The 56,114-nt window shown below is 42.4% G+C and overlaps 1 protein-coding gene across 3 annotated transcripts; it reads right to left on the bottom strand.

Annotated features, from left to right (window-relative positions):
* Positions 1 to 38,263: 38,263 nt before the first annotated feature.
* Positions 38,264 to 43,217, bottom strand: LOC144500023 (uncharacterized). Of its 3 annotated transcripts, none has more exons than XM_078222772.1 (3): positions 40,963 to 41,891; positions 38,483 to 38,563; positions 38,264 to 38,393 (listed from the first exon to the last, which is right to left on the bottom strand). In XM_078222772.1, the coding sequence occupies exons 1-2, from the start codon at positions 41,837 to 41,839 to the stop codon at positions 38,508 to 38,510; spliced, it is 933 nt and encodes a 310-aa protein (XP_078078898.1). In that variant the 5' UTR covers positions 41,840 to 41,891; the 3' UTR covers positions 38,264 to 38,393; positions 38,483 to 38,507. The 3 variants fall into 3 exon arrangements, with proteins under 3 accessions (XP_078078898.1, XP_078078899.1, XP_078078897.1); XM_078222773.1 differs by having other exon boundaries at positions 38,488 to 38,563; XM_078222771.1 differs by having other exon boundaries at positions 38,483 to 43,217.
* Between the last annotated feature and the right edge of the window lie 12,897 nt (positions 43,218 to 56,114).

The raw sequence follows: 56,114 nt of genomic DNA, 5'->3' as shown, positions 1-56,114 counted from the left end.
GGGGCCGGGAGTTCCAGATATTCAATACCCTTTGTATTAAAAAGTGTCTCCTGAGCTCATGACTGAATGGCTTAGTTTTAATTTTAGAGTTGTCCTCACATTCTGGATACACCTGCCAAAGGAAAGAGCAAATCTATTTTATCAAATTGTTTTATCATTTTAAACACTTCAATTACATCGCTCTTCAATATTTTAAACTTAGTGGAGTAAAACCCAATTTTATGAACCCTGTCTTCATAATGTAAACCTTTGAACCTGATATGAATTGGGTGAAACTGCACTGCATCCTCTCCAAGGCCAGTATATCCTTTCTTTAGATGGACTCTGACCAAAGCTGAGGAAGGAAAAATAGATGCTACACATACTCAGTGAAAAGTGTTTAAATAGCAAAGCTAAAACTGCAACAAAACCAGGAGTCTTAATAGACTTGATGCTAAACATGTCCAACATGAAACAGAGCAGCAATCAATAAAGCTAATACAATTCTTTCTATCTTACTTGACTCTGGGCTGAGCTTCTGACGCCACATCCTTTTAAGCATAAAGGCTGCTTACTTCAACCTGCATAACAATCACCCATCCACACGCCTGCCTACTCTTGAAACCCTGATACATGATCATCCAAAACTCTACTGCTCTTACTCTAACACACACCAAGTGCCATATTGTCCACTTCACAAAAAGCAGGACAAATCCAACCTGGCCAATTACCGCCCCATCAGTCTGCTCTCAATCATCAGTGAAGCGATGGAAGAGTCATCAACGGTGCTATCAAGCAGTCCTCGCTCAGTAATAACCTGCTCAGTACCCAGTTTAAATTTCACCAGGGTCACTCAGCTCCTGACCTCATTACAGCCTTGGTTCAAACACAGACAAAAGAGCTGATTTCCAGAGGTGAGGTGAGGCGAGAGTGACAGCCCTTGACATCAAGGCCACATTTGACCGTAGTGTACTCACTACAAGATGCACTACAGAAATTCACCAAAGATCAGCAGCTTCCAAACCCACGACCACTTCCACCGAGAAGGACAAGCGCAGCAGATACATGGGAACATCACCACCTGCAAGTTCCCCTCCAAGCCACTCACCATCTTGACTTGGAAATATATCACCATTCCTTTGCAGTTGCTGGGTCAAAATCCTGGAATTCCCTCCCTAATGGCGTTGTGGGTCACCTCACAGCCAGTGGACTGCAGCGTTTCAAGAAGGCAGCTCACCACTACCTTCCCAAGGGTAATTACGATTTGCCTAGCATTTGGGCAACAAATGCTTGCCAGCCAGCAATGTGCATGTCCCATGAATGAATAAGAAAAAAAATCTAGTTCACGAATGTCCTTTAGGAAAGGAAATCTACTATCCTTCCCTAATGTGGCCTACATAACTTCCATCCACAGCAATATGGTTAACTACCTTCTGAAATGACATAGTAAGCCACTCAATTTAAGGGCAATTAGGGATGGATAACAAATTCTCGTCTTGTGAGTAATGCCCATATCCACCAAGTAAGCTAAAAAAGAATTAGTGGAAACATACCATGGTGTTAATTTGCTCTCTCTGTAGGTCAGTTTTGTTGGCCAGGTTGGATTCCAGCACTATGTTTATAAACTAGCACAAAAAAATCATTGAAACTTGATTTGAAATTCCATTTTATACTGCTTTTGCCGATTCTGGGCAAATTGCACTGTCAAAGCGACCTCTGGAAACTACTGTGCCCACGCGAATAAATTCTTTATCTTATTCCCGAATGATTGATTTCCTGTTTAGTACCAGGGTCCAGGTACATGAAGTTTACGGAATGACACAGTTATTAATTTGCTTTTAGATGCCTCAAAAGAGGTATAATTTCAAAGTAAAATTCACAAGATTGGAAAATCCATCTGAGGCACACTGGAACTTGAAAGTACTCCTGTGTTAATGAAATAAAAGTAAGAAATTGCACAACTAGTGAGGTAATGGATTTACGTTCTTTAAAAATGTGTAATGGCTTACTTACAACCTTTCAAACAGAAGGATTAATCTGGCTATTGGAATTACATCCATTAAGCAAAAATGTGGCCATTTTATGTTCCATATGCTCACAATATTAAATATGCTTTGAAAAGGCTGTTGGCTGCACTGAAAGAAATTAATCATGGAGACAACTGAGGTGTTGAAAAAATCGAATCTGCTTTGTTTTGTCTTTAACCATTTTGGAACATAAGTATCTCTGACAAGATCAGCCTTTATTGCCCTGAGAGTGATGCTAGGCCTTTCCCTTGAACCTCTGTAGCAATTTGATACAGCTGGCTAGCTTGTTTGATTTCATCTGAAGATTAATATTAAATGTGAGTTCAAATCTCACTGTGGCATTTTGAGAATTTAATGGCCATTTTTAAGAAAATCTAGAAATAAAAAAAAATGATACAAGTGGAAGTGACCATGAAACTGGCAGATTGTCTTAAACACCTAACTGGTTCAGTTATGCTCTTGAGGAAAGCATACTTCCTATTCTCACCCATTCAGCTCAGTCCGTGACACCAGTTCCCCGCCACTGTGGTTCATGCTTAACTGCTGCTGAAGTGGCTGAGCAAGTCATTTAGTTTTATCTGACTGCTACGAATGATTAAAGAAGCAAGCCCACTGTCACCTTCACAGGGTAGGTACGGATGGCAATAAATCCCAGCCTTGTCTGTGACACATCTCAAAAATCAGAAAAAAGATGGCTATAACAAGGACAGTGATACCATCGAATAATGAAGGTTAGCAACGTGTTAGACCTGACTTGTCCAATTTTTTTGTCTTGTCAGGGGTGGGGAGGTGGTGGTGGCTGGGGGAGTGGGGACGGGGGTGGTGACCGGGGTAGGGCGGGGGGGGGGTTGCGGGGGGGCAGTGGTCGGCGTGGAGGTGGGTACAGGGTGGCCAGGCAGGTGGGGGTGCATTGGCCGGTGTGGGGGGTGTGGCTGGGGTGGTGATGGTGATGGGTGGGGGTGGCCAGGGTGGAGGGGGGGCTGGCCGGGGTGGGAGTGGCTGGGGTTGGAAGGGGGGAGGGGGGGTGGCTGGGATGGGGGGGGTGTAGCTCGGGTGGTTGGGGGTGGGGTGGCCGGGGTGGGTCGGGGGGGGGTGGGGTGGGGTGGCATTGTCGGTCTGGGAAAATGTTACAGCGGTACTCAGGCAGGATAGATTAGGGAGCTTGTCTACAGAGGCCCTATGGGTGGAGCTGAGAAACAGGAATGGTATGACCACATTAATGGGGTTGTATTATAGACCACCCAATAGTCAGCGAGAACTGGAGGAGCAAATCAGCAGAGAGATAGCTGACAACTGCAAGAAACACAAAGTTGTGATAGCAGGGGATTTTAATTTTCCACATATAGATTGGGACTTGCATACTGTTAAAGGTTTAGACGGGGTAGAGTTTGTAAAATGTGTTCAGGAGAATTTTAATTGGTCCTCTTGAAGACCAGAATGGTAGACTGTGTATAGAACCAAAAGAGATGGGGGAGATACGAAATGGTTTTTTTGCATCCGTAGTTACTGAGGAAATGGGCATGGAGTCTACGGAAATAGGGCAAACAGGTAGGGAAGTCACGGAACCTTTACAGATTAAAGGGGAGGAGGTGCTTGCTGTCTTGAGGCAAATCAGAGTGGATAAATCCCCAGGACCGGATAGGATATTCCCACGGACCTTGAGGGAAGGTAGTGTTTAACTTGCAGGGGCCGTGGCAGACATATTTAAAATGTCAGTATTCACGGGGGAGGTGCCGGATGATTGGAGGGTGGCTCATGTTGTTCCGTTGTTCCAAAAAAGTTCCAAAAGAAATCCGGGAAATTATAGAACAGTAAGTTTGACGTTGGTGGTGGGCAAGTTATTGGAAGGTGTGATAAGGGATAGGATCTACAAATATTTGGATAGACAGGGACTTATTAGGGAGAGTAAACATGGCTTTGTGTGTGGTAGGTCATGTTTGACCAATCTATTAAGAGTTTTTCGAGGAGGTTACCAGGAAAGTGGATGAAGGGAAGGCAGTGGATGTTGTCCACCTAGATTTCAGCAAGGCCTTTGACAAGGTCCCTCATGGGAGGTTAGTTGGGAAGGTTCAGTCGCTGGGTATACATGGGGAGGTAGTAAATTGGATTAGACACTGGCTCAATGGAAGAAGCCAGAGAGTGGTTGTGGAGGATTGCTTCTCTGAGTGGAGGCCTGTGACTAGTGGTGTGCCGCAGGGATCAGTGTTGGGTCCATTGTTGTTTGTCATCTATATCAATGATCTGGATGATAATGTGGTAAATTGGATCAGCAAATTTGCTGATGATACAAAGATTGGACGTGTAGTGGACAGTGAGGAAGGCTTTCAAAGCTTGTAGAGGGATTTGGACCATCTCGAAAAATGAGTTGAAAAATGGCAAATGCAATTTAACGCAGACAAGTGTGAGATATTGCACTTTGGAAGGACAAACCAAAGTAGAACGTACAGGGTAAATGGTAGGACTCTGAAGAGTGCAGTTGAACAGAGGGATCTGGGAATACAGGTACAGAATTCCCTAAAAGTGACGTCACAGGTGGATAGGGTTGTAAAGAGTGCCTTTGGTACATTGGCCTTTATAAATCGGAGTATCGAGTATAAAGGTTGGAGTGTTATGTATCTAAGGCATTGGTGAGGCCGAATTTCGAATATTGTGTACAGTTTTGGTCACCTAGTTACAGGAAGGATGTAAATAAGGTTGAAAGAATGCAGAGAAGGTTATCAAGGATGTTGCCGGGACTTGAGAAGCTGAGTTACAGAGAGAGATTGAATAGGTTGGGACTTTATTCCCTGGAGCGCAGAAGAATGAGGGGAGATTTGATAGAGGTGTATAAGATTTTGATGGGTATAGATAGAGTGAATGCAAGCAGGCTTTTTCCACTGAGGCGAGGGGAGAAAAAAGCCAGAGGGCATGGGTTAAGGGTGAAAGGAGAAAAGTTTAAAGGGAATATTAGGGGGGCTTCTTCACGCAGAGAGTGGTGGGAGTGTGGAATAAGCTGCCGGATAAAGTTGTAAATGCTTTTAACATTTAAGAAAAACTTGGACGGTTTCATGGATGAGAGGGGTGTGGAGGGATATGGTCCAAGTGCAGGTCAGTGGGACTAGGCAAAAAATGGTTCGGCACAGACAAGAAGGGCCAAAAGGCCTGTTTCTGAGCTGTAATTTTCAATGGTTCTATGGTCAGTAATAAACATGAAAAACAATGGCACTGGATGGAATCTAAATTATTTATAATAAGCAATAAAACTAAATGCTTTGGATGTAATTCTGATGCATGAAAAACATGTTGGGGAGACATATAATTCAAAAGTTTGGGTATGGTACACACTTCCAGGATTTTACATCAACATTTATAATGGGCAACTGGTTAAAAAATGCTCTGTAAATGATTGTCTCTGTCTATATACATACAAAAGTTATTTCATCAAAAAAGTTGATCTAAGTTTATGAAATATTATGTTTTTAAAATGTGCATATTGCTGCCCAGCTGATTATGTGCAGAAAGCTGAGGCAAGTGTTAGAAGGGAACAGTACAGTGTCTATGAGGAAGAGGACAGGAACGGAACTTGAACCTGGTCTACGTCTGACACGAGAGTTGCAATGCAAAGCTGAATAAGGCGGAAAAAAATTGGCCCATGACTTGAGGCTGCATCATGGATAGGAATTGTGAAGAATTTCAGACGGTGGCAAGGGAGAGAATAATAAAAGAAAATAATTTTTTAAAAATTTAAATGAGATAAGATTGATTAAAAATCAAAGTTACCTTCACATTGAGTGAAAATTGGTAGAATGCCTCTGCTCATCAATTTGCACCACAAAAGGCAGGAACTTGCATCTACACCCTGACAGGAAACCAATTACAGTGTTTTTTTAACCAACTGTTATTATAAATGTTGAGGTAAAATCCTAAAAGATTTGTGCACAGGAAATGTGTACCATACACAAGACTTTTTATTTACATATCCCCCGACACGTATTTTCTTCTATCAAAGTTACTTTAAAAGTATTAAGTTTTGTCGGTTGTTATAAAGATTAGATTCCATCTCGCTCAATTTACCTAAAATTAACTTAACCTTTTTGCATCATATAACAATTAAAAAATATAAAGGTACCTGACAACTGATATGATACACATAGAGACATATAAAATTGTTTGACATCAAATAATACCATCACCAATGGACCAGTCAAAATTTTCAATTTTTGCTTTGACTGCTAAAGCAAGGGAAGAAATAGCAGTGGTTCTGACCATCTTATTCCAATCCTCTCTTGCTGCAGGGGTATTACTGGAGGACTGCTAATGTTATACTGCTGTATAAAAAGGGACACAGGATAGTACAAGTAATTACAGACCAGTCAGCCAAACCTCAATGGTGGGCAAGTGAAAGAATTCTGAGAAACCAAATAAATTGTCATTTCGAGGTACTCATCAGCCAGGGGCAGTCAGCGTGGATTTGTTAAAGATAGGTCTCATTTCAGACTAATATGATTCAACTTGTTCAGGTAATAACAAGGAGAGTCAACTAGGGTAGAGTATTTGATGTAGTCCAAGAACAGGAAATTTTAGCTACAAGTGAAGATTAACATAGAAACAGGAATGGGCCATTCGGCCCTTCGAGCCTGCTCCACCATTCACTTTGATCATGGCTGGTCATCAAATTCAATATCCTGATCCCCACTTCTGGATCCTCCTCACAGCTCACTCTCCCACCCAACTTTGTATCATCTGCAAATTTGGGGATAATACACTCAGTTCCCTCTTCCAAATCATTAATATATGTGAACAGTTGGGGTCCTAGCACAGATCCCTGCAGAACCCCACGAGTCACTGACTGCCAATCGGAAAAAGACCCATTTATTACTCTTTGCTTCCTTGCTGCTAACCAGTTTTCTATCCATCTCAAGACATTACATACAATCTCATGTGCTTTAACTTTACATGGTAGTCTGTTATGTGAGACCTTGTCAAAAGCCTTCTGAAAGTCCAAATAAACCACATCCACTGCTTCTCCTTGGTCAACTCTACTAGTTACATCCTCAAAGAATTTCAATAGATTCGTCAAGCAGGATTTCGCTTTTGTAAATCCATGCTGACTTTGTCTGATTATACCACTGCCTTCTAAATGCCGAGTTATGAAATCCTTGATAATAGACTCTAGCAACTAGAGTTCGACTCACCGGTCTATAGTTCCCTGTTTTCTCTCTAACTCCCTTTTTGAATAGCAGGCTTACATCAGCTAATGTAATTAGCTCCTTTAGATAAGCTAGAGTTGTTTTCTTTGGAAAATAGGACCTAAGGGCAGATTTAACTCAATTGTATAAAAGTATGAAGAGCCTAGATGGCGTCGATAGGTGTTGTGGGAAAAGTCACCACTCGGAGATCAGACTTGAGATTCAACATGCAGTTTATTGAATCGAAGCTTTGGGAGGATCTCTGGGCAGAGTTCCTCAATCTGGCTTGGCAGCAAGTGCATTTATATCCGTTAAAACATCGCAAACATCAGCAGTTTTGCATCAAGCCGTAGGCGGTTACATACTTTGGCCAAGTGTGCCCCTTGCCAATAGCTAGTTATCAATAACTCCCAATCACATTTCGTTGAAAATACCTCATTGTTCTAGGCCAATTTCAGGCCATCTGCCCCTGAGCGACCTAACTATTCTTGTCCTTTGCTGTCTGACTATTCCTGCTTGCTTTGCACTTTTACACTAAAAATGAGACATGGCTCACCCCAGCTTGTCACGAGTCAAGGCTCGAGTGTTTGTGGTTAACCACAGAGTGCAAAAGTTACATACACAACTTTTCTTGTCTTAAAAAGTTTTACATTCACAATGATGGCTTAAAAAGTTTTATAAGTCACAATAATGGCTTGAACAGTCTCAATTTTACTCCAACAATAGGAATGACCAATTTCTGTTTGCAGAAATAACCAGGGGGCATAAATTGGCAGAAGGATTAGAGAAAGTGGCAATACAATTTTGCCAACCAGAGTGTGATGGGATTCTGGAACTAACCACCTGGAAGCATAGTAGAGGCAACATCACATTTAAGAAAAATCTGGATATGCACTTTAAACGTCTTAACTTACAGGGCTCGAGACCAAGAGCTGGAAGGAGAGATTGGACTGGGTGACAATTTTCCCAATTGGCATGGCCAAGATGACCAAATGAGCTCTTTCCGCAGCAAAAATGTTTCTAAGTTTTCACATCCATTATGTCCTGTGACAGTGACATGAAAGTAACTGGAATGATCAACCATAATTGTGTATGAGGCATTATTTCCAGTTCAATACATGTAAAAATATTTAAAAACAAGATTTTGGCCTTCTAATTTAATTACACTTTAAAATGTGCTTAAATGAGTGAAATGAAAAGGTCAAAAGTCTATGATGACCTCAACTTCACTTTAATAACTTACCAATCTAATTTTAGAAATTTAGGATCAAACTACATCCAGTTCTTCGTTTTTCTGTATGTGGTACACAACTGGGTTCCTAATTAACACCACATTTAAAAGGTATCCTAATTTTTGGAAGCTGTCACTTTCCCTTCATTTTCTGACTTATCAGCAGGCAGGGAAGTTTGTTTTTTTTTTGGAGAAGGGTGGAGGGGAGAGGGTGACATAATATTCTTTGGAACCTGAAAAAAAACTTTATTTTTCTTGAGGTCATATTGGAAACTGCATTGTCTGTTTATTCCAAAATGATATAATAGATCAATTGCTTCCACGGGCAATTATAAACAATATGCAATGAAGGATGAAATAATTTATACAACTTTTTAACCGTACGTTAAAGTGTAACCTTGGTACCTTGCTAAGAAATAAAAGGGTGACTGGAAAAATTATTTATATCGCAAAATTCCACTCTAGATCAAACATGAAATTCGGCTTGTGCATTGTCATAGCACTGTCAAGAGGAAAGCCTGTAGTTTCCGGTCACTGGAAATTGAGCACAAGTACTGTTATAATACACATCCCTTCCCCAAATTCCAGCTGACCAAGGGTGTGTGTGTGTGTGTATATATATATGCATACACACATCTCTCCACAATCTTCTAACAGTCATGATAATAAACTTATACTATTCATGGCACAGAGGAAATTGGTCTCAAAGAGTGAACTCAATATCCAGTATACTTGGTCCAGCCAGTTATCTAATATACTATACTATACGAATACTACGATACTAATCAAGTGGGAATATCAAAATGAGTGAATAAATATGCACGAATTAATAACCTCACAGTGATGAGAGGAGCAAAGTGTTAAAACTGCACATTTGAAAGAGGCCAGTTAAGTCTTGATCACCACCATCCAATAATTAATTAACACATCCGGGTTGTAATCAAATGCTATTTTACATGTATTAAATGTGGTGTAAGATAATAATATCTTGTTTCCAAGGTGAATGGTGGTCGATTTAATGCTGCTTCTAAAAGTCTACGTGGCTGTGTTGTGTACGAGGCCGAGGCTTCACGATGCCGAGCTTGCGATCGCCTGCCTTTACCTGCAGTCCTTGTGCTCCCGGATCCACTCCCGTGTCCAAGACAGCGATCAGAACCCCCCTGCCGTCGTACTCCGGGTACCGGGCGAGGAAAGACGCGGCGCCCGTCTCCTTCTTCAGCAGCAGACCGTGGTAAGGGAAGGAGTCGTCCAGATGAAGAGCCATTACCCCCGCCCGCTGAAGCCCAATGTGCAGCTTGATCTCAGCTGCTCGCCTTCCTGCGCTGATCCTTCCAGCGAGCAGCAATCGCCAGGGATCACACACACCAAGAGGGAGTGAGTGAGGCACAGCACTGTGCGCTGGCAAGGTCAGGGGTAAACAGTATGTCAGGGTCAGAGGAACAGGACACCTACAGGACTTGCACCATATCCTGAGAGACACGTTTAGGGTTCAAATTTCTTTCAAGAGGAAGTTATTTCAAAAGAATAGGAACCTGAAAACATGTTATGCGACAAACTGATTTAAGAAATACAGAGTCAAACATCAATAGAAGTGTACTTTTAACCTATTTGCTTCACAATTTCTGAAACAAATGCACTAACAGGAGCGAGATAATATTTGGCCTTGTATTATCTGGGAATGGTTGCATAGAAAATTGGTCATTCTGTATTTGTAAATTCCTCAAATCAATGTAGTTCCCGATGAGAATTTTAATACAAAGAGTTCCGGGGATCAATTCACACTCATGCCAACTGTACTGTTATATTGTTATATTACTCTAAAATGATTTAGGAACTATATTGTCAAATACCACATCACTCACTCTGCACTACAATCTGCACCATGGCAACAATAACATTGATTTGCAACACATTGGATGAAAGCTACTGCATTTGTCTAAAATAGCATGGTCATTTCGGACTTCTGGGCACCACAAGGCAGAACATTAATTTCAAATCGAGAGAAACCCTTTAATCCAAGCAATTTGTTATAAAAATCATGTGTTGCTATTCTTAAAACCTGAACTAATATGGATGGACGGTTGATTTATAAACCTGATGAGTGATTATTTAATCTCCAATAGATCAGTACCTTTTACAAAGCTATGGGTGAAATTTAATAGCAGGGACATGGAAACCACCCAATGGAGAACCAATGGGAGCTCCACATTACCTCTACACAGGAGGCTTGATACTATTCCGAAACATTCAGGGCTCCCACTGAAGTAAGGCCCACGTCAGGCAGAAATCCCATTCTTGAGGCTGGCAGCTTTGTAGTTCGGCAGCACCACGAGGAGAGCTGCCCACTCCCAGTAATGCACTGGGAATCAACAATTAATCCTCTGGAATCAGGTAAGTGGGGTTCCCTGGAAGGGGAATGCTGGTCATTGGAGATGGGGGGAGGGAGGTGTGGGATCACCAGCAAGGATGGCTCACTCTGAGGCCCCACCTTCCTGATTCCAGGTACCTCAGTAGGACACATAGTGCCTTTGAACGAGGGACCACCTCTCCACTTCAGAGAGCCGCAGGCAAACCCAACAAGATTTGGAGCTTTTAGGTGGGAAGGTAGCCTACAAGCATTCTGACTCAGGACTTAATAGAAGGGGGATGGGAATTCAGTGCACTTTCAACCTGACCTGAGAACAAACATTCAGGCCATAATTTTTGGAAACTATGCAGAGGCTGCTGGGTGTGGATGTGGGCTGGGTGGATGGCTTGCCTCAGTGTTTCAGCACTGCGTTGACATTTTAAATGAAAACAATAACATCCCTCCAACCTTCACACTCCCCATGCCATTTACCCACCTCCCATGGCTCCTTAGAGCATCTATGGAAAGCTATTTCCTCCATCCACTCTACATGGCCCTTTATAGCCCCTTTATGCCAACTCATAGCATTCAATTCCCCACCCACCATCCTTTTTCTTTACACTATGCCAATCCATCCAGTATCTGTCATAGAAAGACCTCAGGATTTGTGTTAAGATGAGATCAAATAAAGTTCTTATGGGTCTACTGAAGAATTCACTATTTGAAAAGAAAATGCTGATTTTAAAAACCATTTAATTTCCTTTCATTACTTATAAAATCAAGTATTCCTGGTCCCACTTCAAAGAGGTGATAACTACTCAGGACTGTCAAATGACTGAAATGGCAGACACTCCACTGTGATAATGGAAGTTTATTAAATCATTCATGCAGCACTAATCCAGTAATGATAATCCTCAGGCTTAAGTCAAGATAGTGATATAGCAAGCATTGATTTTTTTTAACACTCCAGTTTTATTCACAAATAAAGGATGGGAGTTTTAAATACCTCAACAGCTCCTTTAGACAGTTGGTTTTGACAGTTCAAATCTGCTTGATAGTTCCAATGAGTTTGTTTTTTGCATATATTCATACCTACTTTTAACAACACAAAAGGACACCTGACCACCAAGGTGTCCTGTGACCATAACCAAAAGAATGTCCTACATATTCAAGCAACTCGACAAAGCTTAGATCTGCTCCTATCAGATCTGCCTGCTATTTTTCTCTCTTGGCTAACAAAAATCATGATGTGGAGATGCCGGCGTTGGACTGGGGTAAACACAGTAAGAAGTTTAACAACACCAGGTTAAAGTCCAACAGGTTTATTTGGTAGCAAAAGCCACACAAGCTTTCGAAGCTCTAAGCCCCTTCTTCAGGTGAGTGGGAATTCTGTTCACAAACAGAGTTTATAAAGACACAGACTCAATTTACATGAATAATGGTTGGAATGCGAATACTTACAACTAATCAAGTCTTTAAGAAACAAAACAATGGGAGTGGAGAGAGCATCAAGACAGGCTAAAAAGATGTGTATTGTCTCCAGACAAGACAGCCACTTAGAGCTTCGAAAGCTTGTGTGGCTTTTGCTACCAAATAAACCTGTTGGACTTTAACCTGGTGTTGTTAAACTTCTTACTAACAAAAATCAGACATGAATGGAGACAGCTGTTGTTTAATATGGGCAGCAGCCTCAGTGAGCCACAGATGTGCAACTTGGAATCCACCCCCAAAACTGCCCCCCGCCTGCCGCCTCCCCCGCCCCCCCCACCCGTCCCGCCTTCCACCTTGCGAAAATGGTAGGTGCTGTGCTTGGGGATGGGACTACTTTAATTGTATCACAGTCCTTTTCCATGATTTCTATACCTGCAATGTCCCTTTCACTCATGAATACTGACACAAAGTATTTATTTCGAACCTTACCTACATCCTCCGGCTCCACACACAAATTACCACTGTGGTCTTTAATGGGCCCTGTTCTTTCCACAGTTCTCCTTTTACTATGAATGTACTTGTAAAACAACTTATGATTTTCCTTTATTTTATCTGCCAGTATCCTTTCATGTCCCCTTTTTGTTCTCCCAACTTCCTTTTTAAGTTCCCTCTTCCACATTCTATACTCGAGGGCTTCTGCTGTTTTGAGACCTTGATATCAACCAAAAGCCTCTCTTTTTCTCTTTGTCCAATGCTGTATTATGTCCCTCGATATCCAGGACTCACTGGATTTATTGGTCCCACTGTTTTTCTTTCTTAGAACATATTGGCCCTATATGCTCCCTGTTTCCTTCTTGAATGCGTCCCACCTTTCTGTCACAGATTTACTTAAAAGTGTCTGCTACTACTCCACTATGCTCAAATCATATCTGATCTTATTAAAATTGGCCTTTCTCCAGTTTAGAACTTAGATTTCAGGCCCATCTTTGTCCTTTTCCATAACAATCTTGAATCTAACAGAATTATTATCGATGTCTGCAAAATATCCTCCGACTGATACTTCAACCACTTACATAAATTGAAGTCCAGCATCATCCCCTCTCTTGTAAGATCTTCTACATACTGGCTTAAAAGATTTTCCTGGGTGCACTTTAAAAATTCCGCTCCCTCTAAATCTTTCACACTATGACTACCCCAGTTAACGTTGGTGAAGTTGAAATCCGTCACTATCACTCCCTATTATTTTTACACTTCTCTGAAATTTGCCGACATATCTGCTTTCTATTTCTCTCAAGACGATTAGGGGACCTATGGAACATTCCCAGCAATCTGATTGCTTCTTCTTGATTTTTAAGTTCTACCCATATGGCTTCATTTGAAGACACTAACTCTTTACTGCTGTAACTGATTTCCTTATCAAAATTGTGACACCCCCTCCTTTTTCACCTCCTTCACTGCTCGCCTGAAGATCCGATATAGAATATTGAGTTGTCAATCCTACCTCTGTTTTAGTGACATCATACCCCCATGTTTAATTTATATGCCCTTAACTCATCTGCCTTGTTGTCAGACTTCTTGCATTAAGATACCATCAAATCTTGCCAAACTCCCTTGTTCCTTAAGTGGTCCATAACTTCTATGCCTTCCTGATTCACTTGCTGTCTCTTCTAATTTTGGAGGTACACCTCCAAAAGGCTGAACCTTCTCTCTCGATCGTACCCCCTTGCCAAATTAGTTTAAACCCTCCCCAACGGTATTAGCAAATCTCCCTGCGAGGACGCTGGTCCCATTTTGGTTCAGGTTCCCTTACCCTTAACCCACCCCACTCCTTGCACGACCCTCCTTCCACATAGTCCCTTAGTGTTTGCCCTTCCCCCACCCCTTGCACAATCCTCCTTCCACATTGCTCCCTGGTGTAAAATGCTTTTTGACCAAAGTGAACAATATTCCTCAAAATCAACAATAATATTTAAATTATCAGCATTAAATATTTTACAATCATAATCACTTACTTGAATCAATCACTGCATCCCATAAGTGGAAATTGCTTCTTGCCAGCTTATTTTCAAGTCATTTAACTGAATGTTGCTAATTCTGTCAGTGCCTTAATGTGTACTGATTTTAAAAAATCTCACTACTCTTATTATCCCACATCAGGCAGCAACTTCACAACTGACAGAAGACTTTTATCCCAATATTTAGGCTGCAATCAATGACTGAAGAAGAAACAAACAGCAATGGTCGGCTTACTTATATTACTTAAAACAAAATGTGCTGCAAACATAGTGACAAAGAAAAAGCATGTAATAATTGGAAATTGTTGGGCCACTCAGAAGAGGAAAAATGTTTTGTGAATAATTTTAAACATAAGAACAGGAGCCCATTCAGTTTCTTGAGCCTGCTCTGTCATTCCAGTAGGTCTTGGTTCTTCCATTTCTTCATTCCATCTTCTCACCTTGATTCTGTAACTTTTATAATTTTGCCTAACAGAGATCTACAAATCACAGTTTCAGAATTTTAATTGACCGAGCCTCAACAGCTTTTTGTGGAAACAATTAACGCTTTCTGATACCATGTTTGAATGATCTAGCTCTGATTTTAAGATTATGCGGCATTGTTCTGGATTCCCCCATCAGAGGAGTTGATGGGGGAATCCAGAACAGGGAATCCTACCGATTTATTTGATTATTTAAATATACTTGGTCCTCTTAAACACCCAAATTGGATCAGCCCTTAATCTTCTATAGTCAAGGACATACAATCTTAATTTTTGCACTCTAAGTTCATATTTTAATCCTTTTAGATCCTAAATAATTTGGGTGAATCTGCATTGCATTCCATCCAAGGCCAATATTTCCTTCTTGAGGACCTTTCAGCCCAGGTCTTAAAACAGCGCCTGATTGTGACAAATTGTGTCTGACCAGAGCTCTGCCATCCATTTGTATTGCAACCCTCTTAAAAGTAAGGGCCGACATTTTATCAGGCCTTTGAATTCTTTTGTACCCGTGCTCCAGGTTTTCATTGCTTCTTAAGTTGGACATCTAAACATTTCTGCTCATCTACAGTTTCTAGTTTTTTGCCTCTTAGCAAGTATAACAATATTTCTTAGGTCGAGAGTAGAAGCGCCACCAACGACAATTTTTTTCACTAAATGTATCAATGTATTCTTGCAATTTTCTGCTCCTATTTACATAATCTAATGTTTCATCTAATTCAGTACTGCCAGAAAATCTACATTTTCAGTTCCCATTGAAAATCTGAGGCCCCAGCACAAATCCCCCACCATGGACTGGATTTTACAGTGGGGGGAGGGTGTTTAGTTCATCACTCTGGAAGTTGTTCCCTGCAAATCTACCAACTTTAAACCAGGCTTGTTCCACAGCCACAACTCACTCTGAGCATCCTCAACAAGATGAGAGTCGGACTTCCGCTCCTCAGTCGAAATAAGTTGCCTCCATGAGAGCTTCCGCTGCAGTCCAATCTTGGCCGACAGCTCTAGTGCTGAGTGCTCAGTAGTGAGTGCTGCTGGGACTGCAAAATAGGGTGATGTGTGTAACTCTTTATTCAGAGTGTGTGATGGATGAGCATATTATTGGCGGGGTCGTAAAATCCAGCCCCTCTGATCACATCCTCCCAATCAGAATACATAGCCGTTATCCCTATCCCTGTCTCCTACTCCCAACAAACTCCCTATTCAAGCCAATAAATTGTTACCAATCCATGCTTTCTCAGTTTTGTTAATGATCTTTTTATGAGGATCTTGTTGCAAACTTGTTGAAATAAATAAAATCCACTGGTATTCCATTCTTACATTTGTTACTGTCTTGTTTTCATGACGCAGGATGACTGATACCAATTTTATTAATAACATTTTCAGAACATGAACACACAATGACAAGGCATTTACAGCCTTGTTGCAACCTTCCCTCACATATGTTACCTGATCTGTAGAGTGTACCATATTGTACCTAATACTTGAGTCCACAACCATAATCCACATATTATCATAATATTTCCTTTTTATAAACCAGAAGCACTTCTGGCAAGTCTCTGTTAAAACAAAATAGATTGTGAATACTGCCGACTCGTGTACACAGAATCTCTTATTTACTCTTTCACACTGTTTTGATCAGTCTGTTTGATCTTTTATTCATCTCAATATCTCTGTGGTACACAATTCTTTCACTGGATGTTCTGAGGTATTTTTCAGGAGTCTCAGGCTTTGTCTGGTTATCTATTGCTTCACCGGTGGATTCTGCTTCTTGATCTTTTGCTACATGTACTGGTTCAGAGCAGGGTCACATTTCTTTTGTTGTCCATAGGAATTTCCAGTTTCTCCTATACTGTTGTCCATTTGGAGTCTCCGCTGTGCAAGACCTTGGTCTGTGATTCCTGTGACAACGGCAGGATTCCAGATCCCTTCCTGCAGAATCCTCAGTGTCTCTCCCATGTTCAATTCAATAGGTAGAGGTCTCTTTTGTCTACCTTTGCCTTCTTCAACAGATGTTTTAAGGTCTGCATGATATGTTCCACCATTTCATTGGATTGTAGATATTTGGGACTTGATGTATTGTGCCAAAACTCTGAATCCTGTGCAAATTTGCAAAACTCAGTGCCTGAGAATTGTGCACTGTTATATGAGATGAGCACTTCAGGTATGCCATGGTGAGCAAAAAAAAAGTGATGCTCTTACTATCCTCTTAACAGCATAAATTAAAAACTCAGTAATACTCAACAGCTAGTAGGGACTCAACTGTTGTCAAATGTGAACAGGTCCATTCCAATTTTCAGCCATGGTCTTTCTCGAACAGTGTTTGGTTGAAGTGGTTCTTTTTGTTGTCATTTAGCGTACTTTTGGCACACGGCACAAGGGTTCACCATTTCCCCAATTTGTGTTCCCATTCCAGGCCAATACATTACATGTTGAGTTCTTTTCTTGCATGTTTCTATGCTGAGGTAACTTTCATGTATGTGTTGCACCATTTCTTTCCTCAGTGTGACAGGAATTACTATCTTTTCTGCTACATGAAGTTCCTCGCAAAAGTTCTTGTACAGAAGAAGAGGCTCTTCTCTGGCTTGTGAGTCAGCCAATTTGTACAAGTCACTGCCATCTTCAAAGGGTGACGTAATTCTTGGTCGCTTCCCTGATCTCATCCAGTTTGGTTATAGTCGCAGGTCAGTGTTTTGTCAGCATGTGAACATGCGCTTCCGTTTCTTTGTCCTTTTCTTCCGTGATGGATAGATATACATGTGACAGGTTGTCTGCGATGTACATTTCTTTGCCTGGTTTGTATTTAAATCAGACCTGGTGCTTCTGCAGATGCAGCATTAACCTTTGGATTCTTGCTTCAGTTCAGGAGCTTTTAAGTATAGTTTTCAAAGGCCTATGATCAGACTCTACCTCCAGGTCTTTGTCATGGATAAACTGGTGGAAACGTTCCGAGCCAAACACAATTGCTCGTATTTATTTCTCTATTTGGGCATAATGTTGTTGTTTCAGTCATTGCCTTTGAAGCATACCACCACTTCTGTCTTATTTTGCAAGAGGACAGCTCCCAGAACATTTTCAATCAGCCTGTCAAGATATCCGCTGATATCTTGACTGGTTGATTGACATTGTAATATTTTAACACTGGTATCTGGGTCAGTGTTTTCTTTAGACTGATCAAAGCTTCTTGGTGACATTGTTCCCCATGCCACTCCACATAATATTGTGGAAACTCTGTGAGGTGCTGTCAGGTCTGACATTTATGGAATGTATTTCCCAAGACAGATCAACATGTCTAAAAACCTCTCCAAGTCTTTCTTACATGTTGTGGGTGGGAACTTCACAACTGCTTCAATTTTGCTCTGGTTTCAGTTCCTAACTTGTTAGCACATGTCCCAAGGGAGCTATTTCACACTTTTGCTTCTTCCATTTGAAGTTCCTTTCTCTTGCTCTTCTCAGCTCCACCTCATTCTGTGGTTATGTTCTTCTTGTATAGCTCCCCAGACCAGCACATTTGTTAGTGTAGGTTTCTACACACTCTAACCCTTCAAACAGCTGCTTCACTGTCCCATGGAACACCTCAGGAGCTGAATTAACACCAAAAGGTAAACATAAAAATCTGTAGCCTGTATGGGTGTATTGAACATACAGAGAAAGGAACTGCGTTCATCCAGCCAGAACCCTGAACTTGCATCCAAGACTGAACAGTATTTAGCATCAGCAAGCTTAAACATGATCTCTTCTACTGTGGGCACTGATAATGCTCTCTTTCTACTGCCCAATTTAGGTCTCTGGGATCCAGACAGACCTGCTGAATCCCAACAAGTGGGTTACCCACTTCGTTGGTTCTTCAATTTTCTTTACGATGGGAAGCTTCTCCATTCTGTCCAACTCTCAGCATTACTGGTACTTTCCTGAGGGGATGTATTTTGGGTATCACGGTTTAATCAACCTTGATGGTGTGTTCTCCCTTAAGGCAACCAATCGCCTTGAACACACTTTGAACTTACTCAGGGTGTCAGCAGACGTGGCAGTCATTATTCTCTTGATTGGCTTCAGATTTTCACCAGCTTTGATTCGAAGAATAATTTTTTACTACGATAAATGGAAGTGCTTGTGACCATTTTGTGTAGTTCACTTGAAGTGTGCATTCGGCTTCTGCAGCAACTTTTGCACCTGTGTAGGTAGACAACTTCACTTTTGTTTTAGTTAGCTGTTTTTTTTACTTATCTTACAATGAAAGCTTATGGTAATGGTACTTGCTTGTGCACCTGTGTCAAGCTTGAAATTCACCATCCTGTTGGGAGTCATACAGTATAGAAGGGGCCCTTCAGCCCATCAACTTTGCACCAACGAAACTACACTAAATCTACACTAATCCCACTTTCCAGGGCTTGGCCCATAGCCTTGAATGTTATGACGTTTCAAGTGCTCATCCACATACTTTTTAAAGGTTATGAAGTTTCCCACCTCTCCTACCCTCCTAGGCTGTGCATTCCAAACTCCTACCACCCTCTGAGTGAAAAAGCTTTTTGCAAATTTCCTCTAAATCTCCTGCCCACACATTAAAATTATGCCCCTTTGTTATTGACCCTTCAACTATGAGGAGCAGCTGCTTCTATGTTAAATTTTTGACAATTTTTAAACCAACCTTCCATTTGTCTATAGAATTTGCTGTTACTGAACCAAAGGTTCAGTTTCAGTGTCTGTGACATCAGTTGCACTCGAGTGCACTTTCTTTGAGTTACACATCTTCGCAGAGTGATTTCGTTTATCACAGTTCTTGTACTGCTTTCCGGAGGCTGGACAACTATGTACATAATGGTCTGTTCCACATCAACTCCATTTAAATGTTTTAATCTCAGACGAGTGATTGTTCAAGCTCTCCAAATTCACAGGATTTAGCTAGTCTTCTCAACTCCGTTACGTACTGCCGTGCATGCACACAAAAAAATTGTATCTTTCACATCTGATGTTTTTCTTAGGACTGCAGTAAGCTTTAAATTTTTCCATTACTTCTTTCAAGTAATTTCATTTTCTATTACTTTCAAATGTGAATGTGTTATAAACTTCTAGGGCTTCTTCCCTACGACATGAAGAAAGGAAAAAAACTGTACCTGCGAGTGTTTCATATTACTGCCTGTCGCTGTGAGGTACAGGTCGAAGCACTGCTCGAATCTTCTCCAGTTGTCGGCAAGATTACCCTCCAAACTGAGCTCTGTCTGTCTTTTCAGAGCGTCCATTTTGTCTTTAGTTCACTTCCAACACCATGGGGCGATTTTCCCAAAAGAAAACTACATGCCCGACGGGCGTAAAAACGGGAGATTTTCCCATCTGTTTTTTGGGCAAAGTTAGTTGTTTGAATTTCCAGCACTCCATGCTTCACAGAGTCTGCCTGGGGCGGGGGATTGCGGCCCGGTAGGGAGATTGGCACATGCGCACTGCCCCCCAAACTGCCAGCCTCCCATTAGCTTCCAGAACACCCCCAATAGCCGGCCCCGACACCTCCTCCCCAATGACCAGCCCTGATCGCAACCCCCCCCCCCCTGCTCCGCCCACCATGGCCAGCCCTGATCATCCCCCTCTCACCCCACTGATCACAGAGCAGCGGTTCTCCCCACCCCCCCCGCCACTGCCCCCGCCTCCTGCCCCCGCCCCCGATCGGTCTGCCTGCAGACTGGATCCGCCCCGAGCTTTAATCCCCACTGATGGGAACATCCCCCGGCAGAGTCAGAAACATGAGCAAGCCCAGACAATGCCGTCACGGGCTCACTAATGCGATTCAAATGTCAATTTCAATCGGGTAATCAGCTTCGCATCGTATCCTGGCGCGAGACTGATTGTGTCATACAAAACAGTCTTGGAAAGTCGTGACCGGCATCTTCTCGCCGGTTTTTCCCATCACACTGCGCTACTCGAGCAGCACAGCGGGCCGGGTAAATTACACCCCCCGTCTTGTTTTTATGATGCAGGATGACCGACATCATTGCTGTAAACTAACTAATTTTCAAGACATGAACACACAACTGCAAAGCATCTGAAGCCTTGTTACAACTTTTCTTACATGTACTTTCTGACTTTCAAACCCCAGGTCAGGGAACCCTGTGAAGCAGAGTGTACCATATTGTACCTAATATTAGAGTCCACGACAACAATCACTCAATTATCATGACAGTTACCTTCTCAAAAATTTGCGAGGTTTGTTCAACATTTGCAGTTCCATGCTGGCCCTTCCTGATCAGATCGATATTTGTCCAGATGTTCTGTCATCTTACCCCATTAACAGATGGGGATGGCACAGCGGTTAGCATTGTTGCTTCACAGAGCCAAGGACCCGGGTTCAATTCCGGCCTCCACACTCTGTGTGGAGTTTGCACATTCTCCTCGTGTCTGTGTGGGTTTCCTCCGGGTGCTCCAGTTTCCTCCCACAGTCCAAAGATGTGCAGATTAGGTGGATTGGCCATGCTAAATTGACACTTAGTGTCAGGGGGACTAGCAGGGTAAATACGTGGGGTTACGGGAATAGGTCCTGGGTGGGATTGTGGTCGGTGCAGACTCGACTGTCGGGATTCTGTTCATTCTATTTTAGTAGCTTCTCTAAAACAGCGTTAGGCTGATGACCTATAATTTCCTAGTTTAACTCTCCTAAATAATGGAGTGAAATTGGAAGTTTTCCAATCTAAGGGGTCAGTTCATGAATCAAGATGGTTTTGGACTATCGTGAGCCATGACTAATGTATCAACAATTATGCCACCTCTTCAAATCTTAATAGCAATCTATGGTTGGGAGACAAATTCACCGATATATAGACTTGACCACAGTAAAAAATCTTTCAATTCCTTTTTGAACAATTGGAGCATACAATAGCTTGTATATTAATTGTATTTAACTGTATACATTAACTGGGGAATTCATTTGTGCCTCTATAGAAAGAAACAGACTGAAACTGTGGTTTTTGGCTGAGGAGGTAACTGTATAACGTATATCTTTGTAAATTAATGCTTGTAAAAGATTGGCTTCAGTTCTATCCTTCACCTGGTCTTCTGGATTATAACTTGTTCTATTGGTCAATAAGTGGGAAAAATACCTCTTGACATCTAAACTACTTCTTACCCAAATAATATTTATGTGATCTGGTCCTCCAAAGTCTACCAACCTCAAATTATTGTTCATATGGGCCAAGACTAATGCTGTCATTATTTTAAAGATCTCCTCAAAGTTCATGCTTTCTAAAATTAAAAGCTCTCTATCTTTACTCTGATAAGGTCCTTTAAATTACATGTTAATCTCGCTATATCTTTTATAATGTTATTTTACCTACCATTTGAAAATATGAATTACCGTTCTTTCATTGTCACGAGATCCAAATCCTCGAAATTTCCTGTTCCTACTTAATAGCACCGAGGAGTCCCTTTACTACAGGGACTGCAACAGTTCAGGAAGAAAACCCATTACCACTTTCTCAGAACGAGGGATGGCAGTAAATGACACCTTTGATATCGGCCATGCCATATTCTAAAGTTGGGCCAAATAGCCTGTTTCGGTGTTGTAATTGAAATGTGATGACATTAAGTCTTTGTGATTATGCAACAAGAATTAGAAATAGAAGTTATCTTCCTGTGGTCAATTTATAAGTTAATTTAAAACTGCTTCTTAATCAGCACATAATTGTAAATGTTTACCAGGCTAGTGCTTTGCTGTTAAAAAGCAACGTTAAGAGTAACAACTGTAATATTCATAGAAGTTCACTCTAAAAGTGCATATTTCTAGCAAAGTATAAAAGCAGACCTTTACAGATTTTTCTACAATACATTTTTCTGAGAAATTAAATTCAAGCATAAAATAATTCAACTTTCATTTCTTACAAGTGGATTTTATACAGATGTATCAGACAGTGGACACTTTCATTAAAAGCAATATTTCATTGAAAGTACATTTGTTTTTAATAATATGCTTCAGCATCTCCTTCACATTATGGGGGCAATCACTGCTCCTTTCTCCGGAATGCAATTTTTAAGCTACCTGTAAATGGGAAAACAGCATGCCCAATAATTTGAAGTCGGAGTATGTTCAAATATGAAAATAGGAATGGTGCGCTGCTGCAAGACTCTGGTTGCAAATTTTAACTTAAGTTAGGAGTATGCTCTGACAATGCTCTCCCTATTTACATCATGCAATGCAGACTAACCAAAAACGTATTGGTAACACCTACACAAAAGGGACCAAATATTATTTTTATTTTACTACTGTGGAGCCAGGAACATCAGGACCCAGCCTGAAACGAACGGGATAGCTTTCAAAGATCCCAGTAATTCCGCACATGAGTGTCGTTTGAACAAATGTTGCACACCATGTGCCACCGACCGTTCCAGCTCTGAAAGGAGACAGTGCAACACCTGTGCCACTTGTTGCAGGATCTGGTACCTTGGGGCAGGGTGGACATCCACTCTCGGTGGCTGTCAAATTGACAGCCGCTTTAAACTGTTGTGCCACGGGCTCCTTCCAGACTCCCAGCGGAGTTGTATGTAGCATTTCACCATCAGCTCTCCATACCTGTGTCAATGAGGTCATGAATGCCCTTATGCCCGGGTTGGCCAATATGTCAAATTTCACCTGGATCAGGCTCAACGGGAACCCTGGGCTGCAGGATTCGTGGCCATTGCAGGTATGCCCAATATGCAGGGGGCTATAGACTGCACCCACATTGCCCTCAAGGCCCTGGTCAGGAATCCACGATGATTCATCAACAGAAAGGGGTTCCACTCCCTAAGTTGGTTTGTGACAAGGTGAAATCACGCACGTCTGCACCAAAAGCCCCGGCAGCGTGCATGACAGTTTTATTCTGAGGAGCTCAGACATACTGGAGGCCTTTGAGAAGGAGCCCAGGGTGCAGGGATGGCTCATGGGTGACATTGGTAACCCGCTTTGGACTTGACTGATGACTGGTGCGGAGACCTGAGACTGAGGTGGACACCTGCTGTAATGAGGCCCATGTTGTCACCCGCTGTATAATAGAGGTGCATCGCGCTCCTGAAAATGCGGTTCCAGTGCCTGGACCACTCTGGCGGGGCCCTACAATACAGCGCCCCCCTGATTTCTTCCACCATCGTGGTGGTGTGCTGTGTCCTTCACAACCTGGCGCAGCAGAGAGTTGACTTACTGGAGGAAGAAGACGTGGAGGCTGACCCGCCGGGCGTCGCTGGGGAGGAGGCTGCCCAGCAGGAAGAGGAGGAGGAAGAGGAGGAGGACCACACCGAGTAACACCACCCAGACGCTGGAGGGCTGGCAGCAAGATTCAGACATGCGAGGGCGATGAGGGAGGACCTGATCACCAGGTGCTTCGCTTACAAGGGGCCTGTGTTTCTGCTCGTGGGTTCCATTCTGCCCCCACCCCCAAATCCTACTGTTTCCTGAAACATTGTAACACCAGAGTGGTGAGCCTGGGTATGCTGTGTTAGCAAGTTTCTTTGGCAGGCAGGAGGTTGACATCAACTCGCTCAGCACCATGATGATGATGCCCTGGTGCAAATTAGTCTGACTCCTACCTGAGCTCCATATGCATGCTGGCACCTGGGCCCACGTCTGTGTAGTGAGTAAGGGATCAGTGAACCCCCATACAGGAGTCCCGGGGCAGGTGGAGTGGGGGAGGGGAGGGAATCATTCGTGGGTTCTGGGGAACCAATGGCTTCATTTTCTCAGTGACACAGCATTGAGGGGCCTCCCCAGCTGACATCAACATGAAGGATCCCACCGGCGACTGTCAGGGTAACTGCATCCCCGTTCGAAGCAAATCTGAGACAAATTAGTCACAGGTGGGTGGTGAAAAAACATTTATTGTTTACAATAAGTGTCTAAATAAAAAGTGCCAACAGAAAAACGTGTGAACAGAAAACTGTAAGGTGCTTAAAAATCTATGTAACCAGTGCAGCTCTTCACCTGTGCCATCTCAGTGCAACTACAACTTCCTAACCTTACGTGGCTTACCACGATGTCTTTGTGTCTCCCCAGAATGTACATCCGAAGTGGAGGGGGCCAGCTGCCTACCTTGCCCCATGGCCTGTGATGTGCTTGGTGGGCATCCTCTGGAGGGCCTGGACCTTGAAGGCCTGGCCGCCTTCCAGGTGTCTGGGATGTACCCGTGACACCCTCTTCATCCCGCTGCCCCTGAGATGCCCCGGTGTCAGGAAGGGGGGAGTCAGAAGGTGTAGCCACAGCCACAGTCTCGTGGCTGGAAGGCTCCGGAATAGGCTCCAGCCCTTCCTCTTCCCTTGGGGTTCCTGTGGGCCCCTGGGTCACTCTATGGGATAATGGTGCTTTTGCAGTGAGCTCCAGAAGCTCTGGCGTCACCTGGCCCTACCAAACCTGGAGTCCACCTACGTTCTGCCCATGGTGGTCGAGCTCTCTGTGATGGCCACCTGAGTCGAGGGCCCACCTGTCAATGGCTGCAGCAAGTGCCCTCTGAAAGTGGGCCATGCTCTGCAGTCCCTCAGCCATGACCCTCTGTGACTGGGCCACATTCTCAAGGGCTGCTGCCATTGCCCTCTGTGTCTCAGCTCTGTTCCGCTGGGTCTTGTGCAAGCTCTCGAACCTCTCAGCCATGGGCCGCAGAACCTCGAGAAGCCTATTGAATCCCTCAGCTGTGACTCAGCTGTGGCCCTCTGGGAATCTGTTGTGACTCGGCCATCACTTGGAGCCTGCCACTCATGGTGAGGAATCCCTGCCCTTGGCTTTCCACCGCGGATGCAACCCTTGCAGCGTTGGCCTGGGAACCACGCAAAACAGGCAATAGCTAGTCCGTCTGAAAGCTTTGAGATTCCTCCCAACAGCCTCGCAGTCCTTCCAGTGTGGCTGTCAGCGCCTCCTGCATTCCCTGGCTCTGTTGCTGCATCTCCAGCAGCTGAGAGAGAAGCCTGGGGCCAGCTGAGTCCTCACTTCCAGCAGGCCCCCACATGCCAGAGGTCTTGAACGTTCCCTCTTTCACCCGATTTACCTTATCAGATGTGTCGTGCTCACCAGAGAGTGACCCAGAAACTTTAACACTAACTGGACCCACCGATGTGAGAGTATCTGGAATCGTGAGTTGTGAAGTGGAAGCTACACCAAAAAGGTGCCACCCTCGGAGGTCCCTTCACCCGCTTCCTCCAAGGAGTCTTTGGAGCTGTCAGTCTCAGGATGGGCTGGAGCTGTAGTAGGGGCCTCGATTCCAGATGGCTCTGCAGCATCCGGATCTGCTCCTGCAATACTGTACACAAGGTAAGTGCAAGGGAAGGAGAGGAATCTGGGATTCAAAAAACTTGATTCACATTTCTCCATTGAACGGAGAACAAAGCATAAAGAAAATTACAGCATAGAAACAAGCCCTTTGGCCCTCCAAGCCTGCAGCGACCATGTTGCCATCTGAATTGTAACGCCCAACCCTTCCGGGGACCATATGCCTCTATACCCATCCCATTCAAGTATTTGTCAAACTTCTTTCAAAATTTCTTAAAGGTCACGATCATATCTGCTTCCACGACCTCTCCCGGCAGCGAGTCCCAGGCACCCACCTCCCTCTGTGTAAATAAAAATACTTCATGCAGCTCCTTTAAATCTTGCCCCTTGCACCCAAAACCTATGCCCCCTATAATTGACTTAAATTGAATGGAAGATTGACAGGTGTTCACTTCTCGACTCCAGCCCGTCCATGCTGACACTGGCAACTCGGATGTCCTCCTCTCTGGATAGCTCCAGCACGCACTCCTCGAAGGAGGTGAGGACCCGGTGATCAGGATCACCACTCCCTGTCCGCCCTTTCACGAGTGTTATGGGCATTCTTCTCCTGTGGAGATAGGAGCCATGAAATAAATGATGGTGTGACTCCTGCAGAGTATCAAGTGGTGGTCCTCAGAGGGCAAGCGCAGTGGTACTCTTGGGAGTGGGGGGAGGGAGGAGATGCTTTGGGGTCAGGGGCTGGAAGCATGCAGGGTGCTGGGGATAGGAGGATCTGGGGGCGATTTGGGGAAAGATGTTAGATGGGGTTAACCACTCACCCTTGCTGCCCGGATGAGGTCATTGACCTTTTTGTGACACTGCTTCGCAGTTCTGGGGGCCAGTGCCATGGCACTGAGGCAGAAACTGCCTCCCAGGCTGCTTTGCCGTCAGCTCCCCTGGGTTTGCCTCCTGCTGGCTGCTGCCACTGCAGCATTCAGCAACCTGCTGAGGTCACCCTCAGTGAATCTGGGCGCTGACTTTGCCACTTGTTCCTGCACTGTCTGCCTGCCTGTCCATCCTTGGGGTTTTTTGGAGCCTTGTTAGGGCAGATCAGCTGCAGACAGTTTGGGAGAGTATTCCAGCAAGTTAAATTCAGTTTGCTTGTTAGCTTGATGGGAAAGCAAGTGAGCACTTGCAGGTGTGCTGATGTGCATGTTGGTCTGTGCCTCTATGATGAGAGGGAGGTGGCATACAGTGATCGGAGTCATGGGGATCATGGGGAGATGGGGGCCTTGTGCAGGAGGGTCCAAGGTCGGAGGGGGGGTGGGGGGGGGGGGGGGCGGGGAGGTGGAGTCGCTGTCACTCTGCCTGTGATCGGTGGGGGGATGAGAGGGTCCACTGCCACTCTGTCTGCGATCACTGGGGGGATGGGCGTGATCTGTCTGGGTGGCGGGCAGTAAGGGGGTCAGTAATGTTGGGGGGGGTTCCAATGTCCGTGTGGGCCAGGGGAGGCATTATCCAGCCCGGGAGGGATCTGGCAGGGGAGCAGCATTATTTGTTTTTTGTGCGTGCGCAGTTGGAGACTCTGATTGAAGCTGCAGGGTTTTGGGCATGTTAATCCCTGCCCACAGGCTTCTGCAGCGAGGATCGGACGCGAACAACGAGCTCAAAAGACAGATCTGAAATTCTCCATGTTTCAAGTCCGCCCAGCACTTGCGCAAAAAATGGTAAAATACCGCCCAATATTTATCAGACTCTACTATTGTACTTAATTAAATTATAAAACTATCACTCTTTTTACAGGACTCTTCAGTAAATAGTCTTAAATCTCTGAGTAAACAGTGTGCTGCACCCTATCCAAAGATCCCTATTAATATATTTAAACTATTTGTCTGAAAAGACTGGTAATACCTGTTCAATAAGGCTGTTCCTCGGTCTTTTTGGCTGATGTTTCAGGATCTGCAGTTTGTCCATTTGGGCTTCCCCTCTCGTCCAAGGCTGGTTCTGGACTTCGGGTCATCTCACCGGGTGATCTGGTGGGTCTGGTCAGTCCGATGGTACGTGTCACGAGATACAAGGAGCTGGAGATGCTGTGCTGCTTGGCTGTCAGTCGAAGGTGCTCTCTGGAGATGCTGTTGAAGAAAGTGCAAAAGGTGGAGGGAGAACTGGGGCTCCAGGTTGTTCCTGACGGGGTGATTTTACCCGTTGTGCCCGTTTTTGGACGCGGTACAGTGGGGGGTAAAGTGATTAGTGCGATTGCCACCAGTTTGCGCGCCCGTTGCCATTTTACGAGCGCCGGATTTCCGGCGCGGTCAACCTCTCGCCAGAAATGGAGGAGAAGCAAGTTAATGTATTTAAATTTATTTAAATGCTGTTCAACATCTGCTTAGCGAGTCCGGTGCTCAATCGTCCGGGTTCTACTGCCATTATGACCTCGCCAGGAAAGGTTCGTGTCGGCAAGGAATAGACATGCTCCCCATGGGATTGTTTTCGCTGGAAAGGCGGCGGCTAAGAGGGGATCTTATTGAAATATATAAGATGATTAGAGGTTTAGATAGGGTGGATAGTGATAGCCTTTTTCCTCTGATGGAGAAATCCAGCACGAGGGGGCATGGCTTTAAATTGAGGGGGGGTAGTTATAGAACCGATGTCAGGGGTAGGTTCTTTACCCAGAGGGTGGTGAGGGATTGGAATGCCCTGCCAGCATCAGTAGTAAATGCGCCTAGTTTGGGGGCGTTTAAGAGATCCGTAGATAGGTTCATGGACGAAAAGAAATTGGTTTAGGTTGGAGGGTCACAGTTTTTTTTTTTAACTGGTCGGTGCAACATCGTGGGCCGAAGGGCCTGTTCTGCGCTGTAATGTTCTATGTTCTATGTTCTATGAAACGGGAGCAGTCAACTTCGCCTCGCCAGTGGAACTGGAGGCCACAGAGCTCCCCAGGGAGGCCAAGGGCAAGGGATGTGCCCCTTGAGCAGTGCCACCCTGGCACCTGGGCAATGCCAATCTGGCAAAGTGAATAAGAATAAGGAACCTTGGTTCTCGAGGGATATTGGAACTCTGATAAAGAAGAAGAGAGAGATGTATGACATGTATCGGCAATAAGGAACAAATAAGATGCTTGAGGAGTATAAAAAGTGCAAGAAACTACTTAAGAAAGAAATCAGGAGGACAAAAAGAAGACATGAGGTTGTTTTGGCAGACAAGGTGAAGGATAATCCTGAGAGCTTCTACAGGTATTTTAAGAGCAAAAGGATAGTAAGGGATAAAATTGGTGCTCTTGAAGATCAGAGTGGTCGGCTATGTATGGAACCAAAAGAAATGGAGGAGATATTAAATGGGTTTTTTGCATCTGTATTTACTAAGGAAACTGGCATGGAATCTACGGAAATAAGGCAAACAAGTCATGGAACCTATACAGATTAAAGGGGAGGAGTTCGACAGGAGCAAAGAAGAGAGGAGCGATTTGTGTGTTCAGCTAAAGGGGTAAGAAATTGATTATTTTAACTTACTTTTTCACGGGGTTTGTCGTTTTAGGAGTTTAGATTTGAAAAGCGGAAGTAGGCCGCCGCGGGGCGACCTGGGAAGGAATTTAGTTTTTTTTTAAGCGTGCAGGAGGTTTAAAAAGCAAGCTGCAGTATACAGTGGGCAACGTTGAGAGCGGGCAGTGGAGTGAGAAGGGAGCAGAATGAGAGCTGAAAGGCTTTGGCTCAGCGGGCTTCAGCGTAAACAGGCAGAGGCAGGGTAGGTCCCCCCCTGCAACGTTTAACTCTTATTTCTTCCCCTGCGGATTCTGAGGAAAAAGGGAAATATGAATGTGAAGCCAGCTTGCTGTGCTCAGTGCCGGATGTGGGAGGTCGTGGAGTCGCCTAACCTCCCAGAGGTACATATCTGCGCGAGGTGTATTGAGCTGTGGCTCCTATGGGACCGAGTTAGGGAACTGGAGCTGCAGCTCGAGGACATTCATCTGGTCATGGAAAACAAGGAGGTGATAGATAGGAGTTATATACAGGTGGTAACACCGGGGCCACAAGGATCAGGCGAGTGGGTCACAGTTTGGAAAGAGAAGAGTCAGGTGGATCAGAGTACCCCAGTGGTTGTGCCCCTTAAGAATAAGTACTCTTGTTTGAGTACTGTTGGGGGCGACAGCCCACTTGGGAGAAGCAGCAGTGGTCGTGCCTCCTGTGCGGAGTCCAGCCCTGTAGCAAAAAAAGGAAAGGAAAGGAGTCCGAAGGCGAGTGGGGACTCCACAGTGAGGGGGTCAGACAGGCGTTTCTGTGGAAGAAGTCGAGAAACGCAGATGATGGTTTGCCTCCCTGGAGCCGGGATCAAGGATGTTTCCGACAGGGTTCAAGAAATCCTTAAGTGGGAGGGAGAGGAGCCAGAGGTTGTGGTGCATACTGGTACTGCCGACGTAGGCAGGAAAGGGGAAGGGGTTCTGAAAAGAGAATATCGGGAGTTAGGTGGGAAGTTAAGTAAAAGGAACACGAAGGTCGTAATCTCAGGATTGCTACCTGTGCCACGAGACAGTGAGGGAAGGAACGGAATAAGGTGGAGGATGAATGAGTGGCTGAGGGATTGGAGCAGGGGGCAGGGATTCAGGTTCCTGGATCATTGGGACCTCTTTAGGGGCAGGTGCGACCTGTACAAAAAGGACGGGTTTCACTTCAATCCCAGGGGGACCAATATTCTGGCGGGAAGGTTTGCTAAGGTTACTGGGGACGGTTTAAACTAGAATGGTTGGGGGGTGGGAATCAAAATGTGGTGACTGGGAGAGAGGAGGTTAGAGTAAAAGTAAGAGGGGCTGGTCGGCAGTGTGAGAGGGAGGATAGGCAGGTGAAGGGGAAGGGGAGCTCTCAGACCGAAGGGTTGACGTGTGTTTATTTTAACACAAGGAGTATAGTGAACAAAATGGATGAACTCAGAGTGTGGATCGCTGCTTGGAAGTGTGATGTGGTGGCCATTACAGAGACTTGGTTATCTCAGGGTCAGGACTGGGTACTTCAAGTGCCGGGTTTCAGATGTTTCAGGAGGGACAGGGAAGGATGCAAAAAAGGTGGGGGAGTGGCAATGTTGATCAGGGATAGTGTCACAGCTGTAGAAAAGATGGTTGCCACGGAAGGACTGTCTACGGAATCTCTGTGGGTGGAGGTTAGGAACAGGAAGGGGTCGGTAACTTTATTGGGTGTTTTCTATAGGCTGCCCAATAGTAGCAGAGATGTGGAGGAGCAGATTGGGAAGCAGATTCTGGAGAGATGTGATAATAACAGAGTGGTTGTGATGGGAGATTTTAATTTCCCAAATATCGATTGGAATATCCCTAGGGTAAGGGGTTTAGATGGAGAGGAGTTTGTTAGGTGTGTTCAGGAGAGCTCCCTGACACTGTAAGTGGATAAGCCTACAAGAGGAGAGGCTGTGCTTGATTTGATATTAGGGAATGAACCTGGGCAGGTGTCAGATCTATCAATGGGAGAGCATTTTGGGGATAGTGATCATAACTCTATCTCCTTTACACTCGCATTGGAGGGAGATAGGATCAGCCGAGCTAGGAAAGTGTTTATCTGGAGTAAGGGCAACTATGATGCGATTAGGCAGGAAATTAGAGGCATAAATTGGAAGGAGGTTTTCTCAGGGAAATGTACGGAAGAAATGTGCCAAATTTCAAGGAAAATTTGTCTGGAGCTCTGCACGGCAATGTTCCAGTGCGACAGGGGAGTTATGGGAGGTTACAGGAACCGCGGTGCACGAAAGCTGTAACGGATTTAGTCAGGAAGAAAAGAAAAGCCTACAAAAGGTTCAGGGAGCTCGGTAATGTTCGAAATCTAGAAGAGTATACGACGAGGAGAAAGGAACTAAAGAGGGAAATTAGAAGAGCCAGGAGGGGACATGAGAAGGCCTTGGCAGACAGGATAAAGGAAAACCCCAAGGCATTCTACAAGTATGTGAAGAGTAAGAGGATAAGATGTGAAGGAGTAGGACATATCAAATGTGACGGTGGGAAAGTCTGTATTGAACCGGTTGAAATAGCAGAGGTACTCAATGAATACTTTGCTTCAGTATTCACAGTGGAAAAGGATCTTGGTAGTTGCAGCACAGACTTGCAGTGGACTGAAAAGATTGAGCATGTGGGCATTAGGAAAGAGGATGTGTTGGAGCTGTTGAAAAGCATCAAGTGAGATAAATCGCCAGGACCGGATGGGATGTACCCCAGGTTACTGTGGAGGCGAGGGAAGAGATTGCTGATCCTCAGGCGATGATCTTTGCATCGTCAATGGAGACGGGAGAGGTTCCAGAGGATTGGAGGATGGCGGATGTGGTTCCGTTATTCAAGAAAGGGAGAAGAGATATCCCAGGAAATTATAGACCGGTGAGTCTAACCTCAGTGGTAGGTAAGTTGATGGAGAAGATCCTGAGAGGCAGGATTTATGAACGTTTGGAAAGAAATAGTACGATCAGAAGTAGCCAGCACGGCTTTGTCCGAGGCAGATCATGCCTTACAAGTCTGATTGAGTTTTTTGAAGATGTGACTAGACACTTAGACGGGGCAAGAGCGGGAGATGTGGTTTATATGGATTTCAGTGAGGCGTTTGATAAGGTGCCCCATGCAAGACTTATGGAGAAAGTGAAGGGGCATGGGATACAAGGGGACGTTGTTTTGTGGATTCAGAACTGGCTTGCCCACAGAAGGCAAAGCGTGGTTGTAGATGGGTCTTTTTCAGAGTGGATGTCGGTCACCAGTGGGGTGCCCCAGGGATCTGTTCTGGGACCCTTGCTCTTTGTGATTTTTATAAATGGCCTGGATGAGGAAGTGGGTTGGCAAGTTTGCTGATGACACAAAGGTTGGAGGTGTTGTGGATAGTGCAGAGAGATGCTCGCAGTTGCAACGAGACATAGATAAGATGCAAGACTGGGCAGAGAAGTGGCAGATGGACTTCAACCCAGATAAGTGTGTGGTGGTTCATTTTGGCAGGTCGGATAGGATGGAAGAATATAATATTAAGGGTAAGACGCTTGGCAGTGTGGAAGAACAGGGGGATCTTGGGGTCTGGGTTCATAGGACGCTCAAAGCGGCGTCGCAGGTAGAGGCTGTGGTTAAGAAGGCGTATGGAATACTGGCCTTCATCAAGAGGCAATGGATGTTGTCTACATGGACTTCAGTAAGGCCTTTGACAAGGCCCCGCATGGGAGTTTAGTCAGGAAGGTTCTTTAGAAATCGGGAGATAATGCTGCAGCTGTATAGGACCCTGGTCAGACCCCACCTGGAGTACTGTGCCCAGTTCTGGTCGCCTCATTACAGAAAGGATGTGGAAGCCATAGAACGGGTGCAGAGGAGATTTACGAGGATGTTGCCGGGATTAAGTGGTATGCCTTATGAGGATAGGTTGAGAGAGCTAGGTCTATTCTCCTTGGAGAGGCAAAGGATGAGAGGTGACCTGATAGAGGTGTATAAGATGTTGAGAGGTATTGATAGAGTGGATTCTCACAGGCTTTTACCCAGTGCTGAAATGGTTGTCACGAGAGGCCACAGGTTTAGGGTGCTGGGGAGTAGGTATAGAGGAGATGTTAGGGGTAAGTTTTTCACTCAGAGGGTGGTGGGTGCGTGGAATCGGCTGCCGGTAGTGGTGGTGAAAGCGGATTCGATTGAGTCTTTTAAGAGACTTTTGGATAGGTTCATGGAGGTTAGTAAGATAGAGGGATATAGATGAGCCTCGAAGGTAAGGAAATTGTTCGGCGCAACTTGTGGGCCGAAGGGCCTGTTTGTGCTGTAGCGTTTCTATGTTCTATAAATCCCCAGGACCGCACAGGGTATTCCCTCGGACCTTCAAGGAGACTAGTGTTGAAATTGCAGGGGCCCTGGCAGATATATTTAAAATGTCGGTATCCACGGGTGAGGTGCCGGATGATTGGAGAATAGCTCATGTTGTTCCGTTCTTTAAAAAAGGATCAAAAAGTAATGCGGGAAATTATAGGCCGGTAAGTTTGACGTCAGTAGTAGGTAAATTATTGGAAGGAGTATTAAGAGATAGGATGTACAAATATTTGGATAGACAGGGACTTATTAGGGAGAGTCAACATGGCTTTGTGCGCGGTAGGTCATGTTTAACCAATCTATTAGAGTTTTTCAAGGAGACTACGAGGAAAGTGGATGAAGGGAAGGCAATGGATGTTGCCTACATGGACTTCAGTAAGGCCTTTGACAAGGCCCCGCATGGGAGTTTAGTCAGGAAGGTTCAGTCGCTAGGTATACATGGAGAGGTAGTAAATTGGATTAGACATTGGCTCAATGGAAGAACACAGTAAGGAGTCTAACATCACCAGGTTAAAGTCCAACAGGTTTATTTGGTAGCAAGCGCCACTAGCTTTCGGAGCGCTGCTCCTTCGTCAGGTGAGTGGGAGTTCTCTCACTCCCACTCACCTGACGAAGGAGCAGCGCTCCGAAAGCTAGTGACGTTTGCTACCAAATAAACCTGTTGGACTTTAACCTGGTGTTGTTAGACTCCTTACTGTGTTTACCCCAGTCCAACGCCGGCATCTCCACATCAATGGAAGAAGCCAGAGAGTGGTAGTGGAGGATTGCTTCTCTGAGTGGAGGCCTGTGACTAGTGGTGTGCCACAGGGATCAGTGCTGGGTCCATTGTTATTTGTCATCTATATCAATGATCTGGATGATAATGTGGTAAATTGGAGCAGCAAGTTTGCTGATGATACAAAGATTGTATCAGGGGCGGCACGGTAGCACAGTGGTTAGCACTGCTGCTTCACAGCTCCAGGGACCTGGGTTCGATTCCTGGCTTGGGTCACTGTCTGTGTGGAGTTTGCACATTCTCCTCGTGTCTGCGTGGGTTTCCTCCGGGTGCTCCGGTTTCCTCCCACAGTCCAAAAATGTGCACGTTAGGTTGATTGGCCATGCTAAAAAAAATTGCCCTTCGTGTCCTGGTTAGAGGGATTAGTGGGTAAATATGTAGGGATGTGGGGTAGGGCCTGGGTGGGATTGTGGTCGGTGCAGACTCGATGGGCCGAATGGCCTCTTTCTGTACTGTAGGGTTTCTAAGATTTCTAAGATTCTTCTAAGATTGGAGGTGTAGTGGACAGTGAGGAAGGTTTTCAAAGCTTGCAGAGGGATTTGCACCAGCTAGAAAAATGGGCTGAAAAATGGCAGATGGAGTTTAATGCAGACAATTGTGAGGTATTGCACTTTGGAAGGACAAACCAAGGTAGAACATACAAGGTAAATGGTAGGACACTGAAGAGTGCAGTAGAACAGAGGGATCTGGGAATACAGATACATCATTCCCTAAAAGTGGCGTCACAGGTAGATAGGGTCGTAAAGAGTGATTTTGGTACATTGGCCTTTATAAATCAAAGTACTGAGTATAGGAGTTAGAATGTTATGGTGAGGTTGTATAAGACATTGGTGAGGCCGAATTTAGAGTATTGTGTGCAGTTTTGGTCACCTAATTACAGGAAGGACATTAATAAGGTTGAAAGAGTGCAGAGAAGGTTTACAAGGGATGTTGCCGGGACTTGAGAAACTGAGTTACAGAGAAAGGTTGAATAGGTTAGGATTTTATTCCCTGGAGTGTAGAAGAATGAAGGGAGATTTGATAGAGGTGTACAAAATGATGGGTATAGATAGAGTGAATGCAAGCAGGCTTTTTCCACTGAGGCCAGGGGAGAAAATAACTAGAGGACATGGGTTAAGGGTGAGGGGGGAAAAGTTTAAAGGGAATATTAGGGGGGGCTTCGTCACACAGAGTGGTGGGAGTTTGGAATGAGCTGCCAGATGAGGTGGTGAATGCGGGCTTACTTTTAACATTTAAGAAAAATTGGACAGGAACATGGATGAGAGGGGTGTGGAGGGATATGGTCCAGGTGCAGGTCAGTGGGACTCGGCACAAAAATGGTTCGGCACAGGCAAGAAGGGCCAAAAGGCCTGTTTCTGTGTTGTAAAGTTCCATGGTTCTATGGCATCTGGGCACTGCCCACCGGGCAGTCCCAAGGGGCAGGGCTAATGGGGGAGGGGCCAGTGGAGGCGGGGCAACTAGGGGCAGGTTAGTTTGGGCAGGGTTAATGGGGGAGGGGGCCCACTGCCACAATGCAGCGATTGGTGGGGGGAGAGGAAAGGGGCCACTATCTGTGGGGGAGGGAGGGGGTCCGCGATCGGTCTGGACAGCAGGAGGTAGCATGCGCTGTTTCCCGGGGCACATGCCCCCGTGTTTGCCGGGGGGGGGGGGGGGGGGGCGGGGAGAGAGAGGAGGAGGGAGCTACTTCAGGCTGCCTGCACTAGCAGGGGCCTGACAGCTCTCTCTTTTCCCCTGCTACTGCAGCATCAGAGGCTTGCACATACGCAGCATCAGAGACCAGCAGATGCTCACTACCCCGCTCTGCCGGCTTTTGGGCACATTAAGCCCTGCCCACAGGCTTCTGTAATGGGCAACAGGCTTGTTCAGAACTTGTCCAGCAGGGGGACAAAAAACACACCAAAAGTTGGATCTGAAACTCTCCCAGTTTCAAGTCTGCCCAGCACTAAAGACAAAAAAAAGGTAAAATCGCCCCTTTAGATTCCCCCTCTTCGTGTCCTTCTTGAAGATTCTGTGGCCTTTGTCCAATACTAGCCTCAGGTGGGGGGCAGGATGATCCAATGAGGTGCCTATTTCCATGTTTGGAGGTCACAGAACATCGTTTTGAACCATCAACTGTTAAGTGCTGTTTTTGCCATGTTATGTCTCTGGCCTCCTATTGAGCTGCGTACCACCAAGTCTGCGTTGCATTTTTCTAACAAAGCAGGTTCACTGGCGGTGTAAACAGCAGTTTGTTCTGATGCAACGTTGCCATTCGCATCTGGCCAGGCAGTTCCTGCCTGGGGGAAATTGACTGTCCAAAGCCTGGCTGTATGAAAACTGTCTGTTCCAGCTCTGCAGTTTGCAAACTGCAGACTCCAGCTCGGTTTAAACTGGGCTTCCACATTTCAAGTTTTTATCCATGCTCATGAAAAAAATCAATATTTCTGTAACAATCTGACCACAAAATAAAATATACAAGAAGAAATATTGGTGCTTGTGTAAAAATACAACAATATTCATGGGTGATTTTAACCTACATATAAAATGAAAAAATCTGTTCCACACACCAAACGATCTTTCAAGGCATCCTGTAGGAAAGCGCCAAATTCACAGTGCTCAGCTTGTCTCTTCAACACAGCCACAAAATTGCAATGGATTCACTTTCCAATTGCATTCTCTGAAAGAATCAGAAACGTTCAGCGATCATAAGTGGCTTCTGGGCATAATGATTCCTTCGTGCTTCTCACAGCTCTGCTAGGGGATGCTCTGTGGGTTTCTCTGGTTGTATGAGGCTTCTTAATGTCGCAAACATTTTACTCCCTTCAGTACTTAAGAAAACTGCTACTGCTAATTCATCCTCTACCTTATTTGCCTTTCAGTTGGAGTTGAAACACTTCACGTGCAGCATCTAGCTCTCCACATTTTCATTGAAAGGCCCCTTGCCTTAATTGGCCCACCATTTCCTGATTCCTTTGGCAGGTGTTTTTCCCTCCTTTGCATTCTGTAGCCGCTTTTCGGGTGCCTTTTGCTGTTCTTCGCGCACTTCTCGCCACATCTCCCAAGCCGACTGTGCTGCCCTACTTTTCCTGTCAGTTGCCGTCTGCGTCCCCCCGCAACCATTTCCCTCCAAACAGTCCTGGTGGAGAGATCCCTCTCCTATACCTGGCCTTCACCTGTAGCCCAAGTCCCCATGTGACCACTGCTTTCAGCCTTCCCGGCGAGTACTTCTTGCAGCGTCGAATGCGGTCCGAGTCCCCTCATGATTACTACTCCCAATGCCTAGGCCTGTTCCTTGAGCCTACTCCAGTACCTTGGCGATTCCCGCTGTTTTCGGAGTCCAGGACGACAATGTAAATGTTTCTCCCTCTGTCGTTCCTGGGCCTGATGCAGCCGCCACCAGTTTTTATGTTTGGAATCGGATATTAAAACTAGTAAAAGACCACAAAGTCAGTGGTAGTAAACTAACTGGAACAGTTTATGACAATAATCTTCATCGTAGCACATTCTGCCCAGGCAAGCACCATCCAGGGTGGAGCTTGAGTTCCAGGTCACCTGACCCGTTCTCTTAAAGGGGCATGACCCAGCATATATATCAACCCCCACTCTCCTCACATAATTATGATTACGAGTGACCGTGTGGGCAGACTACAAGTTGGATTTAACAACCCCCATCATCAACCTCCCCTTCCAAATTTGTCAGCAAGAGTGTAAAATCCCACCCTATGTGAAATTTAAAGTTGCTGGTATGTGATTGTTTCAAGACTGACTGTCACTATTTCGCATTCACAATCTCTTTTCAAATTATTTTTGCAATGATCTACAAGGCGATCAGGAATTATTCACTTTGCCATTTTGATGTTTATTGAAGCAAGTGAAATGTTACACGTGATGATATGAAATCATATCAGCAGGCAAAAAGATATTCATTTACTTCATCGATGTCCTGTCTTGTGAAATCCTGCTGATGAACCTGCAATTCAAGAAAACAATTTTCCATGTTATTAGGATTTCACTCTGGCAAGTAATAAATGGCTATTAAAAACTGAATATTACACATACATTACCCGTTTCACGTTTTCTTGTTTTATTCTTCCTCGTGTACTGTGTGAAATACCACTGGACTCTCACATCGGTAATAGACTAAAACAGAAAAATATAAATTAAGTATGAACTCAAATCTATGATGCAATCTGTATCTGTTATCAAGTTCTGTGCCATTCAAAATAATGTACAGTCTGCATGACTTGGTTCCTAAAGGTGCTATAGTTTTCATTCATGTTATTGATGCCATCAAATTAATTCTGTTCGACATTACATTCAATGGCTTAAAGAGAGGTTAAGGGGTTAAGGTGCAAACACTATAAGATATGGTGCAAGTAATTACTCAATCGTCTTTCGGATGAGATGTTAAACTGAGATGTATTGATTCAATACAATTCAGTGATGTTATCTGCGACCTTTCTCGAAAGTAAGGCTCAAGAATACAACATCAGTACATGCATACAGTCATTGGGGGCATTTTTTATTATCCTGAAAGTACACTACAGGATAAGAAATAAATTTAGATTGGGTGCCTTAGATCGTAAAATAAATAAAATATGCAGCAATGATACATCAGATTGATAATTTAGAAAGTAAGTCCTGAAGAGTTAGAAATTCATTGACATAATAAAAGAATGCAATGCAGGTGTGGCAATGCCTGCTCCAGTAAATTAACATATGTGGCGTGATAGACTTGCATAGATTCACTCGGACATTGAGTGCTGTAAGAAGTGATGTAACACAAACAAATGTCTCTCCAGAGAGCTAGTGTACCAATAGAGAATAGAATATCTTAGAATGTGAAAATTAGCACTGAAATTCGATGGTAAAAGGAGACAATATGGAAATCATCGGAACTGTGGTTTCCCAAGGCAGAGAATGGTAACATGATCAGTGCCTTTGAGACAGACCCAGAAGGAGACCCAGTGGTACAGGAGACCTGAAGGTTATAATGAAGAGACAGCAACTAAATACCAAAGAGGGTGGTGTGTGATAAGAAATCTGATACGCATGCCAACTATGAAAGTCATCCTCATCACTTAAGTACTGGTAAGATCAATGTCTACCTATTAGTTGAAGTTATACAGACATTTATTTAGTTCTTCCTTATTAGTGTAATCATGCATTGATTGTATATGACCTGGAAGTTTAACAGGAGAGATTTTAAACAACTTCAGTGAGTATCCCATATCCCTTAACTCTTTGGTATCCAAGATCTCTCACTTGAATTTACTCAACCAACAATCATCCACAGCCTTCTCAGGTGGAGTTTCTAAAGATACAAACTCTTTGAGTAAATATTTTTCATCTTTGTCCAAAATTGCCATTCCCTTATTCTAAGACTGTGACCTCTTGTTCTATGCTCTCCAGCCAGAGAAACATCTTCCCAGCAATGACCTTTCAAGCCCTTTAAGAATTTTACATGTTTCAATGAGATCATCTCTCACTTTTCGAAACTGTAAGGGAATATAGGCTACTTAATCTTTCCTATAGGACAATCCTGATTCCCAGGAATCAGCCGGTCGAATCATCACTGCAATCCCTCTGGGGCAGTATTCCCTTTCTTTGGTAAGGAGACCAAAAGTGTACACAGGACTCCAGGAGAAGGGGTGGGCAATTCTCCCAGCCCGCTGCGCTGCCGAGAGACTCACGTGGAGGCCATTTAGCAGGTTCCCCGCTGGGTGCCATGGCCTCTACGAGTGTCCGGCCACCAGATTTCCGGACCTCTCAGCTCCACACCAGAAATCGGTGCAAGCTGTATTAACTATTCTAATGAAGATAGAATAAGACATAGGAGCAGAATTAGGCCACTCGGCCCATCGAGTCTGCTCCGCCATTCAATCATGGCCGATTTTTTTCTCATCCCCATTCTCCTGCCTTTTCCCCATAACCCCGATCCCCTTATTAATCAAGAACCTATCTATCGCTGTCTTAAAGACACTCAATGACCTGACCTCCACAGCCCTCTGCGGCAAAGAGTTCCACAGATTCACCACTCTCTGGCTGAAGAAATTCCTCCTCATCTCTGTTTTTAAAGGGTGTGGCTGTGAACAGTAACTGCTGCCTTTCTCCAGTTATTGTGTTATGGATGTGTCATTCTTACCCTCTGACAGTGCCAATTCCCTTATCTTTCCACTGTGAAGTCACCTCTTCTACACCCCATTGTTTCCCCCAGTCACATAGTTGATGCTAATTTCCCCATCAAAACATTCCTTCAAACAGGTGCCCTTATCAATTCCCTTTTATTATATTCCAATTTCATCTCTTAATCTTAATTTTCCCCAATTCTTAACACTTACAACATAAAGCTATCCATATCATAGTTCCAAATTAGGACAACATAAAATGTCTACCAATTTTAGTTAATTTAGGATGCTCACAACTAAATATCTTAAATTACATTTTACTTATACAAACTTTGAAAGTAAAAAAAATAAGTCAATTGTACATGTTTATATCATTCAACTGTCTGACAAAAACATCATCTTACACTGTACCTTCACAGTCTTCATTTGTTGCAAATGGAGAATCCTCATGCGACAATACTTGCTGACATCCTGGATTATGAGATGTGGAACTTTGTGGGGACCTTTCATCATGTCTACAACTGTGAGAAATTTCTCTTGTTGACATTGGACTTTCTGGTTGGTCACAATATGAGGAGTAAGAGGAACATTTCTCCTTTTGGTCTGTGTCTGACCAACACAGTTCTTCAGTTGGGCTAACAAAAAGAGTGCTTTGGTTACATAACTCAGGTTTTCTCCCTTCTTCATGTTTAAATATTCTTGATCTCTGACAGTCTGGCTTGGAAAATTTACTCTTTGAATTCACCAAAGTTTTATCTGGCTTTGTTTGATTTGAATACCGACTTTGAAAAGTTTTCTTGGACTTTTTCTTCGCAACATGGGTTCTGGAAGTATGGTATGATTTATTGAAGTTTTCATAATAATCATCATAGACTTCCTCATCAGAAACACACAAGTAGTTTCCATCATCAGGATCTTGAGATGTAATCATTATTCTCTCTTGCAAGGTGTCACAAGGTCTTGTAGGTGATCGCTGTGCACAAATTATTTCCGATAGATCAACTTGCACCTTTTCTTCTTCATTCTGATTTTTAACAATAGCTCCTGCAATTATTTTAACATATCCATGTTCTTCACCTTGTTGAATATGACTTTTTGCTTCCTCAGTCAATTGTTCTGAACAGGACACATCATTCCCAATCTCTCTTGCACTTTTCGATGAGGTTTCTTCACAATCAGCAGAAGGAATGAGACGTGGCAATAAAACGGAACCCATGTTTTGTTTCAGATAAATGTTGAAATCCTCCTGCACAGTCATGGGGGATAAAGGTGCATTTGCTCCCATCATTGTTGGACCTAAAGACAGTCCCACAATAGTCACTGGTTTATATGTCAAATCAGCCAATTTCGGATCTGTTGTCCAAGTTGAAGGGCCCACAGTTTTCATGCATTTTGGCCTATAACTGGGTGAGGCTATGGAACACTCTAATTCAAGACAATCATCACTCCATTTACTCTTTCGGTTTTGTTTTTTGAATCTTCTATAAGGGGTATTTAGCTTCAGCAAACGTTTACTTGTGTAAGAACATCTGTGCACTGATTGCAGTTCCAAAGATTGCTTTGTCATATCTGTATCCACTTCATCTTTAGGTTCCAAGTTTGGATTGACTGGAAATGTTTCCATGCTATTTACACTGCCTTTACCATCTTTACAATTTGGTGAAGAAACTGTGCTTGCACATAACCTCTGTTTAGCAGATACATCTGTATCAATTTTGCTCAGTTCAGATCTATTCAGTGCTCTTGTACTTCCTTCTCCAGTCTGTACCAGTGGCATGAAATCCTTTACTGATGGAAAAGGAGTTATAAAGCTCTTAAATGAGGCCTGGATAATATTGGGAAGACCCTGTCTGTGATTTATGATCCGGTTGTTTGTATTTATTTCCAATGCTTCCTTAAATTCCTCACTTAGGAATATTAGCTCATTTACAGAAACAGCAATATCAATATCAAGATACTGGCTAAATTGGGACAGAACCAGTTTTGGAGGTGATGGAATGAACTTGTCTATTGATCTTTGGATATGCAATGGTATGCCCCAATGGGATTGAAATCTTTTTGCTGTGATGTGCCATTCCAGGATTTCAATGGTTTCAGTAGACTGAAAGGCTAATTCCATACCTATGTGCTCTATTTTAGCTTCACTTGGTTTGATTGCTGGAAGCAAAGATGGTGCTTTAGGAATCATCATTTCTACTGACTTGTCAAATGTAGTTGCAATGCCCCAAAGGTTATTAATCTGTTTGTGCTTTAAGTTTGTACCTAAGTGATGAATGATATCCTGTTCAGCAAACAGAATATATGGTAATCTTGTTCTCTTAAATCCTTCAACATGTGTTCTCAGCTTTGGTAATGATTTCTTCAATGCTGGAGGATAACTTTGTTTGTACAATTCCTTCACCAGTTCAGGAAGACAATCCAGTTTAATAGATAGACTTTGTTTTATCACACACATATTTAACTTATTACTACATTCTGGTACAAGTTCAGTAAGAGTAGACTTCCTCCTTTCTCTCTTTTTCATTTGGACACTTCCCTTCAAACTTCCATAGTATGAAGTATTATTTTGTTCTTTGTTCAGAAGAGATGTGCACGAAGAAGAAACTGTTTTATCAGCATTTGATAAGCCTTTCTTTCTGGACTTCATTCTATGCTGTTTTTTAATTTTAAATTGTTCTACAAAATCCCTTATAGTTGGAGGAGGTGCCATAAATTCATTTAAAGATGCCTCAACAAGCCTGGGAATACCCCATATGTGATTTACAATCCTTTTCTTTATATTAACTTCTAGTGCCTTTTTCAGCTGATCATTCATGAATTCTAACTCGATTGGAACAATAACTATTTCAACATGAAACCCTGGATTGAGCCGGGCTAAAATCAGCTTCGGAGCAGGTGGAATAAATGCTTCTGCTGATCTTTGAACATGTGATGGGAAACCCCAAGGACACTGAAGCTTTTTCTGCAAAATATGCCATTCTAGAAAGTTGCTGGTTTCATCAGAAAAAGAAGTTTGTCCAGGTACAGATTTAATTTGAAATCTACTAGCCTTAATTGATGGAGGAATGGGTGGTCCCTTGGGAATCATCATTTCTACTGACTTTTCATACTGTGTTTCAAGTCCCCAGAGATATAAAAGTTGCCTGTGCTTCAAGTTCATTTCTATCTGATCAATATCATCTTGTTCAGTAAAAGGTATATACCTGATTCTTGATTTTTTAATTCCCTTCCCAGGTGCAATAAGCTTTGGTAAAGATTTCTTTGACACTGAAGGATAGGTACATTTGTAGAACTCTTCTACCAGTTTAGGCAAGCATTCAGTTTTAATTTCCAGACACTGCCTTAGCACACTCATATCAAGGTTTTTGTCAGACTTTAATCTAAGGATAACATTGGCAGCTATCTCTTTCACTTTATTTATGTGCATTTCGTCTGTTCCAAATTGTGAACCTAATTTTCCTCCTTTCAGTCGCAAGGTTGTGCCCCGAGAAAATATTTCATAACTTCTACCCAAATTGGCACTATTGAATACTGTGCTGCTTTCTTTAACATTTTCTGATTGTTGGACGAAGCTTTCATCATATGGAGTAGGACCCATAAACTGCTTTAAAGATGAGTTAATAACTTTTGGAAGACCCCAATTTTGATTTATGATCCTTTTCTTTATATTTTGATTCAGGGTTTGCCTATGTTCGTCAGTAACAAATGCCGGTTCAAAAGGAGCAACAGCTATTGCACTATCAAGCTGGGAATTTAACTGGGTTAGAATAAGTTTTGGAGCAGGTGGAATTAAGACTTCTAGCGATCTTTGAATGTGCAAAGGTAAGCCCCAATTGTACTGAAGTTTCTTCTGTGTTATGTGCAGTTCGAGCTTGTCTCTTATTTTCTTGTAAAGGAAGTTGTTTTCCATACCCACAGGCTCTATTTGAGCTCCACTGGCTTTGATTATTGGAGGCAATGCTGGTACCACTGGAATCATCATTTCCAATGATCCTTTATAGGGAGTTGGAAATCCCCACTGATGTGTAATCTGTTTGTGCATTAAATTCAATTCCAAACGATCAATTGCTTTTTGTTCAATAAAAGGCATATATGTTGATCTTTGTTTTTTAAAACCTATGCCAGGTAAAATAGCTTTAGGCAAAATCTTCTTTGATGTCTGAGCATTGAGAGCACTGTAGGTATTCATTACCAGTTCAGGTAGGTGCTCTGTTTTAATTTCTAAACACTGCTTTATTAAGCAGAAATCTATAGAACCTCTACATGTAACGCCGTGATTATCAGAAGAAAATACCTCGATATTTTTTTCCACTTCTGTGCTTTTTTGATACTTTGATAAAGGCAATTTTCTTAATTGGATAATACTGTCTGAAGTAGGCACAATGAAAATGGGCATTGCCGCATCTTGTGGCTGTAGAATTAAATCTTCTGTTTTTGGGACAACAGGTATAAAATTCTTTACAGATAACTGAATGATCTTCGGAATGTCGCATGTGCAACTTATAATTCTTTTTCTTGTATTCCTTTCTAGTATTTTCCGGTGTCCATTACTAAGGAAGGGCCGTTCAACCGGCACACAGATCTTCACCAAAAAAACCTCTTGTTTTAACTGTGATGGAATTAATTTTGGGGCAGGTGGAATAAAGTTTTCTTGTGATCTTCGAACATGGAGTGGAAAATCCCAGTTGTGCTGAAGTTTCTTCTGTGTTATGTGCCATTCTATTAAGTCCTTAGTTTTATTGTCAATGAAGGTTGTTTCCTGACCCACAAATTCTATTTGGACTCCATTTGCTTTGATCACTGGAGGCTCCGGTGGTACTTTTGGAATCATAATTGCTATCGATTGTTCATATTGGGTTGTATATCCCCAGAGATGGGTAAGCAATTTGTGCTTTAAGTTCAGTTCTAAATGATTAACAGCATCCTGTTCAATAAAAGATATGTATGACAATCTTGGCTTTCTAAATCTTTTGCCAGGGGCAACTGGTTTTGAAAAAGGCTTTTTTGACATTGAAGGGTAGGTGGCTTTATCCATCTCATTCACTATTTCTGGAAGACCACTATTTTTAATTTCAAGGCACTGTTTTATCAAACATATTTCTACCTTGTTCTTACTTTCTTGGTTGAGTATAGGGGAAAGCCGTATCTCTTCTACATTGCAAGGTTTCAGATTACTGCTATATTTCTGACTCTGTTTTGAAGACAGTTTTATTTTCTTCGTCTGTAAAAATGTGTTAATTGAGGCATCTACTTGTACATCTTCCATTTGACTATTGCTGGAAGATATTTTGCCTTTTTCCAACACTTCAGATTGCAGCATAGGAGAAGCTAGGAAATTACTTAAAGACGATTGAATAGCACTGGGGAGGCCCCACTTGTAATTTAGGATTCTTTTTCTTGTATTCAGCTCAAGTCTTTTTCTATGTTCTGAGATTAAGAAAACCATTTCAGGTGAAACAAAAACCAAAGGAAAACCAGGCGGTGGTTTTAGCTCCGAAGGAATTAGCTTTGGAGCCGGTGGAATAAATGTTTCTTGTGATTTCTGAATAAGTAATGGTAATCCCCAATTACCATTTTGAAGTTTCTTCTGTGTAATGTGCCATTCCAGTCTGTCTCTAACTTTATCATCAACGAACCTTGTTTCTTTACCAACAGGGTATACTAGAGCTGTACTTCTCTTGATGATTAGAGGTTCAGATGGACCTTTAGACATCATTATTTCAATTGATTCTTGATAAAGATTTGGAAATTTACATAGATGGGTAATCAGTTTGTGCTTTAAATTCATCTCCAAGTGATTAACAGCATTCTGTTCAATAAATGGTAAACAATGCGGTCTTGGCTTTTTTAGTCCTTTACCAAGTGCTATGAGCTTTGGCAAAGATTGCCTCGATTGCGAAGGATAGCTATTTTTATAAAATTCCTTTAACATTTTAGGTAAGCACCCGGTCTTAATCTCTAGAGACAGCTTTGTTAAACAAATTTCAAGTTTGTCTTTCAATTCTGGTTTGAAGTTCGCAAGTGAAAATTTCTCATCCATTTTTTTAGTTTTCTTGCTTTTGTTATTCTTTTCATATTGTAGCGCTGATGATTTCCCCCTTCTGATTGCTGTCAACGTGTTGTGAAGAAACATTTTGTTTTCTTTATTGCCCACATTAATGTTGCAGCATGCATCTGGAACAGTAGTTATAAACTTATTCAAAGAGGATTGGATAAGATTAGGAAGACCCCATCTGTAATTGACCATCTTTTTCTTTGTATTCATCTCCAATATTTTCTTATGCTCATTACGAAGAAATGGCAGCTCGGGTGAAATAACTACGACTGAAAAAGCAGGCTCTTGTTTTAACTGGGATGGGATTAGCTTTGGAGCAAGTGGAATAAATGCTTCTTCTGATATCTGAACATCTAATGGTAATCCCCAGGTTTTCTGGAGTTTTTTCTGCATAACATATCTTTCAAAGTTGTCTCTCACTTTGCGATCAATGAATGTTGTTTCCCTACCCACTTGTTCTATTTTAGCTCCACTTGACTCGATTGCTGGAGGCATAGGTGGCACTTCAGCGATCATCATTTCCAATGATTTATCATTTAGGGTTACAAGTCCCCAGAGATAGCAAATGCGTTTATGCTTTAGGTTCAGCTCCAAACGATCAACTGCACTCTGCTCAATAAACGCTATATATAATGAACGTGGCTTTTTATATACATCACCAGGTGCAATAATCTTCCTTAATAGCTTCTTTGACATGGAAGGATAATTTTTTTTATAAGATTCTTTTACTATTTCTGGTAAACAATGCATGTTAATTTCTAGACACATTTTTCCGAAGCACATATTAAGTTTATCTGTATACTCTTGTTTGAAGTTGAACAAAATGGCCACTTCAGCTGTTTTGCTCGGTGTTGTGTCTTTGCTACCATCTTTACTTTTGTGCATTTGCGAAGGAATTCTCATCCTACTTCTTCTATCAATATTGCTGGGTTCTGTTTTGTTGGCTTCGACTATTCCTGACTGTAACACTAAATCTTTTCTTGATGTAGAAAGGGCTATGAACTTTCTTAATGAAGACTGAATAAGTATTGGAAGACCCCATTTGTGATTTATTATCTTCTTCTTTGTATTAAGTTCTAATAATTTCCTAAGTCCTTTACTTAGAAATGTCATTTCAGTTGGAGCAACAATTACTTCAAAGCTAAACTGTAGATATAGATGGGATGGAATCAGTTTTGGAGCAGGGGGAATAAAGGTTTCTGCTGACAATTGAATATGCAACGGTAAGCCCCAGTTCTGTTGAAGTTTCTGCTGTGTAATGTGCCATTCTATTCTGCTCCTAACATCATATTCAATGAAAGTGCTTTCCATACCCACAGGTTCTACTTTAGTTTCACTTGCTTTGATTGCAGGAGGCATAGGTGGTCCTTTCGGAATCATCATTTTGATTGATTTATCATATACAGTTTCAAGTCTCCAAAGGTGGATAATCTGCTTGTGCTTTAAGTTCAGCTCTAAATGATCAATAACATCTTGTTCAATAAATGGTAGGCACCATGGTCTTTGTTTTTTGCAACCTTCATTGGAAACAATAAGTTTTGGTAATTCTTTTTTTGCTGCTGTAGGGTAAGTACGTTCATAAAATCCCTGTACAATGTCAGGTAAATTATGTGTTTTAATATCAAGAGTTTGCTTTAATAAACACATATTTAGTTTATCTTTACATTCTGATTTGAGATTGGAAGAATCTGGGAATGCACTTATCTTCTTAAACTTTGCTCTTTTATAAACTTTCTGGCAAAGCAGTGAAGGGAACTTTTCCTTCTTGTGCCCTGCAGTAATTTTTGAATTAAGATCTATGACATTGTGAGTGAATGTTTTACTTCCTTTTATGCTTCCTGGCTGTAATGTGTCACTTTGTAGTGATGGCGTTGGAGTAATTAAGTCCTTCAAGGATGTCTGAATAAGATTTGGGAGACCCCATTTTTGATTTATGATCTTTTTCTTTGTATTCATTTCCAATCTATTTCCATCTTCAGCACTTATAATAAGTGGTTCAGTTGATGTCACAATTATATCATGAATACAATGTGGCTTTAGCTCAGAGGAAACCAATTTCGGAGCCGAGGGAATAAATGTATCCATTGATTTCTGAATATGTAATGGAAAGCCCCAATTATTCTCTAGTTTTTTTCTCGTAATATGCCATTCCATTTTGTCTCTAACATCATTGTTAATGAAAGATGTTTCCATACCTACAGTTACAATTTGAACTCCATTTGATTTACGTATTGGCGACACATTTGGTCCTTTAGCAACCAGCATTTTGACTGACTTTTCATACAGTGTGTCCTGTGCCCAGAGATGAATAATCTGTTTGTGCTTGAAGTTGAATTCTAAACGATCAACAGACTCCTGTTCGATAAAAGATATATACAACGATCTTGGCTTTTTGAATCCTTCACCAGGTGTAATTAGCCTTGGAAGACATTTCTTTAATTGCACAGGATAGGTATCTTTGTACAAACGTTTTACGAGTTCTAGAACACTGTGCATTTTGATTTGTAGGCTTTGCTTTGTTAAGCATATACATAGTTTATCTTTCTGTGCTGGTTTCAGACCAGCAAAATCATCTATTTTGTTTGATGTCTTGTTATTACTACTTCTTTTAGATTGTGGCAACAAAATCTTTCTTTGAATGCGCAGTGGAAATATGCCTCGAGGAAACAGATCACTCTTTACCTTTTCAATGGGAGTGTTGCTCAATTTTTTCTTGTCTTTAATTATTTCAGTTTGTAGCATGAAGTCCTTCACTGATGGAGCAGGAGCCATAAAATTACTTAAAGATGACATAATGAGCTTGGGTAGGCCTAATTTCTGATTTACAGCTCTCTTCATTAGATTGAACTCCAGTCTTTTTTTATGTTCATTGTGAAGGAATGTTGGCTCAGGCGGGGCAAAGACAGTCACAAAATTAGGCTGGGGATTTAACTCAGATAATATTAGTTTTGGAGCAGGTGGAATTAAAGCTTCTTGTGATCTCTGAATATGTAGTGGTAAACCCCCCTTTTGCTGAAGCTTTTTCTGTGTAATATGCCTTTCAAGGTCTTTTCGAACTTTATCATTGGAGAAATTAATTTCCACGCCCACAGGCTCTATTTGAGCTCCATTCATCTTGAAAGGTGGTGGCATAGGTGGTGCTTTAGGAATCATCATTTCCACTGATTCCTCATACAGAGTTGCAAGTCCCAAAGAATTGGTCATCTGTTTGTGTTTTAAATTAAGTTCTAAGTGATCGATAACATCCTGTTCCATAAAAGATATATACATTGCTCTTGGCTTTTTGAATCCATTTCTGGGTACAATTAGCTGTGGTAATGATGTCTTTGAGGTCGGATAATAGGTGACTTTATAAAACTGCTTCACTCTTTCTGGCAAGCAGTCCATGCGCATTTCTAGACATTGCTTCATCAAGCATACATCCAGTTTATTTTTAACTTTTTGTTTCAGATGAGCAAAGACAAACTGCTCACCTAATTTAGCTGTTTTTGAATTCCTTTTACCTGTTCTGTATTGTACTGAGAACGTCTTTTCTCTTTGTGGTTGTACAAACATTTTCTGTTGAAAGCTCATTTCATTATTCTCTATTTCAATGTTATTGGCTTTTGGTTTCTTTCTTGCCATGTTTTTTGACTCCATAATATCATTCATTGATGGTGCAGAAGCAACAAATTTTCTTAAAGATGACTGAAAAAAATTAGGAAGACCCCACCTTTGATTGATGATTTTTTTTCTGGTGTTCAGCTCCAACATTTTATTAATTTCAACATCTACAAATGGCAACTCACATAGAGTAATGACCAAAACAGAATCAGCTTTTGGGCTCAGCCGAGATGGAACCAACTTTGGAGCAACTGGAATGAATGCTTCTACTGACTTCTGATAATATGATGGCTTGCCCCAATTGTGTTGAAGTTTCTTTCGAGTAACATGCCATTCAAATTTATCTCTGACTTCTTTGCTAATACAAGTGGTTCCCATGGATTGGCCTCGATTTGCTTTGAGTGCTGGAAGTGCAGATGGAGCTTTGGGAATCATCATTTCTATTGACTCTTCATGTGGAGTTTGAAATCCCCATAGGTAGGAAATGTGTTTGATCTTCAAATTCATTTCCAAGTGATCAACAGCATTCTGTTCAAAAAATGGTATATACCGTGGCCTTGTTTTCTTACAACCTTCACCAGGTGGAAAAGATTTTGTTAAAGTTTTTTTTGGTGTTGGGGGGTATGTATTTTTGTAGCATTCTTGTACAATTGCTGGTAAATTGTCCAGTTTTATTTCGAGACATTGTTTTATTAAACACGTATCTAACTGATCTTTATGCTGCGATTCCAGGGTAGCAATCACAGATAACATTGGTTTTCTCTTCACTTTCATTAATTTGATAGCTTGGTCACAGAACGGTGCAGACGTTTTTTCTCTCTTGAGTTGTATCAACTTGCTTTGCAAACAACTTGTTTTAAACTTACTATTTAACAAAACCTCACTTTCTTCTGATATTTCTGACTGTGACTTGATACCCTTTACTGATGGTGCATGAGACATAAAACTCTCTAAAGACAAATGAACAAGCTTCAGGAGACCCCAATGATGATTTATGATCCGTTTTTTTACATTCAGTTCCATTCGTTTCTTATTTTCAACGTCGAGAAATGCAGGATCAATTGTAACAACATTCACATCAAAATTAGGACATGGGTTGATCTGTGAATTAATTAGTTTTGGAGCAGGTGGAATGAATGCTTCTTGTGATCTTTGAATATGTAACGGAAAACTCCCGTTACTTCCAAGTTTTTTTTGTGTAAGGTGCCACTCTAAAATCAACCTGGCTTTATTAGTAATAAAAGAAGTCTTTACAGCCGTAGGTAGTATTGTAGCGTCAGTTGCCTTGATTACTGGAGGAACAGGTAGTACCTTAGAAATCATCATCCGTAATGACTTTGCATGTAATGTCTCAAGCCCCCAGAGATGGCAAATCCGTTTGTGCTTTAGGTTCAGCTCCAAGCGATCGACTGCCTCCTGCTCAAAAAAAGGTATATAACATGGCCGTAGTTTCTTATTACCTTTGCCAAATGTAATTAATTTTGGTAAATCTTTTCTTGATTCGAAAGGATATGTGACTTTGTACATCTCTTTTACTATATTAGGAAGATAATCCATTTTAATGGCTAAACATTGTTTTGCTATGCACATGAACACTTCTTTAAGTTCTATCTTCTTGAGATCTATGTTTTTCCTCCTACTTTTATTCTTTAGAAATGGCAATTTTGGGGTGTATTGCAGTATCTCCTTACGATGTTCACTGCTGACAGACATTGCTTTTCTTTTTATAATGTCTGAATGGGCAATGAGATCTTTTATTAAACTAAAATCCATGAAATTAATTGACGATCTCTGCACAACATTGGGAAGGAGACCCCGTCTATTATTAATAATCTTTTTCTTCATATTGGAGTCCAACATTTTCTTATGATTATCACTTATAACTGTCAGTTCAGTTAGGACAACAGCTAACTGTGAACAAGGCAGTGGATTTAGCTGGGAAGAAATCAATTTTGGTGCAGGTGGAATGAGTGCATCTCTTGATCTCTGAATTTCTGTTGGTAGACCCCAATTAAACTGAAGTTTTATCTGTATAACGTGCCTTTCCAGATAGTTTCTGACCTTATCTTCAAGGAAAGTAGTTTCTGTACTGGTGGGTTCTATTTTAGTTGCACGTGTCTTAAGTTGTGGAGGTAATGGTGGTGCTTTAGGGATCATTATTTCCAAGGACTTTTCATATGAAGTTGGGAATCCCAACAAACTTGAAATAAGCTTTTGGCTGAAGTTTACCTCCAATCGATCAACGGCATCATGTTCCATAAAAGATATATACAATGGCCTTGACTTTTTATATCCTTTTCCAACTCTAATCAATACTGGTAAACGTTTCTTTGACGTTAGAAAATAGGAATCATTATACGATTCCAATACCGGATTTGGTAAACAATTTAGCTTCATTTCAACCTTTTGTTTTGTTAAGCACATAATTAATTTATTTTCATATTCTGGCCTGAAGCTGGTAACAGCAAATCCCTCTTTTAATTTTTTTGTTTCTCCATTCCTACGATTACGTTCAAGTGACAGAAGCATGCTTTTGCTTTCATTCTGAAGCATGTTTTCCTGATAGGGAATGATTTTAGAAGAATATGATATATCAGTGTTATTGAACACTGAATTATTTCTATCAGTGCTTTTTGATTGTAGCGGTGCAGGAACGTTATAACCATTTAAGGTTTGCTGGACAAACCTGGAGGAACTCCACTTGTAATTCTTCTATTCACATTTCTTTCAATTTTTTTATGTTCTGGAGTTACGAATGGTAATTCGGTGGTAGTAACCGTATCAATTAGACTTAGCGGTGAAGAAATCAAATTAACTGAAGAAAGGGATGCTTCTGCTGGCTTCTGGAAATCTGTGGATAAATCCCAGTTGTGTTCGAGCTGTCCCTGTGTAACATGCCATTCAAGATTGTCCCTTGTTTTGTCATCAATGAAAACTGATTCCACACGAACTGGCTTTATTTGGGCATCATTTGCCTTGGTTGTGAATGTTTCTTTAGGAGTCACCTTTCTCACTGAATTTTCAAAGGAAATTGGAGATTGCCAGAGATGGGAAATAAGTCTTTGCTTTAATTTCATCTCCAAGCAATCAACAGCATCTTGCTCAATAAATGATACACATCGCGGCCTTGGCCTCTGACTTCTTCTATCAAGAGGAGGAAAGTTAATTAAAGGTATTTCATTTGGGTGAACACTGCTGACTGATTCTTGAATATCAGATGGAATTTCAAACTGTTCCTCAGCAACGTACATTTCAGATTCATTTGTAATGTTCTGAACCTTCTCTATCGGCATGGCTATGTCAGTGCTGTAAGATTTACTAAACTGAATTGATGAATGGCTGTTACTTGCTTTTTGTTGTGTTCTAAATTCAGCTCTGTCTGTTTTGATCTCATCAAAACAATTAATTTGTTTAGAATCCATTGCTTGGGTCACAGATGGTGGAGCCTGTTTCTTATCAAGAGATTGAGGTTTTAAATTAACCAATGTCTTAGTGCTAAAAATGGAGACTGGTGGAATAATCAATACATGGCTTTCATTGAATGGTTCTGAAAGTGACTTCATTATGTTCACATTAACAGAATCTATGAGGTTAACCCCCTTGATTAATATTGGTCTCCACTGATGAATTCCAATCCTCCTTTGCAAATTAAATTCCAAGTCATAAATGTCAGGTTCCAGAAGGGCTGGCATTTTCAAATCCTTTCCGATGAGTTCAATACATGATTTCTTAGGTAAGGATAACAGTGGAAGCAGTATCAGTGAAAGTGACTTCTTATGCATAAATGGCAATCCCCACTGACCTTCTAATGCCATCTGAGCAACATTCAGCTCAAGAGTACCAACCTGGTTATTAGGTAAGCTTGGAGTAACTGAAGGTATTGGTTGATCATTCGCATTTTCCATTTGCTGAACTTCTCCATTCACTCCCTGAATTTTTTTGTCAATTTCCAACTCTTCAGTAACTGGTGTTGAAACAGAATGAAGTTTTCTTCTGAGCTGAAGTAACTCAAATTTTTCAACATTTTCTTTGGTCAGCAAAGCAACTTTCTGAATGCGTGGATAAACATGAAAATTAGTATTGCTTGCCAATGCATATTTTTCATGTTCTCCCAAATGGTAAATTTCAGGCAAAGGTAGCTGGTTCTTTAAGTTAGAAACTTCTAATGATTCCATCTGTTTTGTCTCTGAGTCTGGGAAGACTGTTACATGAAGACCATTAGTGTAATTATTGTTTATAAAATCATTCTGTACTGGCACGCTTTTTATTTTGTCAATTATTGCTGTGGAGGCAAGCAAGGTCTGGCCTGGTGGGGATGTTGGACAGTAGGATGGCATGCATCCTGATGTTTCTATTTCACTCAAGGATTCATACACAGTATTACTAGTAACTGTGCACTGCTCATCAGTACTTCGCCATGTAATGCTCAGAGTCATCCTCCATATTTCTTCAGAAGAGAACTGGTCAGATGTGTTTGTTCCAATCGAGGTGTAGTTTTCGAACAAATTCTGTTCTGAGCATTTTTGTTTCAAGTCTGATGAGGCGATACAGCTCTTTCCACCACCGTTTAAAGCACTGTTAAGAGAAGAGGTATCAGAAACTGAGCTGGACTTTTTGTAATTTAATTTTTCAGATGTGACTGAGCCAAATGAATGAAGGGATGTATCCTTGCCGCAATGGCGATGATGATCACGTAAAGGTATCTCATTGGAGCTTTGATGTAATGCTTTTTCATTTAGTGCTCCTTCACCTTCTTCAAACTTTGACTTGTCAAATTCTTCTCTTGCATTACGTTGTTTTCTGTTTAGTTGCAATACATACAAGTCAACACATTAAAAATAATTCAAATTATCTCATCAATATATATTAACAGAACAATGTTATACAGGCAACTTCTCACAAATGTACATTTTAAAGAACAAGTACAAGATTTAGTAGATTGTCACTCTGTTTCATAGGGCTGAATTTTCTGGTCCTGCCTGTGGCGGGTTTCATGGTGGGCAGGAGCAGAAAATACAGAGAGAAGCCGAAAATCAGATTTCTGGCAGGAAATTAATTTGGAATTTTCCCCTCACCACATTCATGGTAGACAAATGGCGAGTTGGGTTTCCCACTGATCCATGACAGGAATGCCATTTGGGTACATTACCATGTCATGAATACTCAATATAAGTCTATTTGCTGGTTCCACCTTCTAATCTTGCATCACCTTAGTGAGAAATTAGATTGGTCGATACAAGGTTTGCTGCGGCTGGTGAGATAGATCGCACAGTGACAAATGGAGGTGGGGGCTGGGAGAGTATAAAGAGGAAGTGGAGAGCTCCTTGAAAGAAAGTCATAATCACTAGTCAGGGCGAGGGGATCAAGGTGAGAAATGAAAAACAGTTGTTGGGCTGAGTCGACCTCACATTCGGTGAGATGTTAAAGACAGTCTTGAGGCTTCCAGGACCAGGCTACAGCACTATGCAAGACATGTACATGACGGTACTATCCCAGGGAGGGACAAAGTTTAAGTGCTCAATTTGGATAAGGTACGGCTTAGTATGCAGGGCATGAACATGGTCTTACCATCAGTGGCCATAGGCTTGTCTGGCTCAGTACTGAGTTGCAGATGGTACGGTTAGGGGAGCTTGTAAATCAGGAAAACATGATAGAGGAGTAGTCAAACTTTGTGTGTGTGTGTGTGGCGCGTTGTCCTCGGTATATGATAGTGTACAGATCCTCAAGATTGGGAGGGGTGAGGTCTACATGGGACATATGGTATTGATGAGTTCAGGTGGCTGAAATGTTCATTACAATTACAATGGGATCTCGGGTTACTCGGAAGCTGGAGAATAAAGAACAGTACAGCACAGGAACAGGCTCTTTGGCTCTCGAAGCCTGGGCTGATCACGTTGTTCTATCT

This window comes from Mustelus asterias, chromosome 10 (genome assembly GCF_964213995.1).
Source record: "Mustelus asterias chromosome 10, sMusAst1.hap1.1, whole genome shotgun sequence".
Lineage (NCBI taxonomy): Eukaryota > Metazoa > Chordata > Chondrichthyes > Carcharhiniformes > Triakidae > Mustelus > Mustelus asterias.
This window is presented reverse-complemented; position numbering and strand designations above follow the sequence as displayed.

What these genes read in the sequence shown, in the direction of transcription:
- LOC144500023 (XM_078222771.1), bottom strand. Translation starts at nt 43,198, where the DNA reads ATGAAGTCCAGAAAGAAAGGCTTATCAAATGCTGATAAAACAGTTTCT.